The 72,089-nt window shown below is 39.0% G+C and overlaps 3 protein-coding genes and 2 pseudogenes across 5 annotated transcripts; 4 read left to right on the top strand and 1 right to left on the bottom strand.

The window, feature by feature from the left end:
- Positions 1-37,207: 37,207 nt before the first annotated feature.
- LOC145164148 (disease resistance protein RUN1-like) lies at positions 37,208-45,476 on the top strand. 3 transcript variants are annotated; one of them, XM_079082878.1, is made up of 7 exons: positions 40,506-40,662; positions 41,154-41,477; positions 41,555-42,451; positions 42,574-43,196; positions 43,331-43,393; positions 44,840-45,059; positions 45,144-45,476. In XM_079082878.1, the coding sequence occupies exons 1-4, from the start codon at positions 40,537-40,539 to the stop codon at positions 43,162-43,164; spliced, it is 1,938 nt and encodes a 645-aa protein (XP_078939004.1). In that variant the 5' UTR covers positions 40,506-40,536; the 3' UTR covers positions 43,165-43,196; positions 43,331-43,393; positions 44,840-45,059; positions 45,144-45,476. The 3 variants fall into 3 exon arrangements, with proteins under 3 accessions (XP_078939007.1, XP_078939004.1, XP_078938999.1); XM_079082873.1 differs by having other exon boundaries at positions 44,181-45,059; XM_079082881.1 differs by lacking the exons at positions 41,555-42,451; positions 42,574-43,196; positions 43,331-43,393; positions 44,840-45,059; positions 45,144-45,476 and adding exons at positions 37,208-37,399; positions 38,158-39,000 and having other exon boundaries at positions 39,534-40,662; positions 41,154-41,287.
- A 1,536-nt stretch (positions 45,477-47,012) lies between these two features.
- Positions 47,013-47,927, bottom strand: LOC145126870 (uncharacterized). The gene is made up of 2 exons (XM_079062155.1): positions 47,109-47,927; positions 47,013-47,018 (listed from the first exon to the last, which is right to left on the bottom strand). Exons 1-2 carry the CDS (start codon positions 47,925-47,927, stop codon positions 47,013-47,015), a joined length of 825 nt encoding a protein of 274 aa, XP_078918281.1.
- A 5,085-nt stretch (positions 47,928-53,012) lies between these two features.
- LOC145126865 (toll/interleukin-1 receptor-like protein pseudogene) lies at positions 53,013-54,714 on the top strand (annotated as a pseudogene).
- Positions 54,715-57,841: 3,127 nt separating this feature from the next.
- LOC145126858 (disease resistance-like protein DSC1) lies at positions 57,842-60,467 on the top strand. The gene is made up of 4 exons (XM_079062147.1): positions 57,842-58,336; positions 58,433-58,756; positions 58,837-59,751; positions 59,844-60,467. Exons 1-4 carry the CDS (start codon positions 57,842-57,844, stop codon positions 60,465-60,467), a joined length of 2,358 nt encoding a protein of 785 aa, XP_078918273.1.
- Positions 60,468-64,739: 4,272 nt separating this feature from the next.
- On the top strand, positions 64,740-65,264 carry LOC145126851 (putative mitochondrial protein AtMg00860 pseudogene; annotated as a pseudogene).
- The last annotated feature ends 6,825 nt before the right edge of the window (positions 65,265-72,089 follow it).

Genomic DNA, 72,089 nt, shown 5'->3' with positions numbered 1-72,089 from the left:
TAAACTTTATGCAATAAAATGACCAAAAGCTCATAACATCCAAAACTAGCTGGATCTAACAAATGCATCGTCAAGATTCAAACTTTATACCTCTAGAAAAGAGATGAAGGTGAACAAAGTCTGGATCTACAAGCTCCAATGAAAACAACACTTCTCTAATGAGCTCCTTCTTCTCCAAGACACACCAATAACACTTCAAAGCACTCAAAAACACATTCTTTTGCTTAAAAGGATCAAACTAGGGTTAGGGCTTTCATGGGAGGGTGTTGGAGAAGTGGAGGCTGAAAATGGAATGGGTTTGGGAAGTTAAGGAATAGGGCCCAAACCACGGAAATAAGGTTTGGGCACTGATTGTGTATGCCCAACATATTCAGGGATGCCCTAGTACACCCAACGTACTTCCTCGTACGTCCAGCGTATGGGGCTTAACCAAAAATTATCCAAACTTCAAACGATCATAACTTCTTCGTTTCAACTCTGATTTCAACGATCTTTATATCCATGTAAAGGTATTGAGGAGATATACAAGCCTATCTAACAACTTCCGACATAAAACACATCGAACTAAAATCCATAATTCATAAAAGAAGTCTGAAACACCACTTTCCCATTTTACCCTTTGACTCCAAAGCACAAATCGAACTATTGGATCACATATCTACAGTACCTATATTCAAATGGGTCTAAACCTCACTTTATCCAAAACCCGAAGCCTTATGATACTTGATCTTCGGGTCACAATGCCGAATTGTGAAACGAATCGAAATAGGGTGTTACAAAAACACAACCAAATAAGAAAAAGTGATACAACCTTTGAAAACTTTGGTTCCTTTTAGCAATTAGGAAGTTGATGTAGAATGTAGAGCAAATCTCCTTCTTATCTTGGACACCAACAAAAGATCAACTTGATATAGGTGCTAGCCAAAATCTTCTAGTAATATAAAACTCTTAAGCTTTAAGTTAATACCCAAGTAACAACTTAAAGAGAGTAACAAAGTATCTATCTTTCCTTCTTGTCTTAACACCATAAGAACACGTCTTCAAGAGAAAAAGGGTAAGCCGAGAATGAGAGGGAGAAGAGAGCAAGGAGGATTCGTATTTCTCTAATCAAAGAACAAACAATGCATTTTTTTTATTCCTAGATCTTTCATTTTAGAAACACATTCCGAGTTAAAGTGAAAAAGCATGGCATGGTTAGGATGTAGTTTCTTATGATTAAGTATGTCTTATTCATACAAGACTAGGAATATCACTATTGCTTCCACTAGTTTTTAGTAAACACAGATGTTATCATCATTTTGATGTAAAAACGTACCTTGTATTTTCATACTAAAATGATGATTCCAAACTTCAGATATTTTGCTTTACATCCACAGATGAATCTAAATGTTTGCACATTTTGTCAGGATAACATGGATTAAGAAAACCTTTAGGCTAAGCTATATAGATATCTTCAAGTACATGTCTATTTAGGAAAACGGGTTTTCTTGAAATCTATTTGCCATACCTCATATTATATATATATATATATATATATATATATATATATATATATATATATATATATATATATATATATATATATATATATATAGTTAAGGTAAATATTATCCTTGTTGATCTAATCATAGTTACATGTGAAAAGGTTTGATCACAGTCAATGACATGAGTATGATATAGATCATAGTCAATGACAAAGCCTTTTGTAACATCCCAAAATTTAAGACCAAAAATTTCATTTTTAATTAAGTAATTATAAAAACGGTAGTCTGAAAACATCAACAGTGTCATCCAAATCATAATCAAATCCAAGTGTCAAAACCACAACATTGTCATAGAAAAACAATATCAGAGCACAATCCCCAAAGATCTCAAAATGCGGAAAATCATAGTGAGATGCGATGCGATCATGTCGGCTCCATTCCTCTTGAAGAAGAAGTACCTGAAACCAAAACTGAAAAGCGTAAGCATGAAGCTTAGTGAGTTCCCCCATCATACCATACAATAAACATTCTACCAATCATATATGGGTTCCGGCCTCCCCTTCGGTCTATTCCAACCGGATACTGCCGAGCATATCTGGGTGCTGGCCTCCCCTTCGGTCTATTGCAACCGGATACTGCCGAGTATATCTGGGTGTTGGCCTCCCCTTCCGGCTAATTCAAGTGGATACTGCCAAACATATATGGGTGTTGGCCTCCCCTTCGGTCTAATTCAACTGGATACTGTCGAGCATATCTGGGTTCTGGCCTCCCCTTCGTTCTAATTCAATCGGATACTGCCGATCATATCTGGGTGCTGGCCTCCCTTTCAGTCTAATTTAACCGGAGATTGGATCTATTTCACCCCTACCACTACCACATAATATCATAGCACATAAGCACATAAATCAAAACAAATAGTGGCATACCAGATAATTATCACAAAGACAATCATCTCTATTATAAACAACTACTAGTGGGTCGACATTGGTGCCTTCGACCCACTGATACAAGGAAGGTAACTCACCTCGAACACACAAAAGTAGCTGAACAGTCTTGGCTCCGAAAAACAACCCAACTCAATCCCTAAACATAAAAGGTCTCCTTAATAACCAATTCATACACAAAACCCCCTTAAGGGTCAACTTTGGTCAAAATCAAAGTCAAAGTCAACACCCAGGTCAAGGTCAAAGTCAACACTCCGAGTTGACTCAACTCGTCAAGTTACTCTTCAACTCAGCGAGTTCTCATAAATCACAAAATTGTGATATCACGATCCAAATCATCGAGTTCCCCTACAACTCATCGAGTTCCTCTTTCTCCAACAGATTCGGGACACCTCCAGAACAACTCGTCGAGTTCTCTTATGAACTCGTCGAGTTCATCAGCCTGCTAACCTGCTTAGTGCATTAAGTCCCTATTCTTTAAACCAAGGCCCTATCTTCTGGATCTAAGTTGGGAAAACGTCTAAAAGGGTAAAGTTTCCAACTTTACCCATTAAGAACCTCTCCAAAGACATAAAGATCAAACCCTAATCCAAAAAGGCTATGATATCACCCCAAAAATCATTACATCTTCAAGGCATTGCTCATGAACATGGATCTGGACCTTAAAGGTTTAAAGTTAACATAAAGTCTCCAACTTTACTTACATGCATGGCCAAAAGAAGCTAAAAAAGGTCAAAATAAGGGTTTAAAAGATGCATGGAGTCCTTTGGGCCATAAATCCCTTGTCTAACAGCCCCAGGAAAATCCTCCAGGAACACGTCCGGATACTCCCGCACAACCGTCACATCACCCACGGTCGCCTTACCCTTCTCACGGGTATCCTTAACATAGGCGACAAAACCTGCACATCCCCACTGAGGGTAGCGTCTGGCTCTTGCTGCAGAACATATGACCGGTCCACGCTGCGGTCTCTCACCTTGAATCACCAGCTCTCCCCCACTTAGGGTCCTAACCCGAACCAACTGCTGCTCATAATTGATCACCGCCCCATTAGGGCTCAACCAATCCATGCCTATGAAGACCTTGTTCCCTCGCAAAGGAATGGGAACCAAATCCACGAGATAACGCTCGCCACACATCCTCAGGACACAATCTCTATAAACCTCCGATGTCGCGAACGGATCGGTCGTCCGTAATCTCGACCTCTAAATGACAGTCTAACATGCTCTAAGACTCAGCAAACCTATTGTTGAGTGAAAGAGGTACGAAAGATTGGGTAGCCCCCAAGTCGAATAATACGAACACTGGGATACCGTTCACATGGAACGATCCTAAAAAAAATACATGGAATATAAATATCAAAACTGACATGTAATAAAAGTTAAAGAGAAAAAACATACCCGTCACCACATCTGGTGCGACACGCGCCTCCTCGGCGGTCAGCAGGAAGGCTCGACTCCTAACCACAGGAGCATCTGGCTTGCCCTGGCGGCCATCTGTGATCTGCAAGGCCGCTGGAACCGGCACCATCACTGGCGCTCCTTATACCAATCTCGGGCAGTTGGCCTTTTTATGGCCCTACTGATTGCAATGGAAGCAAATCATGTCTGCTGTCTGAATGGTGGGGGTACGGGCAGTACAATCCCTGCTAAAGTGCCCAGTCTTGCCGCACTTATAGTAGACCGATCCCCCTACTATGTAAGCTCCCTCATGCGTCTTGCCGCATTTCCTACAGCAACTCCGGCCCTGCTGGCCCTTCGACCTCGAGTCGAATCCTTTGGGTTTCTTCACCGAAACCCAGACGTCTGCCCAGCCTCTGCCTTCCTATACCTAATGTGCTCTATGTCAATCTACCTCTCTCGTGCCCTAGCTATCATATCATCCAAGGTCGAGCACGCCGAATAAATGACATATTTCCGTATGTCAGCTCTCAACATATCGTGGTACCAGGTTTTCTTCATCTCCTCATCACCCGCGTACGGAGGCACCAACAAGGCCCTCTCCCTGAATTTGTGGTAATCCCCGCCACTGTCTCCGTAGTCTGCCTCATATCCAAAAACTCCCTAGCTAGCTATTGAACCTACATAGCTGGCGCAAACTCCGCTCGGAACCTGGCCACAAAATCTAACCAGGTCATGGTCTCGATGGCTGGGGCTCCCAACATGTCACCAACGGCCTCCCACTAGTCTCTATCTTGCTCCCTCAAACAACCAACAACAAATCTGACCTTCGACCCCTCATGGCAGAAGCTCGTCAACTGTGCAGACTCAATGTCTGTAATCCATCGCCTAGCTACAATGGGGTCCTTCACCCCGCAAAAATCTGGCGCTTCGTATCCCCTTAAATCCTTGAAGGAGAGCGTATGAGTCCAGACTGGCCAAGAGCCATGTCACTCATGAATGCCCTAAGGCGATCCACCATCAGCTCAATGATACCCTCCTTGATTGGCCCGAAAATCACCGGGGTCGCCTCAAGGATGGCTCTCGTAATCTCGGATGCAATGAACCAGACCCAGATCTTGAGCCCCCTACTCCATGACGTGTCACCACCATTCTGAAACAAACCACACAATCATCAGTATCATACATAACATTGAGAGATCTCATACTATGCCACTACTGGTTCCCCGTAGCTCTCCAAGAGTCAAGTACGGATCCTCTGCTTTCAGTAGTACCAGCCCATACTACCTTCCACATCTATCTGTACTTTCCTCGTGGTTCGCTTTGGATCACCCAAGCCACTTCCTATCCATACAGTTTGCAATTAGATAACTACTGCCTCTAATCTCATCTTAGGCTTACCCTAGGGTAACCTCCAACCCACTCTCTGCCATCAGCTGTGTAAGAAGTTCCTGCTACCTCCCCCTAACTAGCTCGCGAATACCATTACATATTACTAAGACCAGATAATTCTTCGAATGAGAGGTTTCTCCTTACAACGGTTGGACTCAGATAAGAGTTGCGCGATAGTGCTAAACCTAACCTTCTAAAATTATTCAGTCCTCGTTATATGTAACTTAACGTATTTGTTTACTAGTTAGTTAACGATAACTAGAACTCATAAAAGCACAAAGCAAGAAACATTCAAGCATTGAGTAACCAAGACCAGGCATATACTAATCAAGCCATCATATCACTGACTAATCAGTTCTAACATGCAGTTCGATAAGCACATACAGTAGGCATACATGGCATCCTCCCTAGATCCTTAGCCCTAATCTAGCATGTAGTTCCTATACTCACAATTCATATCATAATATAACATCTATGGATATTTTGGGGAAAACTTACTTGAGCTCAGTTGATTGCACGCATCATACTCCTTGTTCTTTACTAAAAACCCTTAATTTTAATTTTAGAAAAGTTATTTTTCTTGTAAAAATCTTTCATACCCTAGATTTGAGTCCAGACACACCCGAGAGTGTGTTCGAATCCCTCAAACCAGGGCTCTGATACCAACTTGTAACATCCCAAACTTTAAGAACAAAAATTTCATTTTTAGTTAAGTTAATTATAAAAACGGCAGTCTGAAAATATCAACGTGTCATCCAAATCGTAATAAAATCCAAGTGTCAAAATCCCAACATGCATAGAAAAGCAATATGAGAGTACAATCCCCAATGATCTCATAATGAGGAAAATCATAGTGTGACGAGAGGCGATCATGCCGACTCCTTTCCACTTGGTGAAGAAGTACCTGAAAGCAGAACTAAAAACCGTAAGCACGAAGCTTAGTAAGTTCCCCCATCATACCATACAATAAACATACTACCAATCATATCTGGGTGCCGGCCTCCCCTTGGGTCTATTCCAATCGGATACTGCCGAGCATATCTGGGTGCTGGCCTCCCCTTCGGTCTATTGCAACCGGATACTGCCGATTATATCTGGGTGCTGGCCTCCCGTTCGGTCTAATTCAAGCGGATACTGCCGAGCATATCTAGGTGTTGGCCTCCCCTTCGGTTTAATTCAACCGGATACTGCCGAGCATATCTAGGTGTTGGCCTCCCCTTCGTTCTAATTCAACCGGATAATGCGGAGCATATTTGGGTGCTGGCATCCCGTTCGGTCTAATTCAACTGGATAGTGGGTCTATTTCATCCCTACCACTACCATATAATATCATAGCACATAAGCACATAAATCACAACAGATAGTGGCATACCAGACTTTTATCACAAAGCAAACATCTCTACAATAAACAACTACTATGGGGCCGACATTGGTGCCTTTGACCCAATGATACAAGGAAGGTAACTCACCACGAACACACGAAAGTAGCTGAACAGTCCCCGGCTCCAAAAATCAACCCAACTCAATCCCTAAACATAAAAGGTCTCCTTAATAACCAATTCATACTTAAAACCCCCTTAAGGGTCAACTTTGGTCAAAGTCAAAGTTAAAGTCAAAGTCAACACCTAGGTCAAGGTCAAAGTCAACACTCCGAGTTGACTCAACTCATCGAGTTATTCTTGAACTCGGCGAGTTCTCATAAGTCACAGAATCGTGATATCGCGATCCAACTCGTCGATTTCCCCTACAACTCGCCGAGTTCCTCTTTTTCCAACAGAGTCAGGACACTTCCAGAACAACTCGTCGAGTTCTCTTATGAACTCGTCGATTTCATCATCCTGCTAACCTACTTAGTGCATTAAGTCCCTATTCTTTAAACAAGGGCCCTATCTTCTGGATCTAAGTTGGGAAAATGTCTAGAAGGGTAAAGTTTCCAACTTTACCTATTAAGAACCTCTCCAAAGACATAAAGCTCAAACCCTAATAAAAAAAGGCTATGATTTCACCCCCCAAAATCATTACATCTTCAAGGCAATGCTCATAAACATGGATCTGGACCTTAAAGGCTTAAAGGTCACGTAAAGTCTCCAACTTTAGTTACATGCATGGCCAAAAGAAGCTAAAATAGGACAAAATAAGGGTTTAAATAGTGCATGGAGTCCTTTGGACCATAGCACCTTTACGCCATGAAAACTCCCTAGGACTATATATCTGAAATGGTTTGCCTAAATAGGAATTCCAACTTCCATTACACACTTCATCATGACGATAACAAGCAAAATAACCCTAAAAATGAGATCTAAGCATAAACTAAACAAGGTTGGGACTTTATACTAGAAAGGTGCTGGAAATGAAGCAAGAAGTCGAGATCTTGAAGCTTCTTTGGTATCACCCACATACACTAAGTTTTCCTTCTTCCAAATGCTTCCAACACACCCAAAATACACTCCAAATGAGCTCACAACACTCAAAAATGAACTAGGGTTTCGAGATTTAGGATTAGGACAGTGGAGGCTGGAAATGAGGCCAATACCAAGGGGTTAAAGTGTTTAAATAGGGTGCAAAACCCCGGAATTAGGGTTTCATTTTACCGAGCCAACTCATCGAGTTGAGGCCTCCCAACTCGTCGAGTTGGTTTCCTAAAAGTCGTGGTCCATAAAATCTCTACTCGACGAGTCTAGGGCTCCCAACTCGTCGAGTTTCTCTATAGATATGAATAAATTATAAGTTTGAATACATAGCAGGAACCAGACGTTACACCTTTAACAACAAGTCTTTCCATATGTATATATATATATATATATATATATATATATATATATAGATATATATGTTCAAATGAGAACATTTTTTAATTTGGGAACATTTGAGAACAATTTTAATTTTAAAAAAGGCGGAACGTGTCATTTAAGTTTTAATGAAATTTAACATAATGATTCTCTATGATTTGCTTTTCACTCATAAAACAAGCGACACCCCACTCAGATCCTCCCCTCCGCCCAACATCGCCTCCTTCCGCAATGCCCCTCCGCCAGTGACCCCAGCTTGTGTTTTTCTTCACCATACACTCTTTCAGATTATAGATACTTGTCCAGAAATCCAATATTCAAACTCTTCACTCTAATCCTTCTGAATGTACTCTCTCTCTCTCTAATTAGAACGAAAAATTGAGCATTGCTTTTAATTATCAACTATTTAGATTGATTACAATCTGATGATATTATATTTTGATACAATCTGTTCATATTTGTATCTTCTGCTACTTGTCATTAAACCTGATTCAACATCTTATTCTTCGATGATACCAAATCGAAAATGTCCAACTCAGATTAAATAATAATAACTAGTATCTATATTTTAAAATCTAGCTGAATATCTCATCCCCTTCTCTCTTATAGTCGCACTCAGCACTGATACTCCTGAAAAACAAAGTAATTGATTTTTTTGTTTGATCTACAGTTTGTGTAACTTTGATTCAAGATTTAATGGGTCCAGCAGTGGCTTGATTGAATTTTCATTTAAATTTTATGACGAATTCAACATATAATATTAGATTGGAAACATTAGCAGGTTTTAGATGTTTTAACAGACATAATGATGCCCTGCTTGGGCATGCCCAGTTGAAAGCCCTTAACCTCATTCATCTATTCACATCCAAGAGGTAAACCTTCATTTGTGGCACAAAGCTAAACATATATATTCCTTATTACTACATTTAAACATAATTCATCTTGTTTAACCTCTTCTTCTACTATAATTAACTTGTATCCCCCTGCCCCCCCCCCCTTGTTGTTTATCTTGAAAATTCATTACAGGATGAATGGGGGTGCAATTATACATGATTAGTCTACATGAAGAAAATGGGACCAGCTATAGGGGGCGTCTTGGTTTTCCAAGATAGATTTACATTTAGGCTACCATCAGATGAGGGTCAGAGACGAGGATCTACAGAAGACTGCATTTCGGACTCGCTATGGCCATTACGAGTTCATGGTGATGCCCTTCGGGCTCACCAATGCTCCTGTCGCGTTCATGGACGTCATGAACCGTGTATGCAGACGGATGTTGGATCGGTCTGTGATAGTTTTCATCGATGACATCTTGGTTTATTCCAAGACGCAGGAGAAGCACGGGGAGCACTTGTGTGAGGTGTTGGATATCCTGAGGAGGGAGAGCTTGTATGCCAAGTTCTCCAAGTGCGAATTCTGGTTGCACGAGGTGTGGTTTCTTGGGCTCCTTGTTAATCAGAACGGGATTTTGGTTGACCCGACCAAAGTAGAGGTTGTGATCATATGGGAGGTTCTGAATTCTCCATCTGAGATTCGATGTTTCTTGGGATTGGCGGGCTATTACCGGAGATTCATCTAGGATTTCTCCAAGATAGTCGTACCCTTGACTCGGCTGACGAAGAAAGTCGTTGTATTTTGCTAGGAGCCTGAGCAACAAGCAACATTTGAAACTTTGAGACACAAATTATGCGAGGCACCGATTCTAGCCCTGCCGGAGGGCGTGGAGGATTTTGTGGTATACTGCGATGCGTCCATATTAGGGTTGGGCGCGGTATTGATGCAGAGAGGGCATATTATCGCTTACGCTTCGAGGCAGCTGAAGCCTCACGAGGTGAACTAGCCGACGTACGACTTGGAGTTGGGGGCGGTTGTCTTCGCCCTTTAGATACGGCGACACTATCTCTATGGGGTCCGGTGTACCATTTAAACGGACCACAAGAGTCTGAGGTGCCTTATGGATCATCTGAATCTAAACATCAGGCAGCGTCGGTGGTTGGATGTGTTGAAGGATTACAATTCTGAGATCCTCTACCACCGCGGGAAGGCCAATGTGGTGGCCGACGCATTTAGCCGCAAGGCTGCCCCGATCAGAGACATCTGCTTGCGGATTACAGTGGTGACTCTGCTTCTGGAGCATATCTGAGAGGCCCATCAGGAGGCTATGAAGGAGGAACATCGGAAGAGCGAGCATATTGTGGGTCAGGTTTCCTCCTTCGACTATGATAGTCGAGTGTTGTTGACCCTACTCCGTAGGGTGTGGGTTCCTTATCATGGAGGTGTGCGCCAGGTTCTTATGGAGACAAATCCTGATTTTCGTTTCATCCTGGGGCGACAAAGATGTATAGAGATCTCCGTCCGGACTACTGGTGGCCCTGCATAAAGCGAGATGTAGCCTGGTACGTCGAGAGATGCCTGACCTCCAGGAAGGTCAAGGCAAAGCAGCAGAGGCCTCACAGCAAGACGCAACCATTGGATATCCCCATGTGGCAATGGGAAGATATTACCATGGTTTTCATTACCAAGCTTCCCAGGACTGCATGGGGAGTGGATTCCATATGGGTCATCGTGGATTGGTTGACCAAGAGTGCCTATTTCATACCGATCCAGGAGAGCATCTCGGCTGAGAAGCTAGCTGATATCTACATCCAGGAGGTAGTAGCACGACACGGAGTGCCAGTCTCCATGATTTCAAACAGAGATGTGTGATTTACTTCTAGATTTTGGAAGAAATTTCACGATGAGTTGGGGACTCGCCTGCACTTTAGCAATGCTTTTCACCCTCATACAGATGATCAGAGCGATCGGACCATCCGCACATTGGAGGATATGCTGCGGGCATGCGTTTTAGCCTTCGGAGGTAGCTGGGATACCTACCTTCTCTTGGCAGAGTTTTCCTACAACAATAGCTACCACGCAAGTATTGACCGTCCTCCCTTCGAGATGTTGAACGGAAGGAAGTGTAGAGCCCCGATATGTTGGGGTGAGGTTGGACAGAGGGTCATGGGGAGTACCAAAGTGGTACTCAAGACGACGGAGAGGATTCAGCAGGTCCGGAGCAGGCTCCAGACTGCTCAGAGTCGGCAGAAAAGTTATGCCGACAAGCGCCGTTCGGACCTGGAGTTTTAGGTTGGGGATATGGTCCTCCTGAAGGTGTCACCTTGGAAAGGTGTCATCCGGTTCAGGAAGCAGGGCAAGATAGGCCCCAAGTATATCGGTCCTTTCAGGGTTGCAGCCCGGGTGGGCAAGGTGGCCTTTTGGCTAGATCTGCCAGCCGAGCTTAGCCAGATTCATAGTACCTTTCACGTCTCCCAACTACGGAAGTGCCTGGTAGATGAATCTGCAGTGGTGCCTCTAGAGGATATTCAGGTGGATGACAGTCTGAACTACTTTGAGCGACCAGTAGCTATCCTCGACAGGAAGTTGAAGAATTTGAGGAACAAGAGGTTCGAGCTGGCGAAGATGCAATGGCGGCACCGCAAGGGCTTGGAATGGACTTGGGAGCCGGAGGACGATATGAGAGAGCATTACCATGAGCTTTTTCTGGATGCAGCAGCAGGCTTTGAGGGCGAAGTCTGAAATACGTGGGAGAGAGTTTTAGCACCCGGTTCCCGGTATGTATTTTAAATTTAAATAATGGTATGTTTTGCACTGGGACTCGGCGAGTTGGAGGCCCAACTCGTCGAGTAGACTAGACTGTGGACGCAGGTTTTAAGTAATCTAATCGACGAGTCGGGAGCCCGACTCGGTGAGTAGGTCTGTCTGGGTGAAACCCTAATATTTAGGTTTGCACCCTATTTAAACGCCTTATATCTATCAGTCGCGTTGGGTCTGCCGCTCAGTTGAAAACGATGAAACAAGTCTGCGGTAGTTCAAACCTGAAATTGGCACAATCACGTTTATTAGAAGTGGACAATCGAGTGGTTGTACCAGCCAAAAGTCATCTACGTAATGCCGGACCGCCCCCGCCGACGAATAATAGGTACCACCACTCCAGGAAGAGTTAGTGAGCCGTGTAATCGGCGGCCTGTTCTTAAGCAATTTTTGTGTGTTTTTGGTTGTTTGAAGCTTGAAGAAAGAAGTGGAATCTTGGGTGTTCCAGAAGAAGCAAGTAGATCGAGAGGTTTTACTTCATTTCTAGCTCATCCAAGGTAAAAAGCTTCAACCTTGACTTTCCATGTGTTAGATCCTCTTTAGGGCTTTAATGTTGTCATTTTTGGGGCATTTCTAAGTCACCTTCGGGTTTAGAACGTAATAGAGAGTGATGACTTCAGATCTTGAAGCTAGGAGGGTTCTCATGTCATAAAGGTGCCAACTTTACTGTCATAAGAGCCCCATGCATATTACAGACACCATTTTTGGACGTTTTGGGTTTGAAGACCCATGCATGGACGTAGAGTTCATGGCTTTACATGTAACATGGATGCTAGGAGGTCAGGTCTATGTTCTGGATGCATTGAGCTCAACTGAAATCAACTGAATGGACATGGACTTTGGGGGACTCGGCGAGTCGTTCATGAGACTCGACGAGTCAGGGTATGGTTCCCCAACCTTTTTAGCTTCGGATCGATCTGGTTGGGTCTATAAGAGGACTCAACAAGATAGACTGGACTAGAGGCTTGAAGATCGAACAACTCGATGAGTTCAAAGATGAACTCGGCGAGTTCAAGGCAATGTCCCAACCATATGAAGACGAACTCGATGAGTTCAAGAAGAACTCGGCGAGTCAAGGACTAAACACTTTAAGTCGAATGAAGATGAACTCGACGAGCTCAAGGTTGAACTCATTGAGTCGGTTGTAGAAGGTCCTGACTTTGTTAAAGGAGAACTCGGCGAGTTCTTGTAAGACTCGGCGAGTAGGGTCGAAGTTTTAGCGTCCTCAGGATTATGGAACTCGACGAGTTGTAGGGTCAACTCGGCGAGGTGAGTCAACCAGATGTTGACTTTGACCCAGAGTTGACTGTGACTAAGGTGTTGACCTTGACTTGGGCTTTGACCTGAGTAACCCTTGTAAGGATTAAGAATATACAATGGTAAATTAAGTAAGGTTGTTATGTGTAGGAGTTGAGAGGAGTTGATCTCGACAGCGAGGACAGTTCAGACACTTCAGGACACTGAGGTGAGTTACCTTCCAGTAGAGGTGGGTCTAAGGCACTAAGGCCGGCCCACTAATAAGAGTCGCAGTATAGATAATGGTCTTCATGATAATTATCTGGTTTGTTGTTATATGTTATGATTATGTGCTAGCACGATACGATGTTATGTGATAGTAGGTAGTAGGGGAATAGTCCTTGAGTTACGGTCGTAAGGACCACAGGGTAGGTCGGGCACCCCAGATATGTCTGACAATATGTTTATGCGATATTATTATGTGGTAGCAGTAGGGGATGATATAGTCCCCGTAGCCGGTTGGGTTAAACCGGAGGGCAGGTCGGCACCCCAAAATTGCCAGACAGGGTAGGTCGGCGCCCCAGAATGGTCGGACAGGGTAGGTCGGGCACCCTAGAATTGTCTGGCAGTATGTATGTTATGTGGTATGTGGTATGGTGGGGGAACTCACTAAGCTTCGTGCTTATAGTTTTAAGTTTTGTTTCAGGTACCTCCTCAGCAAAGAGGAAGGATTCGGCGCGGTAGCTGCACATCACTCACACACATATGATTTCCGCACTTTGAGATCCATGGGATCGTACTCAGACATTATTACTATTTTATGTTATGGTTTTTAGACACGAGATTGAGGTTTTATGAAATGATATGAATCGTTGATGTTTTTCAGTAAATTGTTTTATAAGTTACTTAATTAAAAACAAATTTTTTGGCCTTGAAAAATTGGGATGTTACAAGTTGGTATCAGAGCCTTGGTTTGAGGGATTCGGACACACCCTCCGGGGGGGGTGTCTGGACTCAAATCGAGGGCTTGAAAGATTTTTTTGGAAACTGGTTTTTCTAAGAGTTAAAGTATATTTTTTTGGGAAAGAACAAGGTGGGTGATGTGCGCTACCGGCCGAGCTCAAGTAAGTTTTCCCCAATATACCCATACATTTATGTTATGTTATGATATGATTATGAGAACTGCATGCTAGAGTAGGGCTAAGGATCTAGGAATGATGCCTTACATGCATGTCGTATTTGTATGAGAACAGCATGCTAGTTTAGGGCTAAGGATCTAGGGGATGCCTTATGTGCCTGTTATTTGTGCTCATTGAGTTATGTGTTAGAGCTGATTAGTCGGTATTATAACGGCCTGAATAGGATATGCTTGGTATGGGTACTCAATGCTCGAATGTTGTTGCTTCATGCTTTTAGGAGTTCTGGCTACCTTTTGCTAACTAGTAAACGAATACGTTAAGTTACATATTGTAAGGACTAAATAATTTTAGAAGGTTAGGTCTAGCCCTATTGTGCAGCTCTGTTTGAATCCGACCGTTGTAGGGTAGGACCTCTCATTCGAAAAGTTATCTGGTCTTGGAAATATGTAATGGTATTCACAAGCTAGTTAGGTGAAGGTGGCAGGAATTCCTTGTGCAGCTGATGGCGGAGAGTAGGTAGGAGAGCCTAGGATGAGACTAGTGTGGAGAGCAGAAGTAGTAGAAGGGACTTGGTAAAGTCAAGGAAATCCTTGAGGAATGTAAGGATAGATGTGGAAGGTAGTATAGGCCCGTACTACTGGAAGCAGAGGATCCGTACTCGATTCAAGGAGGGCTGAGATAGAACCAAGGAAATTGTAGTATGAGAAAACCTCTCGAGATTATGTGTGACCCTGATGATTATGAGTTTTATTTCAGAATGGTGATGATTACACGCCACGGAGCAGGAGGATCAGGATCAGGATCGGGATCAGGAACAAGTTCTGGTTCGGGATCTGAACCAGTTGATGAGAGACTGTGCGATTTCATCGCGTCAGAGATCACGAGATGCATTCTTGAGGCGACCCCGGTAATTTTTGGTTCGATCAAGGAGGGGATTGTCGAGTTGGTGGAGGATCGCCTCCAGGCGTTCAGGAATGATATGGAATCTGGCCAGATGGGGACACACACACTCTCCTTCAAGGACTTCAGGGGATGTGGTGCACCATACTTATACGGGGTGAAAGACCCCATTGTTACCAGGAGATGGATTGCAGACGTGGAGTCTGCTCAGTTGACTAGCTTTTGCCGTGAGGGATCGAAGGTTCGGTATGTTGATGGATGTTTGAGGGACATGGCTAGAGATTGGTGAGATTCCGTGGGTGATTCTTTGGGAGCCTCGGCTATTGAGGTTATGACCTGGTCTGACTTTGTGACCAGGTTTAGAGCTGAGTTTGTGTCGGCTGTGGAGCTTCAGTAGCTGGCCAGGGAGTTTCTTGACATGAGACAGACTACAGAGACGGTGGCAGAGATTACCGCCAAGTTTCGGGAGAGGGCCTTATTGGTGCCTCAATATACAAGAGCTGAGGAGATGCGGAAGACCCGCTATCATGATATGTTGAGAGCTGATATCCAGGAGCATGTCAGCTACTCCGTGTGCCCGACCATGGATTCCATGATTGTCAGGGAAAGGGAGACGAAGATTGATTTGGAGCACCTCAGGAAGAGGAAGACAAAGACGAAGCAGGTTGTTGGGGTTTCAGGGAAAAAACCCAAGGGATCCGACACTAGGTCGAAGGGCCAGCCGGGCCAGAGCTGCTGTAGGAAATGCGGTAGGCCGCATGAGGGAGCTTGTAGATTGGGATCATCGGGATGCTACAAATGCGGCAAGACGGGGCATTTTAGCAGAGATTGTACCGCCCTTACCCCTGCTATTCATACATGAGAGTTATTGTGTTTCCGCTGCAACCAGCGAGGCCATAAAAAGGCCAATTGCCCGAGGTTGACAGCAGCGCCAGCGGCAACACTAGCTCCAGCGACCTTGCGGATCACGGATGGCCGTCAGGTCAAGTCAGAGGCTCCAGTGGTGAGGAGCCGAGCCTTCCAGTTGACTACCGAGGAGGCACGCGCCGCACCCGATGTGGTGACGGGTATGATTTCTTCTCCCTAGCTTTTATTATATGTTGATTATGATATTTATGGGCCATGATATGTGTTTGTTTAGGATCGTTCCATGTGAACGGTATTCCAGTTTAGGTGTTGTTCTATTCGGGTGCTACCCGATCATTTGTCTCTCTTGCACTCAGCAAGAGGTTCCCTGAGTCTTGGGGCATGCTTGATTGCCCTCTAGAGGTCAAGATTGCCGGTGACCGATCAGTTCGAGCATTAGAGGTTTTCAGAGATTGTATTCTGAGGTTGTATGAGGAGCGCTACCTGGTAGACTTGGTTCCTATTCCGTTGCGGGGGAACAAGGTTATTATAGGCATGAATTGGTTGAGCCCCAATGGGGCAGTGATCGACTGCACGCTACAGCTGGTCCGGGTCAGGACCCCAAGTGGGGGAGAGCTGGTGATTCAGGGCGAGAGGCCACAGCATGGGCCAACATTATGCTCAGCAGCGAGGGCTAGGCGCTACCTTCAGCAGGGTTGCGTCAGATATGTCGCGTACGTCATGGATACCTGATAGGAGGGTAAGGCGACTGTAAGTGATGTGCCAGTGGTGCGAGAGTACCCGGATGTATTTTCATAGGATTTGCCTAGGATACCTCTAGAGAGGCAGGTGGAGTTTAGGGTCAACCTAGTCATGGGTGCGACTTCGATAGCCAGAGCACCGTATCGGTTGGCTCCTCCCGAGATGCAGGAGTTGTCTATACAGCTGCAAGAGCTGTTAGACAAGGGATTCATTAGACCGAGCAGTTCACCCTAGGGATCCCCGATCCTATTTGTAAAGAAGAAGGACGGGTCGCATCGGATGTGTATAGATTACTGGGAGCTGAACAAGGTAACGGTGAAGAACCTTTACCCACTCCCGAGGATCGATGATCTTTTCGACCAGCTACAGGGGGTGTCTTGGTTTTCCAAGATAGATCTACGTTTAGGCTACCATTAGATGAGGGTCAGAGACCAGGATGTACAGAAGACTGCATTCCGGACTCGCTATGGCCACTACGAGTTCGTGGTGATGCCCTCCGGGCTCACCAATGCTCCTGCCACGTTCATGGACCTCATGAACCGGGTATGCAGACCGATGTTGGATCGGTCTGTGATAGTTTTCATCGATGACATCTTGGTTTATTCCAAGACACAGGAGCAGCACGAGGAGCACTTACGTGAGGTGTTGAATATCTTTGAGGTGGGAGAGCTTTTATGCCCTAAGTTCTCTAAGTGCGAGTTCTGGTTGCACGAGGTGCAGTTTCTTGGGCAACTTGTCAATCAGAATGGGATTTTGGTTGACCCGGTCAAAGTAGAGGTCGTGATGAGATGGGAGGTTCATAAGTCTCCATCTGAGATTCGGAGTTTCCTAGGATTGGCGGGCTATTACCAGAGATTCATCTAGGATTTCTCCAAGATAGTCGTACCCTTGATTCGGTCGACGAAGAAAGTCGTTGTATTTCGTTGGGGGCTTGAGCAGCAGGCAAAATTTGAGACTTTGAGACAGAAATTATGCGAGGCACCGATTCTAGCCCTGCCGGAGGGCATGGAGGATTTTGTGGTATACTGCGATGCATCCATCTCAGGGTTGGGCGCGGTATTGATGCAAAAAGGGCATGTTATCGCTAACGCTTCGAGGCAGCTGAAGCCTCACGAGGCTAACTACCCGACCCATGACTTGGAGTTGGGGGCGGTTGTCTTCGCCCTCCAGATATGGCGACACTACCTTTATGGGGTCCGGTGTACCATTTACACGGACCACAAGAGTCTGAGGTACCTCATGGATCATCCGAATCTAAACATCAGGCAGCGTCGGTGGTTGGATGTGGTTAAGGATTATGATTGTGAGATCCTCTACCACCCCGAGAAGGCCAATGTGGTGGCTGACGCTCTTAGCCGCAAGGCTGCCCCAATCAGAGACATTTGCTTGCGGATGACAGTGGTGACTCCGCTTCTGGAGCAGATCCGAGAGGCCCAGCAGGAGGCTATGAAGGAGGAACATCGGAAGAGCGAGTGTATTGCGTGTCAGGTTTCCTCGTTCGACTATGATAGTCGAGGGTTGTTGACCCTACACCGCATGGTGTGGGTTCCATATCATGGAGGTGTGCGCCAGGTTCTGATGGAAGAGGCACAAAAATCCCGATGCTCCATTCATCCCGGGGCGACGAATATATATAGAGATCTTCGTCCTGACTACTGATGGCACTGCATGAAGCGGGATGTAGCTTGGTATGTCGAGAAATGCCTGACCTGCAGGAAGGTCAAGGCAGATCAGCAGAGGCCTCACGGCAAGATGCAGCCATTGGATATCCCCATGTGGAAATGGGAAGATATTACCATGGATTTCATCACCAAGCTTCCCACGACTACGCGGGGAGTGGATTCCATATGGGTCATCGTGGATTGGTTGACCAAGAGTGGCCATTTCATACCGATCCAGGAGAGCATCTCTGTCGAGAAGCTGGCCGATATCTACTTCTGGGAGGTAATAGCACGACACGGAGTGCCAGGCTCTGTGATTTCAGACAGACACGTGCGGTTTACTTCCAGATTTTGGAAGAAATTTCACAATGAGTTGGGGACTCGCCTACACTTTAGCACTGTTTTTCACCTGCAGACGGATGGTCAGAGCAAGCGGACCATCCAGACATTGGAGGATATGTTGTGGGCATGCGTTTTAGACTTCGGAGGTAGCTGGGATACCTACCTTCCCTTGGCAGAGTTTTCCTACAACAATAGCTATCATGCAAGTATTGACCGTCCTCCCTTCGAGATGATGTGCGGAAGGAAGTGCAGAACCCCGATATGTTGGGGTGAGGTTGGAAAGAGGGTCATGGGGAGTACCGAAGTGGTACTCAAGATGACAGAGAGGATCCAGCAGGTCCGGAGCAGGCTCCAGACTGCTCAGAGTCGGCATAAAAGTTATGCCGACAAGCACCGTCAGACCTGGAGTTTCAGGTCGGGGATATGGTCCTCCTGAAGGTGTCACCTTGGAAAGGTGTCATCCGGTTCAGGAAGCGGGGCAAGCTAGGCCCCAGGTATATCGGTCCTTTCAGGGTTGCAGCCCGGGTAGGCAAGGTGGCCTATTGGCTGGATCTGCCAGCTGAGCTTAGCCGGATTCATAGTACCTTTCACGTCTCCCAGCTTTGGAAGTGCCTGGTAGATAAATCTGCAGTGGTGCCTCTAGAGGATATTCAGGTGGATGACATTTTGAACTACATTGAGCGACCAGTAGCTATCCTCGACAGGAAGTCGAAGAATTTGAGGAACAAGAGGGTCGAGCTGGTGAAGGTGCAATGGCGGCACCGCAAGGGCTCGAAATCGACTTGGGAGCCGGAGGACGAGATGAGAGAACATTACCCCGAGCTTTTTCTGGATGCAGCAGCAGACTTCGAGGACGAAGTATGAAATAATTGGGGGAGAGTTTTAGCACCCGGTTCCCGGTATGTACTTTAAATTTAAATAATGGTATGTTTGGCACTGGGACTCGGCGAGTTGGAGGCCCAACTCGTTAAGTAGACTAGACTTTGGACGCGGGTTTTAAGTAATCTACTCGACGAGTCGGGAGCCCGACTCGGTGAGTAGGTCTGTCTGGGTGAAACCCTAATATTTAGGTTTGCACCCTATTTAAACGCCTTATCTCGTCCCATTTCAGCCTCCATCGTCTCTCTCAGTCCAGAAAAGTCCTAACTCGAAACCCTAAAGCATTTGGAGTGTTCTTGAGCCATTTTTGTGTGTTTTTGGTTGTTTGAAGCTTGAAGAAAGAAGTGGAATCTTGGGGGTTCCAGAAGAAGCAAGTAGATCGAGAGGTTTTACTTCATTTCAAGCTCATCCAAGGGAAAAATCTTCAACCTTGACTTTCCATGTGTTAGATCCTCTTTAGGGCTTGAATGTTTTCATTTTTGGGGCATTTCTAAGTCACCTTCGGGTTTAGAACGTAATAGAGAGTGATGACTTCAGATCTTGAACCTAGGAGGGTTCTCATGTCATAAAGGTGCCAACTTTACTGCCATAAGAGCCCCATACATATTGTAGACACCATTTTTGGACGTTTTGGGTTTGAAGACCCATGCATGGACGTAAAGTTTGTGGCTTTACGTGTAATATGGACGCTAGGAGGTCAGATCTATGTTCTGGATGCATTGAGCTCAATTGAAATCAACTGAATGGACATGGAATTTGGGGGACTCGGCGAGTCGTTCATGAGACTCAGCGAGTCAGGGTATGGTTCCCCAACCTTTTTGGCTTCGGATCGATCTGGTTGGGTCTATAAGAGGACTCAACAAGATGGACTGGACTAGAGGCTTGAAGATCGAAGAACTCGACGAGGTCAAGGATGAACTCGGCGAGTTCAAGGCAATGTCCCAACCATATGAAGACGAACTCGACGAGTTCAAGAAGAACTAGGCGAGTCAAGGAATAAAGACTTTAAGTCGGATAAAGATGAACTCGACGAGCTCAAGGTTGAACTCGTTGAGTCGGTTGTAGAAGGTCCTGACTTTGTTAAAGGAGAACTCGGTGAGTTCTTGTAAGACTCGGTGAGTAGGGTCGAAGTTTTAATGTCCTCAGGTTATGGAACTCGACGAGTTGTAGGGTCAACTCGGCGAGGTGAGTCAACCAGATGTTGACTTTGACCCAGAGTTGACTGTGACCAAGGTGTTGAACTTGACTTGGGCTTTGACCTGAATAACCCTTGTAAGGATTAAGAATATGCAATGGTAAATTAAGTAAGGTTGTTATGTGTAGGAGTTGAGAGGAGTTGGTCTCGGCAGCGAGGACAGTTCAGACACTTCAGGACACTGAGGTGAGTTACCTTCCAGTAGAGGTGGGTCTAAGGCACCAAGGCCGGCCCACTAATAAGAGTCGTAGTATAGATAATGGTCTTCGTGATAATTATGTGGTTTGTTTTTATATGTTATGATTATGTGCTAGCACGATACGATGTTATGTGATTGTAGGTAGTAGGGGAATAGTCCTTGAGTTACGGTCGTAAGGACCACAGGGTAGGTCGGGCAATGCAGATATGTCTGACAATATGTTTAAGCGATATTATTATGTGGTAGTAGTAGGGGTGAAATAGTTCCCGTAGTCGGTTGGGTTAAACCGGAGGGCAGGTCGCCCCAGAATTGCCAGACAAGGTAGGTCGGCGCCCCAGAATAGCCGGACAGGGTAGGTCGGGCAACCCAAAATTGCCCGGCAGTATGTATGTTATGTGGTATGTGCTATGGTGGGGGAACTCACTAAGCTTCATGCTTACAGTTTTCAGTTTTGTTTCAGGTACCTCTTCAGCAAAGGGGAAGGAGTCGGCGCGGTAGATGTACATCACTCACACACATATGATTTCCCCACTTTGAGATCCATGGGATTGTACTCTGGCATTATTACCGTTTTATGTTATGATTTTTAGACACGTGACTGAGGTTTTATGAAATGATATGAATCGTTGATGTTTTTTCAGTAAATTGTTTTATAAGTTACTTAATTAAAAACAAAATTTTTGGCCTTGAAAAATTGGGATGTTACAATCTCCACCAGAATTTGAATATCACAATTACCAACTTCAAAAACTGTTGCTCATCTATGAAGATTAAGCAAAAAAAAAGAGAGAGAAATTCATGTCGCTCAAAAGACAAAATTGTGCACTGATGACAACAAATGTAGTTCATTGTACAATAAGTTAAAGATCACTCACACTTTGTTGGTTTCAAATGGTCTTTAGTCTACCCATGTTTTCAAGTAGTCAAAAATTTTCTGAATATGCTTGTTGTTAAGCTATTTTCTCAGCTATGGGACTCTAAAAAGGCTAGAAAAATGGGTGAGGGAATAATTCTTTCCTATATCAAAACGTTTGATGATACTGAATACGCAAGAAGACAATGAATCAAATGTAACCTTGAGCCTCTTTCCCACCTCCCCGTTCCTTACAGCTCACATTTCACCAAGGACATCTCTCAATAACTAGGTTCAGATGGTGCCACTACAGTACCAACCACACTTCCTCTATTTAATTATGATAGTGCAAGCTTTAATACTACAAGTCCGCCATATCGTATCTCTTCATACATTAAAAATGAGAAGCACTTGTACTCTCGGGTCGGGTGAAGCAATGAGAAATAGAAAAATCTAATTTTTCTTATGTCAGGTAAGTAAAAATGCAATCTCATAAAATCTTTTTCTTTTTTTCCCATTTAAATATATATAAAAATCTAATTGTCTCAATTTTATTGATTATAGAGAAATAAACCCGCAGTTCATAGCCATCAGGTTTCAATATGATAAATTCTTTATTTCAATATGATAAATTCCATATTGAGTAAATTACACGAATGGTCCTTATGGTTTAGGGTAATTTGCACGCTTTGTCCCTAACTTATTTTTTTAACTCGGAAGGTCCCTATTATTTGTTTTTGTTACACGCTTCGTCCCTACTATTTGTTTCTATTACGCGTTTGGTCCTTGTCTTACCTAAAAATACTATTATTTAAATAGGAAAAAATTATGGTGTAGGTACGGTGAGGTGAAGGGGTTATGGGGTTCGGGGTGTGTTTATTTAAATAAATTAGAAAATCAAGAGAAAAATTGTTTTTTTAGGTAAGACATGGACCAAACGCGTAACAAAAACAAGCAGTAGAGACCTTCCGAGTTAAAAAATTAGTTAGGAACCAAACACGCAAATTACCCTAAACCATATGGACCATTCGTGTAATTTACTCTTTTATATTTCAATATGATTATATACACGATAACAACTACTAAATATCAAAAACGCGAAAACAAATATTATCCATATAAATCATATGTAATTATATTCATATAATCAAATGTGATTAAATACACGAGGCCAACTATTAAATCGAAAATGTGAAAATATCTATATTGTACAATTAAATCATATGTGATTAAATAAATATAGTAACATATTATTATATGTATCTAATCATATATGATTTAGGTGAACAATGTTTATTTATGCGTTCTGGAGTCAATAGTTGTTCTTTGTGCACTTTAATCATATGTGATTAAAAATACATTTAATCACATGTGATTATATATACGAAAACGAATATTCAATCAAAAATTTGAAAACAAATCTTTTCCCACACTAATCATACGTGATTAAATATATATAACCACATGTGATTAAATACATGATACATTTTTTTGAATTGAAAATGCAAATATTATTCTTGTCCATATAAATCATATGTGATTGGTAACATATGATTAAGTACGCGAGCACACCTATTCATATTGTCTACATAAATCATATGTGATTAGATATGTATAATCACATGTGATTAAATACACGAGAACAACTATTGAATCGAGAACACGAAAATGAATATTGTCCACATAAATTATATGCAATTAGATACATATAATAACCTATGATTATGTGTATCTAATATGTGGCCAAGATTCATTTTCGCGTTCTCAATTCAATAATTATTTTTTTCCAATTTAATCATATGTATTAAATACATTTAATCATATGTGATTATATGTTTCTAATCACATATGATTTTATTTGGAAAAAACGATTCTTGTCTATATAAATCATATGTGATTAGATACATACAATCACATGTAATTATATACATGATAACAAATATTGAACCAATAACACGAAAACAAATCTTTATCCAAATTAATCATATGTGATTAAATACATATAATCACATGTGATTATATGAACCTAATCACATATGATTTATGTGGACATAATTCATTTTTGCTTTGTCGATTCAATAGTTGTTCTCATGTATTTTATCGCACGTGATTATATGTATAATCATATGTGATTAAGTACATGAGCACAACTATTGAATCGAGAAGGCAAAAAAAAATCTTGTCCACCTCAAATCATATATGATTATATACATATAATCACATGTGATTATACATATAATCACACACGATTAAATACACAAAAGCAATTATTCAATCAAAACCGCAAAAATAAATATTGTCTACATAAATCATATATGATTGGATACATATAATCACATGTGATTATATGTATCCAATCATATATGATTTATATGGATGAGATTCATTGTCACATTCTCGATTAAGTAATTGTTCTTTGTCCATTGTAATCATATGTGATTAAATACATATAATCATATGTGATTATATGTATCTAATCACATATGATTTATATGGACATAAAATAATGATGTCTATATAAATCATATGTGATTAGATACATATAATCATATATGATTATATACATGAGAACAAATATTGAATCAAGAACACGAAAACAAATATTTATCTAAATTAATCATATGTGATTAAATACATCTAATCACATGTGATTATATGAATCTAATCACATATGATTTATGTGGAAATAATTCATTTTTCCTTTGTCGATTCATTAGTTGTTCTCATGTATTTTATCACATGTGATTATATGTATAATCTTATGTGATTAAGTAAATGAGCACAACTATTGGATCGACAATGCAAAAATGAATCTTTTCCACCTCAAATCATATGTGATTATTTACATATAATCACATGTGATTATATACATATAATCACATGTGATTATATACATATAATCACATGTGATTATATACATATAATCACATGTGATTAGATACAAAAAAGAAATTATTCAATCGAAAACGCAAAAATAAATATTGTCTACATAAATCATATCTGATTAAATACATATAATCACATGTGATTATATATATCCAATCATATATGATTTATGTGGATGAGATTCATTGTCACATTCTTAATTTTGTAATTGTTCTTTGTCCACTATAATCATATGTGATTAAATACATATAATCATATGTGATTATTGATGGGTTTGAGCCATAAGAACATTCATATGTGCCCATGCACACCCTAATGCTTGGATCTAGGTTTCTCCAATGAACATGCTTTTCATCCAAGACTTGCAAACCCTAGATCTATGATATACAAATTGAAATTGACAAGACAAAGTAGATCTAGATGATTACCTCTTCTTGAAAGCTTGAATCTTGTTATCCTTGGAGCTTAGAGTCACAATTGTCACTCCTCAAATGGCTTACAAACACCAAGAAGCAAGAGGATGATTTTGGAGAGAGGTTGTAGGCACAAATCGGATCTAAGAACTCCTTAGGGTTTCTGGTAGCCGATTTATGTAGCCCCTGGGTCCTTTAAATACTTGAGCTGCTAGGGTTACAGCCTGAAACCCTAATTGGATTACTTAGGCCTTAAGCAGTCCAAGGATCCTTCTAGATTAGGGCTTGGACGAATTCAAGGAGTCCATACACCTTAATTTCGTCCACCCTATGATCCATAAGGATCCACATCCCAAAACCAACTATCACACAATTGACATTTCTAGTCCCCTTTATTTAATTAATCTCTTTTAGCCACAAAATTAATTCTTAACTAATTCTTGTCTAATATTAATTAAACTATATGATTTCTCCTTTAATATATTAATCATATAATATATTAATAAATCATAATAACCTCTTTATTTATAAATCATCCTATCATGTTGCTCTGGTGAAGGCAACCCAAAAGGACCATGCACAACCGGGTCAAGTACTTACCAAATATAGTTACGGGCTTAGACACTAATCCAACAGTCTCCCACTTGGATAAGTCTAGTAACTATAAATATAAGCATAATCCGATTAGCAATCGTAGCTCTCAAAGACGCTGTCGAACTCTGATCTTATCAGCAACCTGTCCTTTAGATAAGGGATCGTATAGTCCTCTGTTCTAGATATCGTGTGGACAATCACATGGAACATAGTCATACTTATTGTCCAGCATTTTGTTTCTCGATCTCAGATTCATTTGAAATAGAACTTAATTGAACACATCAATTCAGTCCTGACCGGGCCCGACACATAGGTCAAATCAAATCATCGAGGGGCCCTGATATCGCTTTTACCCTCTTAGGATAAAAGGAACAGATAAACTTTGACTTATATGCATTTACTATTCACTAATCAAATCATACACAACAATGCGTTTTATGACATCAAGTTACTGATGCGTTTTCGCATTATCAATGCACAACCAATCAGCAAACAATAAACCATATATCTAGGTTTTAAGACCATATGATATTATCGTCTTGCGATCACTCGTGATAAATTCCATGAAGTGATTCCAGCAAGTGTGGGTTTATTCTAATGCTCAAAACTTGTTCATAAGCACTCATGAACGTTGTAGCAAACCTTTGCTACGTCTAATACCTTTTAGACAATCTACATACCTATTCATGACAGTCTTCATTCATACCTACTTCCAACATATGAACGACTGTGGACCTTTCGAATAATTCGATTATTCTTAAATAACTTAATTATTCAGGAAGTCAAAACACGCAAAGTGAAACAATAGTTAAACAATTAACATAAGACAATAAGTTTACTTATAAATAATACTCCTTTATTTAATCATCAAATGTCAATTACATTTATCTATTACACGTTTCTATGTTATCTAATCTAAACAAATATCGTCCTTCAGCCCAATGCTCCTAGCGTGCTGCAAGTGCTTAACCCTACTCAGTCCCTTCGTAAGCGGGTCTGCTAGGTTATCCTCTGACGATACCCTCTTTACTACGAGGAGTCCTTCTTCCACCCGATGTCGAATAAAGTGATATTTTCTGTCGATATGTCGAGATCTACCATGATCCCTTGGTTCCTTGGTCAAGGCAACCGCTCCTTCATTATCACAGAAAATTTCCATGGGCTCCTTTATGGCAGGCACAACTCCAAGGTCTCCAATGAAGTTCTTCAACCATATCGCCTCTTTTGACGCTTCGCTCATTGCAATGTACTCTGATTCGCACGTTGAATCGGCTACGGTTTCTTGCTTGGAACTTTTCCAAGTCACTGCTCCTCCATTAAGGGTAAAGACCCATCCCGACTGTGAACAGTAGTTGTCTCTGTCGGTCTGGAAACTGGCGTCACTATACCCTCGCACTTTTAAGTCATCACTCTCAGCGAGGACTAGAAACCATTCCTTGGTCCTCCGAAGGTACTTAAGAATATTCTTGACTGCGGTCCAATGTGCTTTGCCAGGGTTCCCTTGATATCTGCTGACCATGCTCAAAGCAAAGGCCACATCAGGGCGAGTACAAGTCATAGCATACATGATCGAGCCAACTTCGGAAGCGTAAGGTACTCGGCTCATTTCTGCTATCTCGACTTCGGTACTCGGGCATTGAGTCTTACTCAACTTGGCATTACTTTGGATCGTTAACTCTCCCTTCTTTGAGTTTTCCATACTAAAATGTTTTAGTACCTTGTCCAAGTAAGTATTCTGACTAAGTCCTATTAGTCTCTTACTTCTGTCTCTCACTATCCTTATTCCCAGAATATAGGAAGCCTCTCCGAGGTCCTTCATAGCGAAGCACTTCCCGAGCCAGGACTTAACCTCCTGCAGTGTCGGGATGTCGTTCCCTATGAGTAGTATGTCATCGACATACAATACGAGGAAGCTAACTATACTACCACTGGCTTTGACATATACACATGATTCATCCTCGCTTCACAGAAACCCAAACTCTTTGACTTTCTCGTCAAAGCAAAGATTCCATCTGCGAGACGCTTGCTTAAGTCCATAAATGGACTTCTCAAGCTTGCACACCCTATTGGGATGCTTCGCATTGACAAAACCCTCTGGCTGAGCCATGTAAACATCCTCAGCCAACTTCCCATTAAGGAAAGTGGTTTTGACATCCATCTGCCATATTTTCATAATCATGAAATGCAGCAATGGCCAGCATCACCCTAATAGACTTTATTTTCGCAACTGGTGAGAAGGTCTCATCATAATCAACTCCGGGAGTTTGAGTAAAGCCCTTCGCAACCAATCGCGCCTTATACGTGTGCACATTTCCATCCATGTCGGTCTTCTTCTTGAAGATCCATTTGTATCTGACCGTCTTATGTCTGGGCACGTGGTCAACTAAATTCTAAACCTGGTTGTCGTACATGGACTGAATCTCGCTGTCCATCGCCTCTTTCCATTTTGTAGTCTCTGGGCCTGCCATGGCTTCCTTATAGCTATTAGGTTCATCCAAATTTATTAGTGTACTATCACTAATATACGTGTCCCCTTCTTTAGTAATACGAAAACCATATAACTGGGGTTGAACTCTAATTCTTTCGGAACGTCTAAGAGGTAATGACTCGTCAATTGGTTCAACCGGAGTTTCCTCCTCGGGTTGAGCACCAGCGTTAGAGGTTCCTTCATCGCTCAACTATTGAATCTCTTCAAGATCGATTTGCCTCCTACTATCCCCTTGGCTTATGAGTTCTCGCTCTCGGAAAACCCCTCTCCTCGCAACGAAGACAACATTGTCACTCGGTCTATAGAAGAGATATCCAAAGGATTTTTGCAGGAAGCCGATGAAAATACATCGCTCACTACCAGGTTCGAGCTTGTTGTGAGTCTCTCGTCTTACGAAAGCCTCGCAACCCCAAACCTTGATATGTGCCAACGAGGGAGCTTTCTCTGTCCACATCTCGTGAGGTGTTTTGGCAACCTTCTTCATAGGGACTAGGTTAAGGATATGGGCGGCAGTCTCTAAGGCATACCCCCAGAATGAGATAGGTAGTGAAGCACGACTCATAATGGAACGAACCATGTCCAACAAGGTTCGATTACGCCTCTCATCCATACCGTTCAACTGTGGTGTCCTAGGTGGCGCCAATTGCGAAACTATTCTGCATTCCTTGAGGTAGTCATGGAATTCAAGACTTAGGTACTCTCCTCCTTGATCAGATCGAAGCATCTTGATTTTCCTGCCCAATTGATTCTCCACTTCTTGTTTAAACTCTTTGAACTTTTCAAAGGTTTCTGACTTGTGCTTGATTAAGTAGATATACCCATAATTGCTATTGTCGTCGGTGAAAGTCACATAGAAGCGGTTCGCATCCCTTGTGGTGGATCTAAAGGGCCCACACACATCGGTGTGTATGAGATCCAATAGACCCTTACCCCTTTCGCAAGTGCCAGTGAAGGGTAACTTGGTCATCTTTCCAAGTAAACAAGACTCGCACACGTCATCGTCCCTAAGGTCGAATGACTCCAACACTCCATCCTTTTGGAGTTGGGCTATGCATTTCTTGTTAACATGTCCAAGACGACAATGCCACAAGCATGCTTTATCCATACTATTGGAAGAATCCACACACAACACATCATTTCCTAAGTTATCTACAACCATCACAGTTTCATAAATTCCATTACAAGGCAATGCCTCGAAATATAAAACACCATTTAGATAAGCATAAATAGAACCTTTCTCATTATCAAATGAATATCTAAATCCTTGTCTAAACAAACCATGAAATGAAATGATGTTTCTTGCCATATCTGGCGAATAGCAAAAATTATTTAAATCTAATCCTAATCTATTACTAAGCGCTAGAGAATACACTCCAATCTTGGTGACAGGCGACGATCTTCTGTTCCCCATGATTAGATTTATCCTTCCACGCTCCACATCCCTATCTCTTCTTAGTCCCTACAAATCAGAACATATGTGAAAACCACATCCTGTATCAAGAACCCAAGAAATAGCATGTGATGAATCATTAAATTTAATTGTGTAAATACCTACAAAAGATGGCTTGATCTGCCCATCCTTGATGGCTTGCAGATATTCCGGGCAGCTTCTCTTCCAATGCCCTATCTTGTGGCAGTGGTGGCACTCTGCCTCCTTTGGGTTAGAGTTGGGCTTAGCAGAACCAACTTTCGTTCCACTAGAAGAGGTACCATCTTGGGATTTTCCCTTGTGGTGGCTCTTTGAAGGAGCCATCCTCTTCTTACCCCTCCCTTGCCCAATGGCCAAAACAGGAGCAGCGGTTGGAGTGGGAGTTGATGCAACAGACTTATCCTTGAGATTGCTCTCAGCAGTCCTAAGCAATCCTTGAAGCTTGCTTAAGGTGACCTTTTCCTTATTCATGTGGTAGGTCATGCAGAACTGGTTGTAGCAGGGAGGCAAGGAGTGAAGGATAATGTCAATTGTCAGCTCTTCATCGAAGTTAACATTCAACTTCAGCAGGCGATCAACATATCTCTGCATCTTTTGCAGATGAGCGGTAAGGGACTCTCCATTACCCATTTTGGCAGTGATCATCGAAGTGATGATCTCATACCTTTCTTGCCTCGCACTTTGGTGGTACCGGTCCACCAAGTCTTGATGCATCTCGTAGGGATAGTAGTCCTCGTAGGACTTTTGTAGTTCAGCAGTCATGGTCGCCAGCATGATGCAATGGACTTTCGTGGCATCACGCTCATGGGCCTCAAAGGCAGCGATTTCTTCGGGAGTAGCAGTGTTGATGTTCACCTCCTTCAGCTCCTTATCGAGGAAGTACTCTTTATCCTCGTAACGAGTGACCATTCGGATGTTACGGATCCAATCATTGAAATTGGACCCGTCAAAGATCACTCTCCCACACAAGTTCATGAGTGAGAACGAGCCGGATGAGGTTGAGCCTGAAGCGTTGTTGTTGTTTGAGTTCGACATCTGAAGAAGAAAAGAACAAAGTTTGATTAGAAATGAAACCCTAATTAAACACCCAAAAAAGAGAAATTAGGGCTAGGATCCAACAACATTATTTACATATTAGAAAAGGGATGCCGTAATCTAACATGCAAATAATTTGAAGGTAAGTGAATGACGATTCACTAATTCTCCACCATGAAAAACAAAAAAAGAGATTAAGTTTTAAATGTATTGAAAACTCCTAGATTCCTTTGAGATTCATTGAACTTTTCAATGGCATATTTCAATCTCGATATGCCCCTCAAGTTTGTGACTGGGATGCCGAGGATCACAAAGAGGGTGTGAATAACCATGCAAATGTACACGGTGCCCTCATTGCTATAGTCACCTATTTGATGTGCCGGTTAACCACACACACTCCATCGAACTATGACAAACAATGACTCGCCCTTTGCCACCTTTGCTTAGAACCAATTTGTATGCCGGTTAACCACACACGCTCCACTAACTTCTTAGCAAGGGTACAAAGTGTAATTTCATGGGATTGCATCAATTCACTTTGCTTAAAGTAATTAAGATTGGGAATTTTGTAAAAACGTTTAGTTACTTTAAATAGATTCATTATACTTTTAATGAGGAAATGTTTGCCCTATCTTACCCGTTCGGCTAACGACCCTCCACCAATCAAGGAAGTGGTGGGTGAGAGTGGACACCCATTAAACGGCCATTTATAGGCTATAACCTTATACCCCCCTTATAGATCGACTTCGTGAATGAGACCTACTAACGGTAAGACTAGCATTTAAGTCATACATACATATATATATATATATATATATATATATATATATATATATATATTAATCTTATAATATTATAAAATATAAGGTTGAATTTTAAACTTGTAAAATTCTAAGGTTTGAAATTTAAATAGTTCAAATTAAACATTTTAATCATAAAATTTAAATTTCAAAACTTGAGGACAAGTTTTGACCTTTTCAAAACATAAAGATCAAATAGCAAATAATTTTCAATTAATCATTTAATTTAATAATTATCTAAATTTGACATAGTCAACATTACTTGCAAGATAATTTAACAATTAATTTAAATAATCAAGTATTATCAAATAAGGAAATTATTATTTAAACAATTGGCAATTATCTTTTGTTTTGATGAGGATATTGATAAAAAGTTAATAAAATTCGGATTTTATTAGACTAAAACAATTTAGGTAATTATCCTTAAGCAAAACAGCAAGAAATCCCGAAATTCCCTCTGTCTGACGCTCCGACTCGTCGAGTCCCCTTATGGACTCGTCGAGTTCATCCTACTCGTCGCGTCCATAATGGGACTCGTCGAGTTCATCAGGCAGAGAGCAAGGAAAACGATTTTTAAGCAAGAATCAAAACACAAAGCATCAAATTCAAGAGAAGCCAATCAAGGCTCTGATACCACTGATGGGTTTGAGCCATAAGAACATTCCTATGTGCACATGCAAACCCTAATGCTTGGATCTAGGTTTCTCTAATGAACATGATTTTCATCCAAGACTTGCAAACCCTAGATCTATGATATACAAATTGAAATTGACAATACAAAGTAGATCTAGATGATTACCTCTTCTTGAAAGCTTGAATCTTGTTATCCTTGGAGCTTAGAGTCACAATTGTCACTCATCTAATGGATTACAAACACCAAGAAGCAAGAGGATGATTTTGGAGAGAGGTTGTAGGCACAAATCGGCTCTAGGAACTCCTTAGGGTTTCTAGTAGCCGATTTCTGTAGCCCCTGGGTCCTTTAAGTACTTGAGTTGCTAGGGTCACAACCTGAAACCCTAATTGGATTACGTAGGCCTTAAGCAGTCCAAGGATCCTTCTAGATTAGGGCTTGAACGAATTCAAGGAGTCCATACACCTTAATTTCGTCCACCCTATGATCCATAAGGATCCACAGCCCAAAACCAACTATCACACAATTGACAGTTCTAGTCCCCTTTATTTAATTAATCTCTTTTAGCCACAGAATTAATTATTAATTAATTCTTGTCTAATATTAATTAAACTATATGATTTCTCCTTTAATATATTAATCATATAATATATTAATAAATCATAATAACCTCTTTATTTATAAATCATCCTATCATGTTGCTCTGGTGAAGGCAACCCAAAAGGACCATGCACAACCGGGTCAAGTACTTACCAAATATAGTTACGGGCTTAGACACTAATCCAACAATTATATGTATCTAATCATATATGATTTATATGGACATAAAATAATGATGTCTATATAAATCATATGTGATTAGATACATATAATCATATATGATTAAATATATCTAATCACATTTGATTAAATATATCTAATCACATGTGATTATATGTATCTAATCACATGTGATTATATATACATAATCATAGATGGTAGGGGTCACATGTGGGGTGGTGATTATAGTGGATGACAGGTGGCGGTGGCGAGCGGTGGTGATGGGTGGTGAAGACGGGTGATGGTGGTGGTAGGAAGTGATGATTTATGGTGGCTTTGGTGGGTGACCGGTGAGATGGTGGTCGCGAATGGTTGTGCTGGGTGATGAAGGTGGGTGGTGGTCGTTGGTCAGTGGTTTTTGTGGGTAGTTGGTGGTCGTTGGTGATTAGTAGCGATGGTGGTGGGTGGTGGAGGTGGCTAGTGGTGATGGGTAGTGGAAGCGGGTGGTGGAGGTGGGTGGTGGTGGCGAGTGATGAAGGTGGTGAGTGATGGTGGTAGTGACAGGTGGTGGTCATAATGATGGGTAGCGGGTGAGTGGTAATGATGGGTGATGGAGGTGGGTGGGTGGTGATGATGATGGTGATGGGTGGGGGTGATGGTGGTGGATGGTGATGGTCGGTGGTGGTGGTGGTGGCGGGTAGTGATGATAGACAGTGGTGGTCGTTGGTGATGGATGGTGGTGGTGGGTGGTGTTGATGATGGGTGGTGGATGGTAGTTGTGGTTGGTAGTGGTTTAGGTGGGTGGTAAGTGGGGGTGATGGTGGTGGATGGTGGTGGTCGGTGGTGATGGGTGATAGTGGTTGGTGGTGATGGGTGGTGGTGGTGGTGATGGGTGGTGGTTGGTAGTAGTGGCGGGTGGTGGTTATAATGGTGGGTGGTGGGTGGGTGGTAGTGATGGGTGGTGGATGTGGGTGGGTGGTGGTTTTGGTTGTGGGTGTGATGGTGGCAAGTGGTGGTGATGGGTAGTGGTGGTTAGAGATGCACACAAAATCCGGATCCTCGAAATGAAACCGATCCGATCCGAAATCCGGTTTCGGTCAAAACCGGTTTTGACCAAACCGGATCGGATTAAACCAATGACCGGATTCAAAGCGGTTTGGCTTTTCGGACTCGAAATCGGATTGACCACCGAATCACAAACCGGATTCTACAAAACCCGGTTCTTAAACCGTCAGAAAATTTGGTAAAAGCTAACAAAATTCGGATCAAACCGGTTTCAAATCGGATTCGGATTGTTGACCAGATTCGGATCGGATTTTGACCGGATTCGGATCGGATTGGACGAGATCGGATTGTTGACCGGATCGGATTTGACCGGATCGGATTGTTGACCGGATCGGATCGGATCGGATCCTGGGTTTATGCATCTCTAGTGGTGGTCGGTGGTGATGGATGGTGGTGGTGGGTGGTAGGAGTGGTAGGTGGTGGGGAGTGGGGGTAGGTGGTTATGATGGATGGTAGTGGCAGGTGGTAGTGATGGGTGGTGGTAATGGCATGTGGTGGTCATAGTGGTGGGTGGGTGGTAGTGATGGGTGTTGGTGGGTGGGTGGTTCTTTTGGTGTGTGGTAGTGATGGTGGTGGGTGGGGTTGGTGGTGACTGGTGGTGGTGATGGGTGGTAGTGGTAGTGGTGGTGGTGGATGGTGGTCATGGTTGATGGTGGCGAGTGGTGGGTTTCGTGGGTGGTGGGCGGGGGTGGTGCTGATGGGTGGTGGAGGTGGATGGCGATGACGGGTGGTGGTGGTGGATGGTATTGTGTGGTGTTGGTTAGTGGGTTTTTTTAATTTTTTTTACTTATTTTTTGATTTATATTAATATTATTTGATGATTTTAATTTAAAAAATTGTGTTTTCAAAATTTGTTCTCAAATGTTCTCGCGATAAGAAATGTTCTCGATTGAACGCCCCGATATATATATATATATATATATATATATATATATATATATATATATATATATATATATATATATATATATATATCCACGTATGTATTATTTCTAAAAGAATTATTTATTCATTTTAGCATTGCTATATAGAATAAGATTAATCAAGATCATACTTGATTATTAGACATGGATTACATCTAAATGTTCACGACTCTTAGTCATTAACCAGATACGGGATCTAATATAGCATTTTTGTAGGTGATGGTTTTGCCAGAAACCATTTAGAAGAACTCATCAATGAGAGATTCCACACTTCTCAAGTAATAGATGATTTCTACCATTAATAAAAATAGTTTGTGTGTATGAATAACTGTTATTCAAGTTCAACAATACCTTATTAGAACTAGTGCAAACTCCTGCTACATCATGTTATGGTTCTTGAGCTGCTTTAAGTTTCATGTGCCTCCCACTTGCTTTGTCAATAAAATCTTTCTTTTTTGTCAACTCAACATTCAGAGTAATAAGAGTATTCTACAAATATGTGATTTGTAGATTTCGAAGCAATCGGGGTAGACCAACTACTAGGGTTACACAAGTCCATTACTGTTGATTTTTTCCCATCCCTTAACCTACCACTATTCACTCCTCACCATCCTCTATGATAAATGAAGGTTTTTTGCCACATGCCATCTTCTTCTTCCATTTGACACTTGTCATTTTGTAGGAGTTTTAGAATTTTTATTTTCCTCTTGTCATTTTTTAGGGATTTCTATTTTCTTAAAATAAAATTCCATAAAATTGTAATGGGTTCTATAAGGAAATAAAATCATGCTATTAATTTGATAATAAATTCTCATAAATGCTCCGAACGATTTAATTTCTTTTGCAAATGTTCTAAAAGATTACATTATGTTATGTAAAGTATTACTTCATAAAATATTTCATGTTTATGTATTGATATTAAATTTTTATTTTTAATAAACCCGTGTAATACACGGGTCTCACACCTAGTTTACCTAATAAGCACATGACTTTAATACTTCTCCGAGTCATACCTGATGATACCTAATTCATCGTGGGCTTTAAACCAAAGTTTTGAAACCCAAGTCGTAATCAGACTTATAAGAAGTAGAAATTAATCAAAATTATGAGAACTTGAGTCACACAATGAATCACAGAAGATGAAACTCATACCTCGTAGAATTGCACAACATGTGTTCAAACCAGATGCAAGTAAGTTTGTTGATTTGTGAATGAAGGTGTAGGAGATCTTATGTAGCTAATTGATGGGGGGGTGAAGGTGATCTTGTGTAGCCATTAACAGAGGCAACATAGATGGCCTTTCAGTATTTGATTTTAAATGAACGTAAAGAATACTATCGACTTTTGGGCAGTGTTGCAGAAATCGGCATTGGCTGCCGATTAATTAGGGATTAATCGTTTGGCGGTCTACAACCGATTACGATTAGAGGTTCCTGACGGAAAATGGTTAATATCGGTCAAACTCGATCTTCACGGTATTTACTACTCTTAGGCTTGGAAAATTAAAAAAATTCAAAATTTTAAAGATCACATCAAAATTTACAAAAATTCAAAATTTTAAATTTTCAAATATTAAAATATTATACAAAATATTTCATATTTTCCAATTTTGAAAATTTTAAATATTCAAATACTTATTTTCTTAGGATATATTAAGTTTTCAAATAGTTTTATTAATAATTTAGGGTCCCTGATTAATTTCCGATCAATCCCTGCCTAAACCGATTAATCCCTTAACCCCCAATCGACCGCCGAGGTCTAGCCGAACGTTTTTTATAATCTTGCTTTTGGGTTTATGGGTTTTGTTAGAATGATAGAGATGATAAAGAAGGCAATTTTGAGGTTTCTTTAGGATGAACAATTTATGGTTTTCTAAGGTTGCGTTTGGTTGTGGAAAACTATTTTCATTTTTCAAGAAAATGTTTTGAGAAAATAAAGTTGAGTTTTCATTGAAAACTTTGGAAAACACGTTTGCTTAGAACCGGTGGAATTTTCATTTTTCATCTTAGAAATTTTGAAAACTTTGGAAAACTATAAAAATCAATTTTCTAATTTACATACAATTTGGAACAATAAAAATTTTCATTTTCTTAGAAAACTTTAGAAAACTGAACGAATCAAACATATTTTCAAAATTTCTGTTTTTCTTAGAAAATTTTCCATAACTAAAAGTATCCTAAGTTTTTCATCATTAATGATAAGAAAATGTTTCAAGGCTTTTTAGAGACAAAAGTTCATATCTTGGTTTTCAGGTTTTTTTAGAGAAGAAAATCATATCTTTATTGTGTATGCTTTGAAGAAGATTGTAGTTAGGGACAAAACAAATTTTTTTTTTTTTTAAATTAAAAAAAAGTAACTCATAAAAAGTCTAAAATAAATTAAAGTTCACATAAATGTCATTTTTACAAACTGGAAGGACCAAATAAACAATAAATGAAAACACAAGTACCAAGAGCATAAGAGTTCTCATAGTTGTCTGAATTCGTCTACTTTCGTTAACATTTAAATTACTTGGAAAAATGAAAGAAAAGTCAACATTCTCGTCTCTCCTCTGTCGCCCTCTCCCTTCCTTCTTCGTTGACTCGCCGTTTACCTGACGACTTACCGCCGTTCGCTCTCTTCGCCGTTGGTGCGCTATATCACGCTGCTTCAGGTCTCGTTGTCGTTCCGTAGACATGTAATCATTAAGGCACATTATTCCAAGGTAGTTTAATAAGCTGTCAGTCTTATCTCATCGATCATAAATCATATATAATCATTTGTTCGTTCATCATCAGATGATTGAAATTCCGTTTATTTCAATTACTTTTTGTTCAGTTCTGTATGTCAATTAGGATATCGAGAATTTCTAACAAAACTTTGTGCATATTGTAAAAAGTTCTTGGTTATTTCTTTTATATTTTCCAATTTATTAACATGATTTTTTACATGTAATTCTTTTTGAATGATATTAAAAGGGAAGCTAAACACTCATAGTAAACAAGCTTTAATATTCTATTGTATAAGCTCTATTCCACTGTGCAAAACTTGCTGACTAAACCAGATTGTAAGAAGTTTTGATCTTGCCAAGTTGTTTCGGATGTTATATTTCTTGAAACAATATTAGGATCTTGTTAGTCCGAAGTTTAATTCATAAATCACTTAATTAGCGCTTAGTTTATATGGAAATAAACTGGATTAGGTTTTTTTAGCTACAAATTAACAGGGGATTTTTTTAAGATGGGATATTGCTAGTGCAGAGTTTAAATCATAAATCACTTAATTAGTGGTCAGTTTATTTGGAAATAAAGTAGATTAGGTTTTTTTAGCTACAAATTAAAAGGTTGTTTCTTTAAATTAGGATATTACTAGTGCAAAGTTAAAATTATAAACCACTTAATTTGTGCTCCAGTTTATTTGGAAATAAACTGGATTAGATTTTCTTTTGGCTCCAAAATAACAGGGGGTTTCTTTTGATTGCAGTCTAAGTTGCAGCATTTATATCTGCTTGAGTCAATATGCTTGGCTCACGGGTAGTTTCTGTTTGATCTTTGGTCTGTCAGTGTGCACCTCAGAAGGGAAAACTTGGCACAACTGAACTATGCTTCTTCTAGATGTGCATTTAGTTTTTTAAAATGAGGACACAAACCAGTGAAACCAAAATTCATAACCGATGATGTCCGGAGGAAACTGAGTTTCAGAGCTTTTTGGGATACACCAACATATAAGGAGAAATGAAACAGATATACACAAAATTGGGCGAGGGTGAAGGGTCATCATCACATAACTTATAATGGTTGTCCTCTCTGAATTTTCAGAAGGATCTTCATCATCTTCATCAACTCATGGTCATAGATACGACGTGTTTTTAAGTTTCAGAGGTCTCGACACTCGTAATAGTTTCACTGCTTACCTTCTTAAGGCTCTTGTGGATGCCAATATCACTACCTTCTTGGATGATGAAGAGATTGAAACCGGGGAAGATCTGAAACCAGAATTGGAGAGCGCTATTAAGGCATCTAGGGCTTCTGTTATTGTTTTGTCCAAGAATTATGCTAGTTCATCATGGTGCCTTGAGGAATTAGTTTTGATCCTTAAGCAACGTGTGAAATCCAACCAAATTGTCATCCCCGTATTTTATCACGTTGAGCCGACCCATGTCAGGAAACAACAAAGTAGCTTTGGAGATGCAATGGCTAAGCATAGACGGATGATGGAGGCGGAGACAAATGAAAATAAAAAAAGTCAATGGGATCAAAAGATTGATCGATGGAATAAAGCACTTAAAGAAGTTGCTGATTTGAAAGGGAAGGACGTAACCGGCAGGTAACCACTTTTTTACCCATATCTTCAACGTTCAATTTTGTTTGATCAACACATGGAATATCAATAACATCTTCTCCCTATGCATTCCAATAAGAGTCTTCAATATCGTCGAATATACATATTCTTTTATATGCTTTCTATTAAAAATCCAAAATTTAAATGATTTCCTATGTGTCTGCTATTAATTATATATATCATACTACCTTACAATCAGAGCGGTTGTTGTGTTCATGCAAAACTACATTGTCATCTAAGTTTAATTTGATGGCATTGTATTCCTATTAGTGAAATCTTGTATTACATTGGTGGTGCTTTGGTCTTGTTATTTGAAAATTATAACCATGCACATTAGATGCTTATATGGTCGGAACTTAGAAGTGAAAATATGATGTATGTTTCATGTGAAAACTTAATTAAAGTAATAGCTTAATATGATATAATTTTGATTTGGGTCTTTGGATAAATTAAAATTTCAGATCTAGTTTACTAGTTTTGTGGATTGTGTTGTACTTATTATTGAAATCAAGTTTCAGGTTAGAGATGGAATTCATTGAAGAAATTGTCCAGGACATCTACCATAGATTACGTTTACCCTTAAACAGTCCTCTGCCACTGCTTATTGGAATGGAGGATTCCATTACATTTGTCACTTCATGGTTGAAAGATGCATTATCGCATACGATTGACATACTCACTATTTTGGGTATGGGTGGGATCGGGAAGACATCTTTAGCCAAATATATCTATGGATTACATAGTCTTGAATTCGAAACAAGCAGCTTTATTGGAAATATCAGTAGGAGATGTGATGAAAAATTTAGTGGGTTGCTTGAGTTACAAAAACAACTCTATGATGATATTTCAAAGGCACGTTCAATCAAAGTTCATGAGGTTTCTATATACACCTCAAAGATAGAGAATGTCGTAAGTCGTAAAAAAGTGTTCCTAGTTCTTGATGATGTTGATAGTCTCCATCAGTTGGATTCATTACTTGGGAGCAAAGGTTTTCATCCGGGAAGCAAAGTTATAATAACAACAAAAGACGCATGGTTGACAGAGAGTTGTGCACAATTTAAAACGAATGTTAAACCCAACCATGCCAAACACTTTCTTCAAGTCTTAGATGAAACTGCATCACGAGAACTATTGTGTTTTCATGCATTCATGTCCTACACACCCAAGGCAAATTATGAGGAGGTGACAGGAAACTTTGTGAAGTATTGTGAAGGACATCCAATGGCTCTTGAAGTTTTGGGCAAGTCTTTACATAATCGAGATGTAGCATACTGGGAAGATTGGATAAAACAACTAACGAAAGAACCCGGTTCTCCTATAGATAATGTTTTGAGAATGAGCTTCAATTCTTTGCCATCAAAAAATGATAAAGATTTGTTTAAGCATATTGCTTGCTTTTTTGTTGGAAAAGATAGAGATGTTACTGAAACAATATTGGAGGCATGTAATATAAACATAAGATCTGGGATCACAAATCTTGTTGACTGATGCCTTCTTAGTATCGGATCAAATAACGAATTGATGATGCATCAATTGCTTCAAAATATGGAAAGATTCATAGTACATCAAGAATCACCTCACAAGCCATGGAAGCGAAGTCGATTATGGTGTCATGAAGAGTCATTCAAAGTGTTGAAACAAAACAAGGTAAGATGCCATTTATACTCATTAGTAATAAGCTTAAATGCAAGAAATATCATCGTACTTCCTTTGATTTGTTGATTTCTACTTTCATTTCTTCCTATTACAACATTATACTTAGAAAAATGTACCTTGCTATGACAATGTCATTCAAATACAAAACATTTTTCACTGCTAAATTGTGTAGATTTATCAGTATATAATATACTAATAAAAATTTGTATATAATATCTAATAAAAATTTGAGAACACAATAGTATAATTGGGTATATTATTCAAAGTACAATGTCTTAAAAAGAAAAAAGAAATTGAAAGTACAATGTTGTAATAGAATTAAGTTAAAGTAGGATGCTATAATACACAAAATATGAAAGTATTTTGCTATTTCTTGCCTTTCATTATCCCTTAGCAACATGCATAACCAATATGTATTTTCAAAGTATTCTGTATTCTCTATATACTTATTTTTATTTTTTTGTATTTACATCTCTTCATAGGGTACAGAAAATGTTCTAGGCCTTGTCCTTGATATGCGAATGCTTGAGAAAAAGAAGTTTCATGCATCATTTGAGCTAAAAACAGATGCATTAAGTAACATGGACAATTTGATGCTACTACAACTCAATTATGTGCAAACTACTGGGCCTTATGAGAATTTTTCAGAAGAACTAAGATGGTTGTGTATGCATGGGTTCACTTTAAAGTCTATACCTTCGGACTTGCCGATGGATAATCTGGTTGCTCTTGATATGTCATATAGCAATATTGAATCATTTGGAATTCGTTATAGTTATCCACAACGACTTCAAAAGAGGCAAAAGGTAATTTATCTCAGTCTATTATTTTTCCATGTTCGCTTGATAAAATTCAGTACTATTCTAAGTTATCTCCATATCAGCTGTTAACTGGATTTTGCTTAGAAGACAAAAGGTTGCCTCAATCATTGAAGATTCTAAATTTAAGTTTTTGTCAACAACTTCATAGTCTGGGTGGCTTTGACCAACTCCCTGCACTTGAGAGATTAATACTTATAGACTGTATTGGTTTGCTTGATGTTTGTGAATCAATTGAGCAATGTGTTGAACTTGTCCATGTTGATCTGAGCTACTGCAACAAGCTTGAAAATCTTCCAAGAATGATAGGCATGTTAAAGAAAGTTAAAACACTATTGATAGAGGGTTGTAATCTCAGTGAATCTCGAATCCAGGTTAACGATATTGATTCCCCTGAAAAAAGCATAGTAACCTTTTCCCCCACCATTCCAGAGGCTACACCAACTTATTCAAAATTCTTTACCATATCTTTACCGAGATCTTTAGTAAGCTTGTCGCTTGCAAATAATAACTTGTCCACCGAATCCTTTCCCATGGACTTCAGTAGCCTATCTATGTTAAAGGAATTATATTTAGATGATAATCCCATCGTTTCCCTGCCATATTGTGTTAAAAGCCTTCCTAGGCTTGAGTCACTTAGTATGGTAAATTGTAATTTGCTTACGTCAGTCGATCATCTTCCGCATACACTAACATATTTGGACCTTCATTCTAATTCTAATAAGCCTTTGCTACAAAAAGTTGTGTTTGATCCTGACATGTCCCCGCTCGAGTTGTCAGTAGACTGGAAGATGTTTGCAACTTCCTCTTTTGAATTTGAAGGATTGGTCAAAATCCAACCAATGGCTGGTATTGATGAAAAGTTATTACATAGTTTCGGCTGGACTAAGCTAGACTTCCTTAATGAAAGGGGCTTGCGAAGTGATGTTTGGTTTTCTGGACCAAAGGAATCTGAAATCCAGGTTTGCTCTTGTTAAGTATGTCTTTCTATATATATATATATATATATATATATATATATATATATATATATATATATATATATATAATATGGCAATCTAATGAAGGTGGTGGTGTTTGGCAGGTGTATTATGAATTTGGAATATTCAGCACAATTTATGGAGGTGAAGAGATGCCGAATTGGATTACAGTGAGAAGCAGTGGGCCATCAATATCATTTACAATCCCATCATCTCCTAACACGTTTAGAGGATTGAATTTCTGTTGTGTGCTGACATCTCAATTTTTTCTGGAGGAGGGGCTTGGATTTGTAGATGATGTACCTCTTAATTTGCCAGTGATCATAATTAGTAATATTACAAAGAACCTCACTTGGATATACAACCATTACATTGACATAGTCTACCTAAGTGGAACTTATTTGACGTTGTTAAGCCATTGGATGTTTGGGATGAATGAGATGGAATGTGGTGATCAGGTTACTATTACTGTTATCCTAAGGCAGAAACCATATGATATTGGTAGTGCGGTTACAAAGGAGTGTGGAGTGAGTTTTGTGTATGATGATGGAAAAGAAGAAGAAGAAGAAGATGTGTTGGGTTATTACAAATCATGGAATCACATCATTGGTCGAGATCTCACTGGATTTCAGTCAACCACCGGAGAATACATCCTAAACAAAATTCGAATTGTGCTGCCTTATGTTGGTATATGACAGTTTGTGTGGAGAAGGCGCCTGTTTTAAAGGTAGATTTCATTTTTATGTATTACTTTATATCAAAAGCCGATAATAATTAAATGATAGTGCTTTAGTAATAAATAATTCATGATTTGATTTACTGCAATTGTTGTCAAGTCATTAATCTATTTATTTTCTTTAGATGAGGTGCAGTTCAGAGCTTTCTCTTAAAGGAAGTCCAACGTACCAGAGGATGGCCCCTAAGGTACTTTTATCCCAAAAACTCTTTTCTCATCACCATAATATAAAATCACACAAACCAACAGACTTATGCTTGTGGCTCACCCAACCTTTTCTCATCTCTAATGTTAATGGAAGGTGATTTTGTTTTGGTGTTGTTTTGTCCCAGGGAGTTGGATCTTTTTTTATTTATACATATATATCTCCTTTGCAAAAAATACACAGCTAATTGCACAACAGGATTGATCACATGAATGACACATATTTTTGCTAATAAACTGAGCTTATTGTGTGGGTGTATATATATATATATATATATATATATATATATATATATATATATATGTCTGCCGAAATTCCTCTCAACCTCCATACATATGCTTGATGTGCTTTAAATTGATAGAAACTTATCAAGATTCAAGCAAAAAATGGATTTGATAGCTTGTCAAAATAACTGGAAAGATGAATGCTATCCTTTATGTTTGTATAGTGATTTATGTGCTTGCAGAAAAGTAAACAAATGCACAAGCGGATGTCTTAATATATCAAATATTTCCATGAATAATAAATTGTGATGGTTTTTATAGGTTTAATTAACTGCAAATGTATTTTATAAGTGAATTTGAGAATGCAGCTAGGCAGCACCATGAAAACCATTGCTGTTGCCAAATTTATGGGTGATCGATACCTTAAGTTTTTTCATGTGATATTTCATCAATTCTTATAATTAGGTGTGTATTCTGAAAAAAGAAAACAATTTTTGATGATTTGATAATAGTAGTTTTTTTTTTTTCTATTCCTTTTAATGACAGTTTACAAAGAGGGAGGAGTCGACTCTGCTAGACACATTACTGTTGGTGACACATTAACAGCAACTCCTTGCTATATATTTAAAAAAAATAATATAATGATAATTTTCATTATAATGTTAAAATATGTTTTTAATGTGTTTGAAGTTGAAAAAAGGTTTTAGTGTAAAATTTACACAACAATGTTATAGGTTATAATGTCATTGTTGGAGTTGGTCTAAATAAAGAAGCACCGCTTTTATATATATATATATATTTTTTCTAAAATTTCAAAGAAAATACCATACACAAATTGGTATCAATTCTTGATTTTTAATATCCATGAGTTTATTAATTGTTTTATCATGATGTTTAGAAAGATATAATAAGTTTCAGTCAAATATGTAATTAGAAGTATTATTAAAGATCTTGTGTCAAGTTTTATTTTTTAGGGATAATGACTTGATAGGGTAAGTTACTTTTTGAAATGTACACATTTAGTCCTTATTCTTTTTTTTTGTAAATTAAACCCTTATACTTTATTAATATGCACACAATAGGTCCTTTTGACCGGATTCTATAGGTTTTGCTGATGTGGAAGCACACATGACACTAAAAACAACTGCATAACAATTAATTAGCTTAGTCACTCCTTATAAACGAATGTTAACATCCAAAATCAGGAGGAATCACCTTCAAACTCGAACACATAGTAGATAAGAGAAGTGGAGAATTCGTAGAAGAAGAAAGAAGATGTCGAGTAGCTCAAGAATCTCCACATGTTCAAGCAATCACAAAGTAGATAATGAAGTCCTCTGTGATTGTGAACTCCCTTCAAGAATTCGTACCTCCAAGACCAAAGATAACCCTGGAAAGAAATTCCGAGTGTGCCCTAACTCATTGGTAAGTACCTAAATTGATTTTATTTGTCAAATCGCATCAATTTTCTTCCTCTTATCTTCTATGTTGTTGATTTTATTACTACAGAAACCAGGGAAAAAGTGTAAATTTTAGGAATGGATTGATGAAGAACCTGAGAATATGAAGCCCATTGCAGAAGATACTCTTTCAGATGTTGCGGATTATCTTATACAAGTTTTAGAGGATGTGGCATCTGTTAGAGAAGAAGTGAAACAGTTGAAGTGTATGATTTGTGTACTGATTCTGCTGGTCATTGTTAAGCTTATGTTTTAGGGTTGAAGATATACTTCTGGAGGTTTTAGGGGATTTTGATGTAATAGACTTGTTGTGTAATTCTTGTTTATGTAATGGATGTTGATGTACTTTATGTTTATGTAATGGTAAAGTTTATTGCTACTATGTATGGATGTTGATGTAATTAAGTTAGTCAAATGGAGGTAAAACCAAGACAAATTACAGGAAATATTTTTATAGACAATTAAATGTAAAGACAAATAAAAGTGGCTGACAAAAGGCATCAAGCCATTTAATAATTACAAAAGATAAGCCCACCAGGAGGGGTAATACAATAATTTAGTTCAAAATATTCGACAAGTACATCAAAAGTAAACAACTAGTAGGGGTAATATAGTAATTAAGTTCAAAAGATTACCCCATGGTACATCAAAATATATCACATGCATTACCCCACTATACCAAAACCTAATTACTCTAAGGTCACAGGTTTGTCTTGGCTGCATCCAGTTCCATCATTGAGTTTAACATATTTCTGAAGACCAATTTCTGTGATTCTTTCTGAAAACTTTCTCACCCTACCAGCATCATTCCAAGGAACCTTCTTCATAGGAATTCTCTTCACAGGAGCCTTCTTCACAGGAGCCTTTTTCACGGGAGCTTTCTTCACAAGAGTTCTCTTGACAGGAGTTGGAGTTGATTGACTTGGACCTGCTGTGCTTGAAGCTGGAGTTGATTGACATGGACCTGCAGTGCTTGGAGCTGGAGTTGGCTTACTTGGGCATGTGGCTTTGTTGTGGCCAGTTTGGTGGCAAATGGTACATCTTAGAGGAATGCCTGCCCTTGACACAGTATGCCTTGTGTGCCCACTTAGCTCTTTTTCTGCCTGATCTCTTTTCCTTTTGACATATGGCCTGCCAGGTAACCTCCTCTTTAATGGAGGCAAAATAGTATGAAGTCCTTCAACATGTGGGCACTCAGAACTGTATGGCATGTTCACATGATACAAAAGCCTCCATTTCTAGGTTCAATGATGAAATTGCTGATATGGCATGTTCACATTGAATGCCTGTGAGTTGCCAGCTTCTACATCCACATGCCCTCTGATTCAGATCAACAGCATACCTCTCATTTCTTAAGAACACTTCAAATTCTTTGTAGCCACTCACATAAGGTACCCAAAATCTGTCAATATACAAGAAGATAGTCAGTTACCATTATAAACCAATGTATAACTAATGAAATTGTTACTAACCTTTGCAATTCTTTCAAATCCTCTATCTCCCTTCTGATACTTGGGCATATGTCCAAATCCCAACTCAAACCATTTTGCTTCTGCATCCATAACCTCTGCATTGCCCAACATATTATGTCCTCCAACATTGTTATCAATGGTTTCCTTCTAGCATCAAGTACAGCAGAATTGAAACTTTCAGAAACTCCATTCTCTACTGCATCACAGTCCATACCCTCTCTAAAAAAAGCCTTTGACCAACACCTTGGATCCCCATCTATGAGATAGTCATAAGCCTGCTTTCCAAGGACTTAATCTCATTCATTGCTGCTTCAGACTTTGGTACAGTTGTTGCATTCACAGCCCTCCAAAATGGTTTAAAGTATTGTTCTCCTTTAAATTTTTTGTGGAAATTAGCTAGAATGTGTCTAGCACATAATCTATGCCCACATTAGGAAGTCTTTCCTTCACAACTTCAAATAATCCATGATTCAAACAATTAAATGATTAGTTAATTAAATGATCAAAACAATTAAAGTTAATTGAAAAAATAGAATGATTACCTCGTGGCCATCTGAGAGGATTGTAATGCCATGACCATTCCACCCTCCAATGTCTTCCATCAGGTTGTCCAAAAACCATTTCCATGTCCTTTTGTTCTCAACATTGACTACTGCCCAAGCTAAGGGATATATGTTATTATTAGCATCTCTACCCACTGCTGATAGGAGCCCCCCTCTACAAACACCCTTAAGAAAGCAACCATCAACCCCAATTACATTTCTGCATCCATCTAACCACCCATCCACAACACCTTTAAAGCAAACATAAAACCTATCAAACATCACAGTATTATCAGGTTGTGGCTCCAAGAACACCTCAACATGTGAACCTGGATTAGCCCTTCTGATTTCAGCTGCATAATCCCACAATCTGGCATAATGTTCTTTCAAACTTCCCTCAACTTCAGACAATGTTAACTTTTTTTCATTCCTACACCGCCCAACACTCACATTAATGTTGTATCTCTTAGATACTAGGGCTTTCAATTTCCTCAAACTCAGTTTAGGACTCTCCAAAACATCATTCACAAATTGTTTCCCTATCCACTTATATGTTACAATTGACCCAAGTTTTAATGCCCTACAACACTTATGCTCTGTTATAAGAGACTTAATCTGAAAAGTGTGTTCCTCTTTCATCCAGGAAGCATACAATATAAAAGGGAATGTCAGATTCTTTCCTTTACAACATCTAACTAGCAACCTAGTCTTGTCATTCTTTTCATACCATAGATCATAACCATTTGCTACAACATAGCAACTAAGAGAGTATTTAAGTTCAGCAGTAGTAGAGTATTTCATACCTAATCGAGGCTTCATCTCATTCTATTCCTGAGTATGATCATGTCTTGGGTAGATAGGTCGTATTGCAGTATGATCTTCTTGAACCAAGTCGTCATTTTGTATTGGACAAAGTTTGCTGAGGAAATGATCATTGAAGTTTCTTTTGAGATATATAACTTCATCGTCCTCTACATGTTCAGCTTTCAGACCATCTTCTAAAATGGAGTCAACATCATCAATAGAAACCAAATCTTCATCTTCAAGGTCTGCTTCTTCCTCCTTAATCCAATCAAACAAAGGTTCATGATAATGATCCACATACACATCCAATCTATTCTTTTCATTGATATCTTCAAGAAACTCATTAAAATCGCAGTCATTCTGAATAGCATGTAATCCCTCCGACAACCTCACTTCATGTGGACAGTAATACACATCTCTGCATCTTCCATTAGTAAGCTTTTCAAGAAAGAGGATGAAATCAGGGGAGTTGATCTTGTTCACAACCGTGTATGGTACAGAGGCTTTTACTCCATTAAAATACATCAATGGGGTAGGTGTGAACACCCCATTATAGTGTACATCAACGATTGTATCTGCATCTTCTGGCACTGTTGATGGTGATTGTGAGTCAAGAAGTTTGAGGGATTATCGGCTGAGTGAATGGAGGAATGGCTGATTAAATGAGCCCTAATTGTCGTTTCAATGTGGTGTAATTTAACAATATCCACGTAAGGTGACATGTGGATGCCACCTGGTTATTTCATTTCAAGAAAATAAAATAAAAATCGTATATGACCGGTAAACCGGCTATAGCCGATCAAAAGGATTGCATAATTACAAAAAATCGGGTATAAGGGTTTAATTTACAAAAAACAAAAAGAATAAGGACTAAATGTGTACATTTCAAAAAGTAACTTACCCTATTAAGTCATTATCCCTATTTTTTAATATACGACAAATTATGTAAAATACTTGGATAGTCCTTGGTTTTGGGGTTTAGTTAACGAATCATTAATGAGACATTGATTAGTCATGTGTCACTTTTTGGTTACTTTGCTCCATCGGATAACATTAATTTTCTCGATGAGTTATAGGAACATTAGTTGTGTGAAACAAGTCATGTTTATTTTCTTACTTCTAAGAAAAAAGGAAAAAATATGTTTTAAGATTTAGAAGAACTACACATGGTATTTTGGGTATGGTTCTAATGCAATTTGATTATATATATATATATATATATATATATATATATATATATATATATATATATATATATATATATATATATATTAGTTAAAAAGGAATACTAGATAAACAATCAAGGTATATAAATGTCAGCAACATGTTAATTTTTGTATAAATTAATATTGAAGTGTTTTAAGTCTGACATTGTTTTGCTTGTTTACTTGCCATCAAATAACATTTTGATTGATTGTAGAAAAAAGAAGAAGATAAAATAAAATGTCATAGTCCATAGCCATAATCTTGGACTCTTATGAATTGTGATGTTGAATTTGATTTGCCAACAAAAAAAAATCATAGTCATAAACATTCATAATAACATAAAAGAATCTTAAACATCTATGATAACAAATTCAAAGTTTAGTAAAAGTCAAATGAATATCAATGAACTAATAATATTAGAAGTAATAGATAATATAGTATAATCATTTAATATTTTAATTAATATAATTATAGTGGTGAGGTTACTTAGTTTCAATGTTTTAAAAACTGGTTTTTAAGTTGAACCGGTATGGTGACCAGTTTCCGGTTCAATCGGGTTCTATAATTTTCATCTTTTTTCCTATTTTTCTACACATATATACATATATAAATAATGAACTTGACGTTTAGAAGTTCGAGACATATAATATATATATATATATATATATATATATATATATATATATATAAATAAGTTGTAAATCAATCCAAATATGTTAAAATAACACATAATCATAAGTTTTAATGTTTTACATCAATCCATATATGTCAAAAAGAAAATAAAATATAATACCAAAATAAAATATAGTTTCAGATGAATAAAAACTTTTCATAAAACTTTATAACATTTACCAAAGTTTATTATGAAAATGGTTCTTTTCCATGTGTTTTCATTCTGTTAAACCGATTTATTTTGACCGGTTCAACCAGGTTTTTAGTAAACCGGCCGGTTCAATCCAATTCAGAAATAGACGTAAAACCAGTGATTGTTAAACCGTTTCCTCTCACGGTTTTCGGTCCAACCGGTTCGACCGGCCGGTTCAAACCGGGTTTTAAAACATTATTTTTTAAGAGTTAGTTGTTAAGGTAAAATTGCATCGAACCAATTTTGATCGATCTTCGCCAAATTGAAAACTACATATTCGGTTTTTGTATCAGTTTCAGTTTGTTGTGGGTTTTTCGGTTTCTCTAAGATCTTTTTGATTTTTGCTCACCCTACCCATATCCTCGCAGTTCTAGGAACCTACACTGGACGGTGGGGGAGCCAAATTATGATGAGTTAATTTGAATATAATTAAGCTCAAGAGTTAAATGTAAATATCCATTGTTTGTCATTATCTTTTATTTTAGGATAATGATAACTTATCAGCCAATGAAATCATAATTACCAAAAATAAAGGATAAACCTAAGAATAAAGAGTAACCGATCATAAGAGATTCAACTATCTTCTCTCATTTTTTTTTGTTCACTCCAAAACCTCTCTTTCTCATGCTCTATATTCTCTCCTTAAAAGTCTTGCATGTCTTGGATTTCAGTAACGGTCAAGCAGAGAAGAAGGTTGTGTTTATTGTGCAGATCATACTCTTAGGGTGCGACTTCATGAAATGAACCCTGGTTTGGGTTCTAGCTCATCCAAACGTCGCCAAGAAGATGGTTCTAATCAAACCCACACCAATGCATATATTTAAGAGAAATTAAATATCCTCCTACCTTTTAATCCTACAAATTCCTCCTACCATTTAAATGATGACATGTGTCATATTAGTATCCTAAAATATCATCAAATCTCATTAAATGAGCATTAAATGTTACACATGTCACCATTTCATTGGGTAGAAGGATATGTTGGAACAAAAAATAGTAGGATATTTAATTTCTCTATATTTTAGGCAAAGCTACGACAAAAAGAAATTTTAGACTAAAACCGTAATATTTTGACAACGACAAGGACCATTCCTGTAATTTACAAAGAAAAACCCAACATCTGTCTCAGTGTCTCACCTCTCTCGCTGGCTCCTTTCTTTCCTCGTTGACTCGCCGTATAGCGGCCGACTTGGCGCCGTTCGCTCTGGATTTTTCACTCGACTTCCTTCTCAATCGCGTTGCTGTTGGATCGTCCGCTATTTTCTCTGCTTCAGGTGTCGCTGTAGCTCTGTAGGCTGTATATGAATGAACATTCTTTGAAGTTAGTTTCACATGTTGTTAGACAATTATATCCGATTAATCAAAAATCACTTCATAATCATTTGTTTTTACATTAATCAGGGATTGAAATTTCGATTATTTCAGTTGGGATAGCACAGAGTTCAACATTGACCACTTAATTCCTCTCTCTATATATATTCCAACACACAAAGACAATGAATAAACTTTAATATGCAATTGTAATAGTTGTGCTTTTAGTTGTGTTATATGAAACAGGGGTATTTTTAACTTTCAGATGCTTTTACTTTTGGCCATTTTCAGATGCTGTAATTACAAGTAGGGTTTGATTGACTTAAAATTTTGTTCCAGGGGCAGCACAAAGCAATGCTTTCACATGTTTTTTTAAAATAAAAAATATGCAACTCAAAATTGACGATGATGTATATATTCTTGTGTATGATGTGAATTTATCTTTAAAGTTTCATCTAGTATAGACCTTGTAATTAAATGCTTAGAGAGGGTGGGACTTGTTACTTTCAAAAACCTATCATTTGGAGCAACCCATCAATATTCTATACTAGATTTAATGATAGAAAAATTCACATTTCAAAAGATGTTCTTGTTAATTCCAGGGACTTTTTCTTGCGTATGTCTTTTAATTGATGGTGTTAATTAACTGAGTAACCAAACTTTAAACAATTCTCATCTTAATGTTATGGCAATTCTATATCAATACATAGCTGCACATATGTTGGTTCTTTCTATTTGTTTGTTATTTTCAAAGCATATTAAATTCAGATAAAAAGTTTGGAGGCCAGTGCATATGTTTTGTTATTCAAACACTTAAAAGTTTTATTTTGTAGAAAATAAAGTAATAATTTGGATTTTCTTTAGAGACATTATGCATGGGATCCTGAGATTGAGGCAGAAGTGAGCAAAGCATGGGTAAAAAAGCTTCAGAGGTTATTGGGCAGGGTGAAGGCTCCTCATAATGGTTAGATCCACCACTGCTTTCAGATGCAATTATTTTGGACATTTTCTCGTTTGTAGCCTAAAGCTTAGAAATGGTGTGGCTTGTTAATTTAAAAAATCTCACTAATGCTGATATTTTATGCTAGATCTAGTGATAAATAATTTCATATTTGAAAAGCTTTTTCTTGTTAACTTGGGGATCTTTAAACAATCATGTCAATAAACTTATTCTTTTTGGTTTTGATCACTTCAGTTTATTATTATTATTATTATTATTATTATTATTATTATTATTATTATTATTATTATTATTATTATTATTATTATTATAAAGATGTAAGGTTTTATTGTTGAGGTTTAAATTGTTTGATGAGACTTCAGTTGCATAAGGTATTAATATAAGCATATTAACTCACTTAGCCTTATCTGTTGGTTGTTTCAGAAGCATATTTATTCACACAGAAAAGTTCAAGGTGTATCTGTCTGGTTTATTAAACACTTCAGTTTATATTTTGAAGACTATAAGCTGTTATTTTAGAGGTTTAAACTGTTTGATGGCATAAGGTATTAATAATTTTGATTTTATGTAGACTGTAGAGACACTATGTATGGGATCTTGAGATTTAGGCACAATTAAGGAAATCCTCAGATCCAAAAGCTTGGGAACACAATAATTACTCTCAGAGCTTATTGGGAGACACCCACATATAAGGAGAAACAAAAAATAATTACACAAAATTGTGGAAGCCTGAAGGGTCCTCAAACCATAACTCATAATGGTTCTTCTCTCTGAACATTCTGAAGGATCTTCATCTTCTTCATCAACTCATAAAGGTCATAGATGTGACGTATTTTTAAGTTTTAGAGGACTTGACACTCTTCATAGTTTCATTGATCACCTTTATAAAGCCCTCATGCTTGCCAATATCAGTACCTTCTTGGATGATGAAGAGATTGAAACAGGGGAAGATTTGAAACCTGAATTGGAGAGTGCCATTAAATCATCTAGGGCTTTTGTTATCCTACTGTCCAAGAATTATGCTTATTCCACATGGTGTCTTGATGAACTGGTGTTTATCCTTGAGCAACATAAGACATCCAACCATATTGTTATCCCTGTCTTTTATCATGTTGAGCCCACCGATATCAGGAAGCAAAAAAGTAGCTTTGGAGATGCAATGGCTAAACATAGACAGAGGATGGAGGAAGAGACAGATGCAAATAAAAGAAGTAAATTGTCTGAAAAGATGGACAGGTGGAATAAAGCACTTACAAAAATTGCTAATTTAAAAGGGAAGGACGTAAATGGCAGGTAACTCTTTCTTACCCATATTTCCATATATACTCCTTGATTTTGTTTAGTTAGCGCATGAAAAGTTGATATCATCTTCTCCCTATGCATTTAGAATTTTTTAATCATTAAATAAGCATATTTTTTATGTATCGAAATTGGATAAATAAATGTTTGAAATTGAATCGAATTTTGCAATTATTTGATCTCATAAATTAATTTATATAGGTAGGTTTACCAACCATCCTTCTTGTTTTTAATCACATTCGATAAGTGCTTCTTATTTTTTTCATAAATTATTTTATTTCGATCAACCATTTTAATGATTTTCATATGCTTTCTCTTAAAAGCGAAATTTTGAATAGCTGCTATGTGTCTACTGCTTTCAGCCTTTTAATATCATTCTACCTTCAAATCATATCATCTTTTATTAAGATAAATAATTGCTCTTACGTCTTTTAATGATTTTCTTCATATTAATGCAAAACCACATTGATATTTAAGTTTGGTGGTCTTGCAGAAACATAATGAAATTCGGTCGTCTATTAATGAAATCATGTATTACATACATTGGTGGCTCTGGTCTTATTATAGATTACAATTTTGACCTTCCACGTTTCATGCTTATATGGTTAGAAGTGCAAATATGATAATTATTTGATGTTAAAAAAATTAGTTAGGAATTAACTTAATATGATATAAATTTTATTTGGATATCCTGATAACTTGAATCTCCAATCTAGTATATTACCTTTTTGGATTGTGTTTTGTGGTTCTTATTAAAATCAAGTTTCAGGGAAGAGACGGATTTTATTGAAGAAATTGTTAAAGTCATCTACCGTAGATTACTCATATCCTCAAGGTTTCCACTGCCACAACTTACTGGGATGGGCAATTCTGTTAACTTCATCACTTCATGGTTGAAAGATGCATCATCACATACAACAGATATACTCACTATTTTGGGTATGGGTGGGATGGGGAAGACGACTTTAGCAAAATATATCTATGTGTTGAATTCTCATGAATTTGACACTTGTAGCTTCATTGAAGATATTAGTAGGAGATGTGATGTAAAGTATAATGGGCTGCTTGATGTACAAAAACAACTTTATGATGATATTTCAAAACCAAGTTCAGTTCAAGTTCAAGTTCATGATGTTTCTATTTACACATCAATGATATAGAATGTAGTAGCCCATAAAGAAAAGGTGTTACTAGTTCTTGATGATATTAGTAGTCCCGACTGTAATTCTCTGAATTCTATGTGTCTTATTGATATGAGGAGACCTCTATATATACAGAGGGTACAAGAGTGATTACAGGGATTTACATAGAGCTAAACTAGGAAACAACTAATCATTATCAATTTACAATAAATACAATAAATGCAAATATATATAGAGATATATTCTGCTAATAGTCCCCCGCAGTCGAAACTGTAGCTGGTCGGATGGAGAGACTGGAACGGAAGCGGGTGAAAAGCTGACGTGGTAATCCCTTTGTGAAGATATCGGCATACTGGTAATCTGCGGGAACGTGGAGCACACGGAGAGAACCCAAACGAACTTTTTCTCGGACAAAGTGAATGTCAATTTCAACATGTTTCGTGCGTTGGTGTTGGACTGGGTTGTGTGTGAGATAAACAGCAGAGATGTTGTCGCAATAAATGACAGTGGCTTGGCGCACCGGAAGGTGTAGCTCGAGAAGCAGGTTGCGAATCCATGCGGTTTCAGCTGTGGTGTTTGCAACCCCTTTGTATTCTGCCTCGGCGCTAGACCGAGAGACTGTGGGTTGTCGTTTAGAGGACCAGGAGACTAGGTTATCTCCAAGGAAGACACAATATCCAGAAGTGGAGCGTCGAGAGTCAGGGCAACCCCCCCAGTCGGCATCTGAATATGCGGTCAGTTTGGTAGACTTTGAGGGAGTGATGTGAAGGCCATAATTGGTGGTTCCTTTGAGATATCGAAGAATGCACTTGAGAAAATTGAAATGTGGTTCACGAGGATCGTGCATGAAGAGGCACACTTGCTGGACCGCATATGTTATATCCGGTCGTGTGATAGTGAGGTATTGGAGAGCACCAGCAAGGCTACGGTAAAGGGAGGTGTCGGATATTGGTTTTCCGGTGGTGGCACTGAGTTTGGAGCCTGTGTCGACAGGGGTTGCACTTGGCTTGCAATTGTGCATGTTGGCACGGGTTAAGATGTCGTTGACGTATTGAGCTTGAGAAAGGAATATACCACTATTTTGATGTTGAACTTGGATGCCTAGGAAGTGGTGAAGCTGGCCAAGGTGTGACATTGCAAATTCTTTGGATAATAGATCAATGAAGTGCCGAAGAAGAGATGTGCTTGATGCAGTTAAGATGATGTCATCGAAATAAAGTAAAAGATATGCCATTTGGTTGCCATGCTTGTAGACAAAAAGAGAACTGTCACTGTTGGTACTTTTAAAGCCGCATGTTTGAATGAATGTTGCAACCCTTTGGTACCAGGCCCTGGGAGCTTGTTTGAGACCATACAGGGATTTGCGTAGGCGGCATACGTGTGATGGGTTTTTGGCATCGACAAACCCAGGTGGTTGAAACATGTATACGGTTTCATTTAAATCCCCATGTAAGAATGCGTTCTTGACATCCAACTGGTGAATAGGCCAAGATCTTGACACAGCAAGGCTGAGAACAGTGCGAATCGTTGTGGGTTTCACTACAGGACTAAAAGTCTCGTCACAATCCACGCCAACTTGTTGGCATTTACCATTAATTACTAAGCGTGCTTTGTATCTTTCAAGTGTCCCATCGGCATGAAATTTCTGCCGAAACAACCACATACATCGTATAACATGAGCATCATGTGGTCGGGGCACTAGATCCCATGTGTGATTTTCTATTAAGGCCTTATATTCATTGGTCATAGCTGAGTGCCAGTTAGGATCAGATATTGCCATTTTATAGGATTTGGGTAGGGGTGAAATGGTTGGGTCGTTAGAGGTGGTGTGAAGATTAAATGGGGTTTTTGGTTTAGTGATGCCTGCTCGGGAGCGAGTGGTCATGGGGTGGGTTTGTGGTGGGGGAGGGGGGTTTGGAGGGTGAGGAGTTGATCTTCTGGAATATGTGATGAGGGGTGGATTATTTGGTAAGGGTGGTGATGGATTCATGTGAGATGTGGGATGTGAGAGGGGTGTTTCAGATGGATGAGAGTTTGTTAGAGTCTCGGGAGTTGGTTCGGGTGTGGGGAAATGTTGAGTTGGAGAAGAGGGTTGAGGAGTTTGAAATAAGAGGGGTGAGGGGTCGGTGTCTAAGAAGGAATAATTTGGTGGCGGGTTTGATATGATAGTGGCATAAGGGAATGTTGTTTCGTCATTCACCGGACAATCAACATCGTTGAGTTGGTCAGAGAGTTCTTTGAGGCGTTCACAGTAGTCTTCGAGGGAAGGCATGGCTCGAAGTGTCAAGTTGTTGAATTCGTGTTCAAGAGCAGCAGCCCTAGAACCTTTATTATTAAGAAAAATGTTCTGGATTCTGGTCGAGGCTTCATGAGCAGTCGATTCTGGTTCAAGAACGCGGGTAAGAAGATCATCAGAAAGCGTCCCGTAGATCCATTGTAAAACAATGGCGTCGATTTCAGACCAGGTCTCGTAGTTTTGATCTGTTTTGGCCGGGGGCTTGGTTCCATCAATATGGGAAAGAACCTTATATCCACGAGCATGGAGTTTGAAGAGCTTAACCCAAGATGAGTATGTAACCTTCTTCCCATCAAGGATTCTGACCTTGTTTTGAATGTTTGTAACAGTGTAAACTGGATGAATGGATTTAGGGTCAGATTTGTCTCCCATGGAGATGGCTGGTGATTTTCAGGGAAGAATGGAGGTGAGGGGCAGTGATTATACAGCCGTGGCTGTTGCAGAGGGTTTAGAGATGGTGATGAGAACCAAGCTCTGATACCATGTAATTCTCTGAATTCTATGTGTCTTATTGATATGAGGAGACCTCTATATATACAGAGGGTACAAGAGTGATTACAGGGATTTACATAGAGCTAAACTAGGAAACAACTAATCATTATCAATTTACAATAAATACAATAAATGCAAATATATATAGAGATATATTCTGCTAATACCGACCAGTTGGATTCATTACTTGGAAGCAAAGGGTTTTGTACAGGAAGAAAAATTATAATAACAACAAAGGACGCATGGTTGACACGTTGTTCATTATTCAAAATGAACATTAATCCCAAGTATGCACATCACAAGCTTGAATGCTTATCTAAGATTGAATCACGAAGTTTTTTCTGTTTTCATGCATTCATGGGCAATAACCATGAGCCAGATTATGAACAGGTGTTAGAAAAGCTTGTGGAATATTGTGGAGGACATCCAATGGCTCTTAAAGTTTTGGGCAGGTCTCTACATAAGCAAAAGGTAACTTATTGGGAGGGGTATCTTGACAGGCTGAAGAAAGAAAATGATTCCCCTATAAATAATGTCTTAAGAATGAGCTTTGACTCTTTGCCATCAGAAAATGATAAAGACTTGTTTAAGCATATTGCTTCTATTTTTGTTGGAATGGATATAGATGTTACTGTAACAATATTAGAGGCATGTGATAAAGAAACTAAAAGTGGGATCACGAATCTCATCGACAAATGCCTTGTTAGTATCGGATGGAATAAAGAGTTGGTGATGCATCAGTTGGTTCAAGATATGGGAAGATTTTTGGTACGTAAAGAATCATTTTACAAACCATGGAAACGAAGTCGAATATGGGGTCATGACTCATTGAGAGTGTTGAAACAAAAAAAGGTAAGAGGCCATGTATACTTTTTTAATGTATTTTGTATTTCCATGTAATATTTATAACATTTTTAAAAAATATATGTGCATTCCCATTCTTTTTAGGGTACGGAAAATGTTGTAGGCCTCACCCTTGACATGAGAATGCTTGAGAAAAAGAAGTTATGTGGATCGGTTGAGTTGAAAACAGATGCATTGACCAAGATGGATAGTCTACTATTGCTACAACTGAATTATGTGCAAATCAATGGGTCTTACGAGAACTTTCCGGAAGAATTAAGATGGTTGTGTATGCATGGGTCCTCTTTGAAGTCTATACCTTCAAACTTACCGATGGAGAACTTGGTTGCTCTTGACATGTCGTATAGCAATATTGAATCCTTTGGGAATTTTTATAGCAATCCAAAAAGACTTCATAAGAGGCTAAAGGTAACTGATCTCCATTTATTGTTCTTCCCTGTTCACGTGATAAACTTCACTACTATTCTAACTTATCTCCATTTGTGCAGTTAACTGGATCATGCTTTGAAGACAAGAGGTTGCCTCCATCATTGAAGATTTTAAATTTAAGTTTTTGTGAACGACTTCTTAGTCTGGGTGGTTTCGGCCAACTCCCTGCACTTGAGAAGTTAATACTTAAAGGGTGTGTTGGTTTGCTTGAGATTTGTGAATCGATTGAGCAATGTTTCGAACTTGTCCTCGTTGATCTTAGTTACTGCAACAAGCTTAAGAAACTTTCAAGAATCACAGGCATGTTAAACAAAGTTAAAACGCTATTGCTAGATGGTTGTAATCTTGGTGAATCTCGAATTGAGATTAAGGATATGAATTCAGCCGAATTGCTTAAGGCCAATAACACCGGCTTGAACACAAAATCCGCTTCCAGGGCCGTTCTCGAGGTCATACCCAGTGATTCCAAGTTCTTTGTGATTTCTTTACCAAGCACTTTAGTCACGTTGTCACTAGCAGATAATAATTTGTCCAATGAATCCTTTCCTGTAGACATCAGATGCCTATCCATGTTAAGGGAATTATTTTTAGATAAAAATCCTGTTGTTTCTCTGCCTCATTGTGTGAAAAACCTTCCTAGGCTTCAGATGCTTAGTATGCAAGACTGTAAAATGCTGAACGCAGTCGAGCATCCTCCACAAACACTAACATACTTGAACCTTTATTCGAAATACAAGCATTTGCTACGGAAAGTTGTTTTTGACACAAAAATGTCCCCATTGGATATCTATATAGAGTTGAAGACGTTATTACCTTCGTTGTTTGAATTTGAAGGCTTGGTCAAAATCCAACCAATGGCAGTCGTTGAGGAAAAGGTATTACATAGTTTGGGCTGGAGTAAGCTAGACATCCTTCACGAAAGGGGGGTGCTAACTTCTTCTTGTGATAAAACACATGTGGAATCTGAAATCCAGGTTTGCTCTAGTTCAAATATATATATCTTTGTGTGAAATTTTTTGTATATATAATCAATGTGATGATTAATGAAGGTTGTTGTATTTGGCAGATGTATTATGAATTTGGAATATTCAGCACAATTCATGGTGGTGAAGAGATGCCGAATTGGATTACAGACAGAAACCCAGGGCCATCAATATCATTTATCATCCCATTATCTCCGAACAAGCTCAGAGGATTGAATTTTTGCTATGTGCAGATGTCATTGGATGTTGAGTTCAAATATCTCCCAATGATCATAATTAGTAATATAACAAAGAGCCGCACCTGGATATACGACCATTGTATTGATGGAGTACTCGATGTCGGTGAACAGTGTTTCACATTTTTAAGCCATTGGATGTTTGGGATGAATGATATGGAATGTGGTGACCATGTTACTATTACTGTAAGGGAGAACAGATTTCATGTTTGCAAGCAAGATACACAAAAGTGTGGGGTTGGTTTTATTTATGATGATGGGACAACGGATGAAGAAGAAGAAGATGTGTTGGGTTATTACAAGTCATGGAATCACATCATTGGTGGAGATCTCACTGGATTTCAGTTAACAACAGGAGAATATATTCTAAACAAAAGTCGAATTCTGTTGCGTGATGTTGATAGTGTTCTACAGCCATATCAGTATTTGTGTGGAGAAGGTGCCAGCTTTAAAGGTAGATATCATTCTTAAGTTTTACTATATATATAGTATTCGAATATAATGTAGATCACACAACCCACACTGTTTACTAATACAATAGTTGGATTTTTCTCCAGGAGAAATACTTGTCTCTTTACATAACATCCATAAAAAGTAAAAATGAACAATTTATTCCACCACCAATATGTATGCATAAGAGCTAGGGCTATCCATAGATAGGATTTGAACTGGAGCAGCTAATAATCTGATATCCAGTGCTAGATGCATATTTGGGACATATGAATTCAAACCCAACGCTGTTGAATAATCCAGAAAATTAAAAAATGTGGCATTTGACTTATTTTCTTTTTTATTTGGTTTTTATCTCTTACTGCAATTTAGTGGATATGAACATAAAAGTTAGTTCTGTTTTTTCTTGTTTCTTTCAAGTATATACAGGAGATTGTTTTTCTGTTTTTGGTGTGATTTTATGGAGTTAAATAAAATCACCGCAGGAATTTTCCTCTGTTTTCTCTGTTTTTTTCTTTCCTCTGTTTTCCTGTTTTCTTTTCTCTGCAAGAAGCAAAGAGGTTGCTTCTTACAAGCACATGGTAGATTACATAAGGGAAATCATTACGACCAATTCGCAAGGCTAATAGTAACTAAAGTGATATTATGCTAAAAGCCCCTTAACAACATCCCTAACTTCTCTCAATAGTCTTTTAATGATAAATAATGTGAATATATGTAATTATTGTCAAATCTTTAATCTATTTCTTTTTATTAGACAAGCGAGTGCACTTCAGAGCTTTCTCTGACACGGAGTCTGGCCTACCGGAGGATGGCCCCCAAGGTACTTTTATATCCCCAAAACCAATTTCTCATGTTATAAATAAAAACAATACACAAACTAACTGTCATAACTTATTCTAATATGTTAATACGAAAATAAATATGTTTCAAGCTGGCAGTCAAGGCTAAGTTGTTGCTTAGCAGACCTACAGTTGTGGCTCACCGGACCTTTGTTCATCTCTACAACTTTGCAATTCTAAGCAGTCTTCTTTTTGGTTGGTTCTTATGTTCTAATGGCAATGAAGGTGTTTCTTTGTTTTGGTGTTTTGTTATACCAAACAGTTGGATCTTCCAAATATGTGTATTTTCTATTTATCAAATACTGGGCTAGTGGGCTGGATCTATTATATTTGTACCTAGTTTCAAAAAAACACAGCCTATTGCACAACATAATTGATCAAATGGATGACACACATTTGTGATTTTGTGTGCTAATAACTGACTTTATGTTCAAAGTTTACTAATATATACTTGTTTCTTTTCAAAGATAGAACAAGTTCTACATCTTACCTCTTGTATAAATTATCATCTAAAAAGCGTATACCCCTCAAATGCTGCTTCAAAATCAATGCGTTCTGCCTTTTGCTCTGTTTTTAGATATAACTTATGTGTCTTTAAAAAAGCAGTCATTTACTTCTCATATGCTGTATTATAATTGTCTTCCGATATCTCTTTGTTTCTTTCATCAAGGGGAAGTATCTGCAGAAGTACCTCTTAAGCTTCCATACATATCTATATGCCACACATACTTTTTATTGACCGAAACATATTAAAGTTCAAGGGAAAGGGAATTTGAGAGCTAGTCAAATAACTTGTAAGCTGAATGTTACCCATAATGTTGGAATATTAATATATGTGCTTGAAAAAAAAATGCACAAAGGGTGTTGTTTAATATATCCTACTAATGGAGAACAACAATATAGTATCATATTTAACGTAAATGGCAACAATTATACGTAAAGGAAGCATATCAATAGATTTCAAGGTTATGATTTTGATACGACCCAGGCTGGACGTTTTGGTCGTGTTTATCAAAGGCAGCTGGAATAATTTTAATTAGGATATTTATGATTTTTTTAGTTTAGTTTTTATCTTTCATAATTATCTGTTATTAGATTTTGAGAACGGTTAGGGTTGGTTGTTATTTTAGCAGGACACTATAATTAGTGCTCCATAAGTATTTTGATCGGTTAATAAATAAAAGTTGTGAGGTGTTTAGGACTATGCCCTGTGACTCGAATAACACTCGAATAATAGGCAAAATTCTTGGGGAAACCTGATAATGTACCAATTGGTATCACAGCACGTCGGTTCTGATGACAAGAAAATTGGAGGGAAAAGGCACCAATGCGGAGCGGCTTGCTGCGCTTGAAGGGGCCATTTTACTAGGTGTTAGATGCGTCTGAGGCTCACCGGTTGGAGGTAGAGACACATATCTAGGAACTTACCAAGGCGGTTGCTAACTTAACTCTGGCAGTCAAGGAACCAAGGAAGAGGCAGAAGTCATCCCATTACACTACCTCTTCGGATTCTAGGAAAGCGATCGGCATAAGGAAGAAGAGTCTAGCGACTCAGACAACAGCTTGAAGTCAAACAGTTCGAGACACTCCAAGAAGAAGAAAAAGAAACGGGAACCCTTGTTGGATTGCCGAAAACTGAAGATTCTTATTTTCAGTGGTGATGATGTACACGGGTGGATTTATCGGGTCGAAAGGTACTTTGAAGTTCATAAATTTAGTAGGAAGGATCAGTTACGGACGATAGCAATTTGTTTAGAAGGAGCCCGGTTGTCATGGTTTCGCTGGAACGATGCAAAAAAACCATTTCGTTCATGGTATCGGTTCAAACGAAAGCTTTTGGACAGGTTCCAAGGATCTCGTGAGGCAATTCCTGGACATTCAGCAAACAGGAATAATGCGTGAGTATGTAGACAAGTTTGAGGCTTTTGCGTGACAACTAAACGATGTGCCAGAATCAATTCAGGAAAGCACCTTCATAAAGGGATTGAGGGAGGAGGTACGTGCAACAGTACATATAGCATAACCTGATTCTTTATCTCAAGCTATTCGCATGGGGATTAAAATTGATGAAAATAAGGTTGGGGTATTGGTAAAGAGTTCCAGTGGCTCGTCTAGAGCGGGTTATGGCTACCAGGGCAGGTCTGACCAAGCGGCCATCCATGCTACTCCTGTTACGGTTAAGAAAGAGGACAATACACCAAGAGATTTCAAACGACTCACCGCTATTGAAATAGCTGATAAGCGCGCCAGGGACTTGTGCTTTAAATGCGACGGAAAATTTGCACCGGGACACAAATACCCTAGAAAGTCATTGCAGGTTTTGATTGTTGATGAAGAGGATGATAAGGAGAGCGATGACAAGGTGCATTTTGACATGGCGGAGGTGTCACTTAACTCCATCAGCGGTCTTACTCCACCTCGTACGATAAATATTAAGGGTAGGATTGGAGATCGGGAAGTCGTGGTCTTGATTGATAGTGGGGCAACCCTCAATTTCTTATCCACGAAGGTGATAGACGAGCTCACCATTATGGTTACCGATTCTGGTTTGGTGGGAGTAAAGTTAGGAAACGGGCAAATGACACGAAGCTATGGTATTTGCAATGAGATTATTCTCGACTTACCATAGGTTCGTATTGTAGAAGAGTTTTTGCCATTTGAGCTTGGAGGTTCAGACGTGATATTGGGTATTAAGTGGCTGCAAACTTTGGGTGACATGAAGGTGAACTGGGTAGACCTCCGGATGCAATATTGGGAGGGAGATAGGCTTGTCACGATACTTGGAGACCCTAGTTTATCAAAAACGATGGCTTCTTGTAAGACTCTTCATAAACTAATACATCATGAAAGAGAAGGATATTTGGTGCACCTCCAAGCTGATTACGCGTTTCTTACTCATTCACTGGTTCCTTTGCAAGTCACTGCGGTGTTGGAAGGTTTTAGCGATGTTTTCACCAGGTGGGTTACCACCTATCCATAGCCATAACCACTACATTATTTTTAAAGAAGGGACCCCGCCTATCAGTGTTACACCCTATCGTTATTTTTAAAGAAAGGACCCCACCAATAACTATAACTATGGTGTTGGAAGGTTTTAGCGATGTTTTCACAATGCCAGGTGGGTTACCGCCTATCCGTAGCCATAACCACTCCATTATTTTTAAAGCAGGGACCCGCCTATCAGTGTTAGACCCTACCGTTACCCGCACGCACAAAAGGACGAGATAGAATGTTTAGTTCAGGAAATGTTGGATGACGGGATCATACAACCAAGCACGAGTCCGTTCTTTTGCCCTGTAGTTGGCGGTTCTTCGTAGACTATAGAGTACTTAATAAAGCAACAGTCCTTGACAAGTTTCCAATACCGATCATCGATGAACTTTTGGATGAGTTGCATGGATCCATTATCTTTTCCAAGTTGGACTAAAAATCCAGTTACCATCATATACGAATGAAAGAGGAAGATGTTCCAAAAACGGCTTTTCGGACCCATGAGGGGCATTACGAGTTTCTCGTTATGCCGTTTGGATTGACTAATGCCCCCACCACGTTTCAATCACTAATGAATCAACTATTCCGGCATTTCTTACGTCGTTTCGTGCTTGTTTTCTTCGACGATATTCTTATTTACAGCAAAACCTTGGACGAACATTTGGAGCATTTATCTACTGTGTTAGAAGTGATGCGAAAGCATCAACTTTTCGCTAATCAAAAAAAGTGCTCGTTTGCTCAAAACCAAATTGATTATTTAGGGCATTTGGTGTCTGCTAAGGGTGTCTCGGCTGACCCAATGAAGATTGACGCGATGCTTAAATGGCCGGAACCAAAGTCGCTTCGGGAGCTACGTGGGTTTTTGGGACCGACAGGGTATTATCGCAAGTTTGTGAAAGATTACGGAAAGATTGCGAGTCCGCTCACGGATCGCCTCAAGAAGGATAATTTTTGTTGGAATGAAGAAGCTTTGCAAGATTTTTAGCATCTCAAAACTGTAATGACTCAATTGCCTGTATTGGCATTACCCGACTTTGAGAAGACGTTTGTGGTCGAAACCGATGCGTCGGGTTTTGGAGTAGGGGCGGTGCTAATGCAAGATTCTCGGCCACGTTGCTTTTTATAGCCAAGTTTTAGGTACTAGGGCTCGTTTGATGTTCGTGTATGAGTGCGAATTAATGGCGATCGTCTTTGCGGTGCAAAAATGGCGACCATATTTGTTAGGACGTAGGTTCATAATTCGAACAGACCAACGAAGTTTGAAATTTTTTCTTGAACAGCGGGTTGTGGCTGAGGATCATCAGAAGTGGTTATCCAAGATTTTGGGGTATAGTTTGACATAGAGTATCGGCCGGGGCGAGAGAATAATGTGGCTGATGCGCTGTCAAGAAGGAATGTTACAAATTTTGATGTGTTGGAAACGGTTTGTAACTTCGATTGGGAGCGACTTTGGCAAGAACTTGAAAATGACACTGAATTAGTCGACCTTAGGCGTTGTGTGAGTACAGGCCAACAAGTTTCGGATGGGTTCTCAATTGACAAAAATCGTCTTTTGTTTTGAGGGTCGATTGGTTCTGAATCGCAATTATTTGTGGGTTCCAAAGTTGTTTCATGAGTGTCATGGTAGTGCATTGGGAGGGCATTTTCCGGTGTACAGAAAACGTATAGACAGATGACCCGAGAGCTATTTTGGACCGGGATGAAAGGAGATATATCAAGAATGGTTACTCAATGTGACATCTGTCAACGTTAAAAATATTCCACCATGGCTCCGAGTGGACTATTTCAACCCCTCGAGTTACCAAACAGGGTGTGGTCCGAAGTAACGATGGATTTCATTTGCGGTCTACCAAAGTCGGATGGGTTTTCTGTGACTTTTGTGGTGGTGGACCGATTGAGTAAATATTCCCATTTTGTTCTGCTAAAACATTCGTATACGGCTATCACGGTGGCTTCGGTTTTTTTAAGGGAGGTAGTCCGATTGCATGGCGTTTCGGAATCCATTATATCTGATAGGGACAAAGTGTTTTTCAGTCTTTTTTGGCGGGAGCTTTTTCGATTGCAAGGTACCAAGTTAAAGACAAGCACGGCCTACCATCCGCAAACGGACGGTCAAATATTCATTTTGAGGCATTAGAGTTGGGAGAAGAGCCGCAATGGCTGCTATGAGGGGGTGCGTGGGCTTCGTTTTGTCAATCATTTTCGGGTGATTATTTCGAACCTCCGGTGAGCAAGGTGTAAGATGGAATTGTCGATCATGGGTCTCCGACTCTCCGGTGAGTATGGCGTTGCGTGTATGTATTTGTGTAGCAAGCCATTTTCCTTAATTTGTGTTAGAAACTCTCCCGTTGATTTGTAGTCTTCCGAAGAGGCGACCTACTACCAACATGTTTTCTGGTGATGCTCCGATGTTACCTAATTCTAGTTCATCTCTGGCATGAATACCAATAGCTCTTGACCTTCTGTTTTGGAGTCATGTTTTCTGCAAGATTAGGAGCAAGTGGGTTTAGATGGAAGAGGGGGTCTGACGAGCTAGTAATCTCCGGCAGGGATATGATCGACGGAGTAATACATGGTCGGCTGTGTTGGTTATGAAGAAAGGTAAACCCAGTGGACTTCCTAATTTTTCAAGGTTATCTAATTGGTATTTGGGCTTGGTGTTAGATTATTTAAAAACTCATAATGGGCTTAATTTAGTGTTTTCATGGACTTAATGAGATGTCAACATGTATACTTGATTAAATTAGTACAATGTCACTTGGTCAAAATTGGAATACTAGACTCATGATTTATTAAAAGGTTTTATGACACATAAAATGTATTAGGATTTTTAAATTGAAGTGAATAAGAATGCTAGTTATTATTAGTAGGTGATTTAATTATGAATATTTTTATGTCATTTAAAAGCATCATTTTTTTTTCTATTAAATTAGTATAAAGAAAAGTAATTAAATAAATAAGATTTAGTTGTCAAACCTATGTTTATTAAGACCCATTTTAATATGTCAAAGAGACTAGATGAGATTAGTTATGTTAAAACATAAGTGATTAATATGGTAATAATTGGATCTAATAGTTAGATAATCGGGTATTGGAAATACATTCGGACTACGTATTTTATGACCCCCGGAAAGCAACGAATATATTATCTATTACTAAATATCTATCTTTCATGGGAATAAGGATAAGAGAGGTAAATCGGTCCACGAACCAATTGTTGTAACAACATTAAAAATAAAAATAAAGTATAATATATGTATTTGTAGCAACACCTGAAATATGACCTAAGTAGAGATGATTGATATGGATGAAGCTATTCATAGAGTTGCGAATTGATCTTAGCCATTTTAGTGGTTTTACTATGTGTTTGCTGCTTCATGTGAGTTTTCTCAATATATTATATATTGCTTAGCCTGTGATATGATGTTAGGTAGGTAGACTTGTAGATCGTTTATGTGTTGTTGAATTGTCTGTTTATATAAATTATACATATGTAGACATATTAGTGAAGGGCTGAGGCATCAAGATTTGTGCGGATGGCCAATAGATTGGGTGGTTCAACTATAGATTGATGGCCAGTAAGGGGGTGAGTTGCTGACAAAACCAAAATTAAGTGTTGTGAGTCAAGATGTAACACTCGGTTTCAAATTTGCTCCGTTGTTTGGGGCTGTGACCCAGTCATCAGTTGTCATGAGGCTTAGGGCTTCGATAATGGAAGGATTTAGCCCATTTCGGACATAATTTCCATGATATGATTGATCCAAGTAATCGATTGTGTCTTCGGAAGCCAAGGGTATGACTATAAGTTGATATCTCGGTTTTTTATGGGTTTTGGGTTATGTTAGGGAGGTTTTAAGGCTTGGGTGTGTCATTAGGAGCGTAAGGCTTCTCGCCACCTTTTTGTGGATATAAGGTTCGTTGGAAACGGACCTAGGATAAGGGAGTTATGGAATTTTGAAGTTATTGGAAGATTTGGCCCTTGGTGGAAAAAGCTTGCATTTCAGCCCCATGCATGCAAAGGTGGCATGCGCGTGAGCACGCCCAACATAAGTTGGGGTACGCCCAATGTAAGTGTGGAAAAGTGGATCGTGGGTATGGAAGCTGTACGCCCAACGTACGTACTGGATCCCCAAAACCCTAATTTTTAGGGTTGGCTCACTATTACCTTAAGTCCCAGGTGTGAGCCTCTCTTTCATCCTCCAATATCTTAAACCCTAAATATCAAGCTATAGCTTCATCCAAGAGTGTTGTGAGCCTTGTAAGTGCATTTTTGGTGGATTCTAGTGTATTTCAAGAAGTGGAAGCTTGGTACAAGGTGGTGGTTTAAGGAAGGGCTTGTGGATCTGGACTCCTTGCTACATTTTCAGATCATAAAAGGTAAAAAGTTCTTATCTTGATCATTAGAAGTTGATATCTATGATTTTGTGGGTTTTGGTCCTATTTTGGCCTCATAAGTGAGATATAGTGGTTGGACACCACTTCAGAAGCTTTGAGTTGCCACTCTTGGCAGATCTAAGGTTATAAGTTTATAAAAATGCCTGCTTAATTCTTAGATATGGTCTATGCATGTTCTTTTTGGGTTTTAATGGATTAAAATGGTTATTGGGTGTCACTGTGTGACAACCGTCAATTTTGGCCAAGTCAAAGTCAACTAAAGTCAACAAGTCAAACTGATCAACTCATCTAACCCTTGTACACTAGGGCTTCCATTATGTTTCTTATTGAACAACTCGCAATCTTAATACAAAATATCACTTAGAGTTTTCACGTGTTCGGAAACTCTAAACCCTAATCAGGGCAAGTGACGAAACTACTCGATAAAACATTATTCTTTAACCCTCGGGGGCATATAACAATCATAACAAGACTTAATGAGGTTTACAAACCTTGAATTACAGAGCCAAACACTCAAAAAGGTCACAAAAGAAATCTCTCCCAAATCTCTCCAAGTATGTCAAATCTCTCCCAAATCTCTCTCTATATGAGAAATCTCTCCAAGAATGTGAAATCTCTCCCAAATCTCTCCAAGAATGTGAAATCTCTCCCAAATCTCTCTCTGTATGAGAAATCTCTCCAAGAATGTGAAATCTCTCCCACATCTCTCCAAGTATGTCAAATCTCTCCCAAATCTCTCTCTGTATGAGAAATCTCTCCAAGAATGTGAAATCTCTCCCAAATCTCTCCAAGTATGTCAAATCTCTACCAAATCTCTCCAAGTATGTCAAATCTCTCCCAAATCTCTCTCAAAACCTCTTTTGATTTATTTTAAGCATTTGGAGAATCCCGACACTTGACTTGGTGAAAAACCCTTCGAAAAGGGGTGATACCTTGGAAAATAGCCTCTTAGGGCCGAAGTCCCTCTATAGGGACCAAACCCTCCTTGAACCGGAGTCTCCTTGAGTAGCCGCAGCCATCTAGCCGCAGCCAGCAAGCCGCAGCCACCTGGAGCACCGCATCCGAACCCGCCTGCGGTAGCTGCTCGGACCGCAGCCTCCTTCGCCTTCGGATCCACTTCAACGACCAAGCCCCGGCTTCAGACCTAAGGCTGCTAAGACCGGAACCACCCTCCTGACTTCGGATTTGCCACTTTCCACCCGGTTTTCGACCACGACTTCGTTTTAAGCCCGTTTTTCATCATTTTAACGCGGGATTTTCACCCAAAACTTTATTTTAACAATTAAAGCCCGATATTTCATTAATCCCCACGTTTTTAGTGACAATCATATCCAATATTTAGTGGGTGAAGTACAAGGGGGTGGAGTGTTGACTTTTCTTTGATTTATGACACAAGCAAGCACCCATACCCACTCCATGACCAGCCCACACCCCTCCCCACCATACCTAGTCACTTCCTTGTACTTTTCCATCAACCTCCAGCCATTCCCACGTCCTAGGAGTTGGACAACCCACCCTCTCTCCTCACACTTCCTTCATTCTCTCATTTTTCCTCCAAGGATCACACTCCAAATTCTCTCACCATTCTCTCTCAATTTCGAGACTTCTAAGGCTGATCATCAAGCTTTCTTCCACTCTTGGTAAGTATAATTCATTCTTCTTATGATTATTACACATCCTTCTACTCAAAATTATAGGAATCTTACACAAACATCGTCATATTCATGTTAGATCTTTGAACCTTCAAGGCATCTTCTTAGTGTTCTTGAGTTGAACACTACCTTTCTCCATCATCCATCTACTGAAATCACTCAAGGTGAGTTCATACCCCTATCTTTTCATGTTTTTCTTAAGTTTTAAGGGGGGGAATACAAGTTAAAACACCAAGAACACAACTAAACTCCTTTAACAGCCTTCATCAGAAAAGTTCAACTCTATTCACGGACTGTTTTGGTCAACTTAAACATTTTAGTTTTCAAAATTGTATCAGGTGCAAATAGTTCAGGTTCATACCTTTAAATTGACTATTTGCACATCACCATACAATTTTTCTACGATTTATGGTGATTTTTACAGAACTGCCTATCATTTCAAAAACGAATTCGGACCAGTCTGTGAATATGAACATTTTAACACAAGTTAAAGACTTCCAAAAATCATAATAAAAATTAGGAACAAACTAGACACATTTTATGAACTCTCAGAATTTACGGATTTAGTTTTCGACTTCGTATGATTTTTCTAAAATAGTGCAGAACGGTTAAAAACTAGTTAACAACTTATAACTTTCATAACACTTTGTATTATGTTGAGCAAAGTGTATAACAATAAGTTCTAAATGTTGAATGTATTTTCTTGTTAGTTTATCATCTTAAACTGAAATTTAATCATTCATGATAAGGTTTACTCATTCATTTTGAATACATATAATAAACTTCAATAAGCATAGGTTATGGATTTTTACTACATGAAAAAGGTTTTACTCTCAAAACAAATGAGTTTTCATATCTTACGTAATAAACTATAATAGTAATAGTTTAAGGATTTCATATCACTAATTTATTCAGAAAAGGTGATTTTACTTCTTTCACGGAAGAGGTTTTAATATCAAACTATGTGTAAACTAGTTAACTTAGGTTGTGAGGCAATTCTCTCCCCGTACGTTCGAGTACGAGATCCCAATTCCTGTAAGTTATAACTAGAGTCTCTTGTAGGGAGAGCGTGATAATTGTGTATAGATCTATATTGGGTTTGACACCCCACACCTTGCTGCTAGCTACAGTGGGACCTGCAGGTCTACGGGTGACAAGAGTCATAGTATCTTAACGTCTGAAAAACGTTGTGCAGGTTATTTTTCGTCATAGTATGGTTATAGCGACTCACATAGGTAGTTAACAATCTTTCAAGTTTACATGGAAACTTTTACCTTAAAAAGGGGTTTACCTCTAAATCAAACGTAGTTTATGTCGATTTAAACTTACATGAATTACTTTAAGTATGGTGAAATACTTGTTTATTTTCGGTTCTGGGATTTAGGACTACCTAACTTTAAAAAGGGTTTTATGCCGATTTAAGATCACTTTTATATCTTTAAGTATGGAAAATACTTGTTTACTTTCGGTCCTGGGATTTAGGACCACATAACTTTTATAAAGAAAATATAGGATTTTCTTTGGAATCATATCTCTGTTAAAACTATATTTCATCTAGAATTGTTAGACTTCAGCTATAATTGCTAAGTGTATATGCTAGAGTTATATAAGAATTTAGTCATAATCGACTTAGAATTGGTGGGCCGCCTTACTTCCTGTTCCTTGTTTGGTTGTGGACCTAGGGCAGACCCATTATATTTGACGGTTTATTTAACTTAAATTTTATATAACTTATGTATATTGGGCGATTATAGAAGGAATCT

This window comes from Lactuca virosa, chromosome 1 (assembly GCF_052849685.1).
Source record: "Lactuca virosa cultivar CGN04683 chromosome 1, Lactuca_virosa_CGN04683_v6, whole genome shotgun sequence".
NCBI lineage: Eukaryota > Viridiplantae > Streptophyta > Magnoliopsida > Asterales > Asteraceae > Lactuca > Lactuca virosa.
This window is presented reverse-complemented; position numbering and strand designations above follow the sequence as displayed.

Coding starts and splice junctions, on each gene's coding strand:
- LOC145164148 (XM_079082878.1), top strand. CDS start 40,537: ATGATGCATCAATTGCTTCAAAATATGGAAAGATTCATAGTACATCAA. Junction 40,663..41,153: donor AAGTGTTGAAACAAAACAAG/GTAAGATGCCAT, acceptor ATCTCTTCATAG/GGTACAGAAAATGTTCTAGG. Junction 41,478..41,554: donor GACTTCAAAAGAGGCAAAAG/GTAATTTATCTC, acceptor TCTCCATATCAG/CTGTTAACTGGATTTTGCTT.
- LOC145126870 (XM_079062155.1), bottom strand. CDS start 47,927: ATGAAGCCTCGATTAGGTATGAAATACTCTACTACTGCTGAACTTAAA.
- LOC145126858 (XM_079062147.1), top strand. CDS start 57,842: ATGGGCAATAACCATGAGCCAGATTATGAACAGGTGTTAGAAAAGCTT. Junction 58,337..58,432: donor GAGTGTTGAAACAAAAAAAG/GTAAGAGGCCAT, acceptor CATTCTTTTTAG/GGTACGGAAAATGTTGTAGG. Junction 58,757..58,836: donor GACTTCATAAGAGGCTAAAG/GTAACTGATCTC, acceptor CCATTTGTGCAG/TTAACTGGATCATGCTTTGA.